Raw genomic sequence first — 72,089 nt, 5'->3', positions numbered from 1 at the left:
TGAACTGAGAGCCAAGCCGAGCAAGCTTTCTACCTGCAGTGTGAGTGAATGAGAAAGTGAGGGTCTGATGAGTGTGTGTGTGTTTTTCTTCCCCAGAAGTAATACACATTGAACATGTGCAGTTAATTATTTATTCCTTGTCTGTGATTTTCTTGGGATAATAGTCCCCCATGCAAAACCATGTGCGTATTGTTCTCACAGAACACTCAGAAGTGTTATAGGTGAAGGAAGATGATGAGAAGTTTAATAATGTTAATAAGGCCATTTATGTTCAGAAGCAAATTAGCTATAAGAAGGCCACTCCTCAGGAAACAGAAATTCGTTGTGCTCATTTGTGCCTTTAGTTTATTTATTCTGTCCAATTTCTCCCATTTGGTGTCACCTTTTCTATACCCTTCTAATGCTACTAAGTCCTCATGGTCTGCTACCCTAACTCCTAGCAAGATCTTGTTTAATGAAGTGATCTTTAGCTTAATCAATGCAAAGAAGAAAAAATAGTAAGAACTTAACTTTGGTTTATGGTACTACAGTATACCTTTGAAAACCTCTCTAAATCTAGTTATAAGTTTATATTTCTGGATAACTTTATTTTTTGTGGAGGAAGCGGTGATCCTTTGCACAATCTAAGAATCTTTTGTCCTCAAAATCATTGCAAATTGCAAGTGTGTCCATATGCAACCTAGGGAAATCACTGAGTGTTAAAATTTCTGTACATGAATCTATACTAATATATTTTAAATGTATTGAAGAACCATTAAAAAAGATGGCACCAGTTAGTATGCTATTACAATAAATCAGAGAAAAAATAAATGAACAAAAGCAGTGGCAATATGAGTGAAAAGGAGTCATAGACTTGGGAAATTTTAGAGTTAAAAATGAAGACTCAACTTCAAATTTCTGATTTGCATGTAAGGACCTGGAAGTCACCATTGCATCCTAACAAGTAAAAAGCTGAACAAACTGAAAACTTCACAATTCTTTTCAGATCCTTAAGAGAAAGTCACAGGGGAAACTGTTTCCCACAAAGTAGAGAGACATAAGGGCAAATACAGAGAATCATAGCTTACCAAAGCAGAAACCTCAGCAGGAACCACAGCCAGGGTAGGAGAACCTAAGCGATAATTGACAAGTTGCTGGAGATTAATGTGAACACATTAAAAACTCCAGGGAGAACCAGTCATAGGAGGGCCCCCCTACTCTGATGAATTTTACCTCCTGGAGCCTGACCAGGTTCTCACAGTGACTATCAGAAAAATTCCCTCATGCTTCCAGTAAGGGGAAGGGGAAAAGAAAAACATGGCAGATCACTTTCTTCTTCTTAACAAGATTTGTCCTCAGCTGAAGCCATTTAACCAGAACTTAACCTGTTGGAAATTTATCAGAACCTAACTAAACTAAGGGATGGAAAATGCACAACCCCAGCCACTTCAGACATCCTGTCCCACCTAAAACAAAGTGAGGGACAACTGAGAAGCACTTGTGAAGTTCAGAGTCCAGAGGCACAGGCTCACCTTGTCATAAGACGACAGAATGCTCCTTGCTCACCACCACACATTACCATGACATGACTACAGACCTATTTACAGCAGTTTCTTTTACCCAGTATAATTTCAAGGGATACTAAAAGGCAAAAAAACACTGTTTGAAGAGACAAAGCAAGCATCAGAACCAGACTCAGATATACGGCAGGGATGTTAGAATTATCACACTGGGAATTTAAAACTATGATTAGGATACTAAGGGATCTAGTAAATAAAGTAGAATGCATGCAAGAACAGATGGGCAATGTAACCAGAGAGCCAGGAATTCTAAGAAAGAAACAAAAATAAGTTCTAGTGATAAAAAAGCACTAATAGAAATGAAAAACTCTTTGATGGACTTATTAGTAGACTGGACACAGCTAAAGAAGAATTTCTGAGCTTAGAGATACCTTATCTATTCTTTTTTAAAATATATTTTTATTGATTTTTAGAGAAAGGGGAAGGGAGAGGGAGATAGAGGTAGAAACATTGATGAAGACAGAGAAACATCACCGATCAGCTGCCTCCTGCACACCCCGTACTGGGGATCAAGCCTGCAATCCAGGCATGTGCCCTGACTGGTGACCCCTTGGTTCCTAGGTAGACACTCAACCACTGAGACACACCGGCTGGGCCTAAGCCTGAAGATATCTTAGTAGAAATCTCAAGAAACTGAAAAAGAGAGAAAGAAAAGAGCAGAATAGAATATGCAAGAAATGTGAGACAACTACAAAAGGTATAACATACTGTTGTTTGTATCTATGTTTTTTTCCTCCTTCTTAATTCTTTCACCATTTTCATCCAACCCCCCCAAACCCTCTCTCCTCTGACAGCTGTCAGTCTGCTCTATGTATCTATAAGTCTGTATCTTTTTCTTTTTTTAAAATTTTATTATTGTTTAAAATATTACAGATGTCCCTTTTTCTCCCTTGACCCATTCCACCCTGTTCCTTCCCCCTCCCCAGTCCCTCTCCCAACCATTGTCCATGTCCTTGGGTTGTGCATATTTGCATATAAATTCTTTGGTTACTCTCTCCCCCTCCACCCACCCGCCCTCCTCCATCCTTCTGACATTCATCAGTCTCATCTATGCTTCCATGTCATTGAATCTATTCTGTTCATCAGTTTATTAAGTTCTTTAGTGTTTCTATTTTTTTTGTTTTGTTAGTTTATTTTGTTCATTACATTCCACATATAACTGAAATCATATGGTATTTGTCTTTTTCTGACTGGCTTATTTAACTTAGTATAATATTCTCCAGGTCCATCTATGCTGTCACAAAAGGTAAGATTTTCTTCTATTTTATAGCCTAGTATTATTCCTAGTAGGCTATTTCCAGACCTTGACAAAGGGGCAACAAATGGTGGCAGAAGAAGACTTGACTTTGGGTGGTGAGTGCAAGATGCGGTATGCAGATGATGTGAAACCTGTATAGTTTTATTAACTTATGTCACCCCAATATATTCAATAAAAAATAATTCATATAAGTAGAAATTCTAAATATAAATTCCCATATTATGAGTATAAGCATATTTTTTACCTGGAAATATATACATGAGAATTAACAGTAATTTTTTTGAAGGGAAAGGAACTGGTGTGGGGGGAAAATAACATTTTACTTTTTTTTATTTCTAGTATAATTTCAATTTGTTTTACATATAAATGTGTTACTTTGTTTTAAAAAAATAAATGAAATATTGTAGTACAAAATTATTTTAAAACACATATATATGTAAAGGAATATATAAGATTAACAAAAAACTTTTAAACATGGTATAACACATATGTATTAGGAATATCTGGAGAAGAAACAAAGGAACAGGAGAAATATTTAAAATAATAATGCCTGAGAATTTCCTAAATAAGTGTCTGATACCAAACCACAGATCAGGAAAGCTCAGAGAACATCAGGCAGGATAAATGCAAACAAGCAAACAAAAAAAAAACACAACAAAAGAAAATGACATTGGGACATATTCTATTCAAATTACAGAAAATCAAAGACAAAAAGTCAGTCCTAAAAAAAAAAAAAAAAAAGCAGAGGTGAAAAAAACACTGTACCTAAGAAGAGTAAGGATAAAAATTTCATCTATCTCCTCCTTGGAAGTCATGCAAGCAAAAAGAGAATGGAGTGAAATATTTTTAGTGTTGAGAGAAAAAAACCCACCAACCTAGAATTTTGTACTCTAAGAGATTATCCTTCAAAATCAATGGAGAAATAATAATGAAGAGGGACACTGCATAATGCTAAAGGGGTCAATTCTCCAAGGAGATGTAACAATCCTTAAGGTGTATGTGCTTAGCAAAAATACAAGGCAAAAATTGATAGAATTGTAAGGACAAATAGATGAATTCACTATCATAGTCAGATACTTTAATACCTCTCTATCAGAAATGGACAGATCCAGCAGGCAGAAAACTAATAAGGACATAGTTGAACTAACAACACAATCGATCAACTTCATATAACAGACATCTACAGACTACTTCATCCAACAACAGCAGAATACACAATCTCCTCATGCTTGCATGGAACATTCACCAAAATACACCACATTCTGGGCTGTCAAACATACCTTAACAAATTTAAAATTGTACAAATCACATAATTTCTGTTCTCAGATCTCAATGGCTATAACTAGAAATTAATAATAAAAATAGCTAGAAATTTTCCCCAATACTTGGAGATTAAACAACATACTTTTAAATAATATATGTATCAAAGAAGGTATCTCAAGAAAAATTTAAAAATATTTAAACTAAATAAAAATTGAAACACAAGTAATCAAAATTTCTGGTATGCAGTGAAATAAGCGCTTAAAGGATAATTTATAGCATTGAAAAGTAGGTTTACAGTTGTGAGTACTCGAAACACAGAGTTTATTTTTGTATTATTCTTGTAATATTTATTTGCATTACAACTGTAAACCTACTTTTGCTCATCCTTGTAACATAAAAGAAATATCTAAAATCAATCATCTAAGTTTTCATCTTAGAAAACTAGAAAAAGAAGAGCAAAATAATTACAAAGTAAGCAGTAGAAAATAAATAATAAAAATTAAGCAGAAATCAATAAAATTGAAACCAAGATATCAATAGAGAAAATCAATGAAACCAATAGCTTGTTTTTTTTTAATAGATCAATAAAATCAACAAGCCTGTTGAATAGCTTAATTAAACAAAAAAAGAGTGTGAACACAAATTACTAATGTTAGAAATGAGAGGAAATCATCCCAGAACCCATGACATTAAAATAAATAGTAGTTCTATGCCCACAAACTTGATAACTTAGATGAATTTGATAACCCATACCATAAGACACAAGAGAAGATTTACAGATCACAAATAAGCAAATGAAAAGATGCTCTACATCATATGTTATCAGGGAAATTAAAATTGAAACAAAGATATATCCCTACATACCTATGAGAATAGGCAAAATTCAAAACACTTGCAACACCAAATGCTGGTGAGGATGTGGAACATCAAAAAGTCTCATCTATTGCTGGTGGGAATGCAAAATGGTATAGCCACTTTGAAAGACATTTAGCATTTTCATACAAAACTAAATATATTCTTATGCTATAACTCAGCAATTGCACACTCTGGTCTTGACCAAATGAATTCAAAACTTATATCTACATTAAAACCTGCACATAGATGTTTACAGCAGCTTTATTTGTAATTAGCAAAATTAGGGAGCAACCAAAATATCTTCCAGTGTGTGATTGAAACATATACTATGGTAAACCTAGAAATGGAATATTTGTTATTCAGTGATTAAAAAGAGAAGCCCACAAGTCATAAGAAGACATAGAGGACATTTAAATACATTTTGCTAAGTGAAAGAAGCCAATCTGAAAAAGCTACCTGTGTTTTTCCAAATCCATAGAATATACAATACCAGGAGGGAATCATAATGTAAACCGAATTTTGGGTGATGATGGCATGTCGATATAGGTTCATCAATTGTCACAAACATACTGTTCTGGTGGGGAGGCTATGCATGTGTAGGGAAGACAGTATGTGAGAAATCTCTGCAGCTTCTTCTCAATTTTGCAGTAAACCTAAAACTGATCTAAAAACCAAAGTCTACTTTAAAAATGAATAGACTGTTTCCACAGATGTGGAAATGAGGTGAGAGTGAGTGACAGGAATTCCTCGGGTGATCGAGTCAAAATGGTGCTGCTCAGCACAAAAACTGCAGTGAGAGTTACAGGTTTGCTGGAGGTTGTGGTGGGGGTGCTGGTGTTGCTGGTAGTGGTAGCCTGTTTTGGCTTGGGGCATGTTACTTGGTGTGGTTCCCTGAGAAGCCAACTCTGCAACAGACTATTGGAAAAGAAGCTTATCAAGGAGTGTTCCTAGAATCAATATCTGTGGGAAAAGTGGAGGTAGCAGAATTAGGCAGAGGGAGAAGCTGGACTCCATTGCAGTAATATGATCTCAGCCAACCCCACAGGGAACTCCTAAAATGGGATGGCCCTTCAGATTTGTCCTGACTTGAGGCACCAGTCATTAAATGCAGACTAGCCCCCCTTTTGAGATGTGTGACTTTGGGTGAAGTAGACGTGTGTGGCTGAGAAAAATTTCTGAAGAGAACTGACAGCTGATAGCAATCAGGCAGGACATTCTAGTAAGTAGGGAGTAAGTCCTTCAGTCCTGAAGAAGGGTGTGGGTGGCTAGGCACAGCATCAACAATAGGATATCTTTGGAAATCCTAGTAAACGAGTCCATTAGTCCACCCACAGGATAAAGAATTGTGCTAGAGATATAATTATGACTGCTTACCTAAGTGAGTGCTATCAGAACATTTCTTTTTGGAACAGGATCAGGAAGAATATCTTTTTTTTTTTAACTTCCATAAACAAGGCACTGTTCTAAATTCTTTCATGTGTTCATTAATTTGTGACAATAGGTAGATTTTAATATCTTCATTTTTAGAGAACAACACTTAAGCTAAATGAGATCGGCTTGACTTTCCTTTCTTCTATATTTTTTTGCTAAAAAGCTTTGATAGATTGGTCTTTAAAGGGTAGAATATGTTTGAATTATGAGGCTCTATCTAGTGGGAGGGTTTGGGGAAAGTGTGCCATTTGAAAAATGGGAAGTTCTGGGAGGCCTCTGAGCTTTAAGGAAGAATACATCAAGTTAAGAGAAGAGGTAAACTCTCAAAAGGGGGTAGGATGTTGAAAATAATGATTTCACTCACTTTTTAGTGCAACTCCCTTTAAAGGGATTGGTCTCAGGCCAAATAAAATTAAGCCAGTAATTATTCCATAATGTCAGCTGTCCATTCTAGACAAACTCCATGGTAAATAACAAAGCCTTTCCTACATTCTGCCAATGGTCTGTTACTGCTCGTAATGAGAAGTGTTTGGGTTTGCATTATTTTTTAAAGCTAAAAGAGAGGCGGGATGACTTGAATCTTACTTATTTTGCATCTGACTCACATTAAGTCTACACGTAACACTATATAAATCCAAAATCCTGACTGCTAAACTGTGCTTACCTAAAAGAAATATTCTAATTAACATAGCACATATTTTCAAGTTTAAAATGAACACAACTCTGGTTTCCTGGACATATATAGGATTCATAAAAACAATTCACATTGAAATAACTTCAGGATACAGAGAGATAAAGCTAAGAGTTTGTTTTGAGGAACATTGAAAAATCCTGGGAGATTTTGCCTTGAAGAGCATAGAACTGATGGAAGTGTGATGAGGGTATTTTGGAGACATATGGGAAAGAGATAAGCATTTCAAGACTCAAAAGTTAATGGAGCTTAGGAAAATATATTTAGCCATATTCTGGAGACTGAATGAGAGAGGTTAGAACATCAGGCAAGGAAAATTATTACCACAACAAAGATTTCATCATGATCTGAATCCAGGAACAGAGTGCTTTATATTCATAAACTTAACAATTTTGTGTTATTCCAGGCCTATATTTCTTCCCCAAAATTCTAAAATTTCTTACATTTTCAAAATAAAATAATGGTCTCTCTCTTGAGTACTAATCATGAGTTTTCAAATGCCTATTATATGTTTCCTCAAGAACATCTTGCTGTTAGGTCAAATTAAAGAAAATTTAGTCTTATTATTTCTATTTCACAATGTTAGTCTTATTATTTCTATTTCAAGTGTATTTTTCTTCTTCTTCCCAAGTCCTGTTCATTTATAAAATCATTGACACAATTCAAAATTAAAAAAAAAAAAAATGATTTACTATTTCATCACATTGTAATCACATAGTAAATTTACTGGTAACACTTTTATTTTACAGATGAGCTAACTGAGGTTCAGAAAGATTGGGTATATGATTAAATTTACAAAAAATGTGCAGGCAGTATTTGAGCCCAAGACTCTCTGTCTCCAAAAATGTGCTTCTTTCATTGCCCCAAATATTCATTGCACATTCCTCTTATCATCAAGAATCTATTATCTGCCCTGGCTGGTGTAGCTCAGTTGTTTGGGAGTCCTTCTGTGCACTGAAGGGTTGCTGGTTCGATTCCAGGTCAGGGTACATGCCCCTGTTGCAGGCTCAATCCTTAGTAGTTTGTGTAAGAGACAACCAGTTGATGTTGCACTCTCACATCAATGTTTCTCTCTCTCTCTCCTTCTCCTTTTCTCTCTCTCTCTCTAAAAATAAGAAGGAATCTACTACATTTTCCTAGGTATTATTTCCTGCATTTATACATTATTTTAAAATTGCTTCCCCACATTTTGTGACCTAATACTCATCCTTATTTTCTGATGTTTCAACTACTGTGCTAGACTCCTGATTTGGTTCTCTATTTTTGTTTCCCTTTCTTCCAAGCAAGCCAGCAAGTCACTGGTGGTTTTTCTATTCTTAAAACACTGCTTCTACTTGTTATTGCCTTACTCAAAAATATTTATTGGCTCCTTCCAACCTTTACAATAAACTCCTTGCCTTGGAATACAATGCCCTTCACAATCTGTTTCAATCTGTTTTTTTAAGTGTGTCTCTCACTGATCCCAAATACACACAGTCCTCAAGTCAAACTGATCTATTCATGGTAAGTCACACCCTGTTTCTTGGACTCACTGGTATCTGTGGAAATTCCTGTCTCTGGTTCTCAGACACACAGTTTCCTTCATCTGGAAAAATCATAACTGCTACTCTATAGTGAATTCCTGTGATCCTCTTAGCACCATGCTAGTTTTACAGACATGATTTCTAATCTTCAAAACAACTTTCTAAGTATCTCATTTTACAAGAGAAAAAATAAGTCTTTAAATATTAAGAAATTTTTACAAGATGATACAACTACCAAGATGCTGCCTAGTGTGTCTGCCTACCAATTCCATGACTTTTTAGTACTCAATACTGTGTTCAGAATGCCTTTTAGCTATTTGAAATTTTATCTATAACTCAAAGTCTAGCTGAAATCATAACTTCTTCATATAAATTTTCTTACATATAAAAGCTATAAGTCTATCCTTTGAATTCTTTAAATCTTGTTTGTGTTCCTGTGCCTGTGTGTATACAATTCATTTAACATTGCTCATAATCTTTTTGAGCCACAATTCTCCTTTCATGTTCACTTGTATTATTGACTTAACTATATTTTGTATTGTCCAGAATGTCATTTCTCTTCAGAATTTTAGTAGAGATGTAAATAGGGTTAAAAAAAAGAGATAATTCAGTGGAGACATGAAATTATTCTTTAGCGAGCTCCATAACAGGAGGGAAAAATTCACAGTTATTAAAACAGATGAATTTCTCTTGCTGCTACCATCAAGCAAGCAGTAACATCTCTCAGACCCATAATTGAATAGAAAATTGAAACTGTGACCAAAGAGTGAAAATACTGGAACATGAGTTAGTGTCAGGAGAGTAATGGCTTTGAGATTGCTTTCAGGCTTTTAGGTGTTTTGTGCAAAAAGGGCAAAATAGCCAAGTGGCATGAGATATAGAAAGAAGGCGAAAGTTGGTACATACAATAAAATTCTGCCATGGCTGGGTGAGGTCTGAACCTTGTAGCAGCATTCACAGCAAAGGTTTGCATGTGATGAAATGAAGGTTTGTGCAATTGAAAGTTATCCAGGAATTCTCAGTGTCCATATGCAGGTCCAACTTGTAATATCTAAAGCTCACTAGCTTCTTGTAGCTATTTAAATTTAAATGCTAAATAATTAAAATTAAATAAAATTTAAATTTTAGTTTCTTTGTTACAGTAACCACACTTCAAGTGTTCAGAAGCCACATGTAGCTAGTGTAGCAACTGTGCAGATACAGAACATCTTCATCATTGCAGAAGTTCTTATTGCACAGTTCTGACTAAAGTACAGGTAACATATAGTATCTTTTTCAGATTTCTCTGTCCCCAAAGCCTATAGCTTATCAAATAGTATGTTCAATAAACAAGATATATAAATAATTTAAATAAATTGCAATAAGTTCGCTTAGTATTAGAGAAGTTGTCCCAGTAAAATTTTATATTTTTTAAGAGAATATAAATACTTTCAAGGTTTGGGTAGAATTGAAAGTAGCAGATATAGTGACATTTGAATTGGCCACTAAAATTTTTTTGAGATGAGAAAGGGCATTGGAGTAACACATGATGACTAACAAACTGTGTGGAAATAATAAATGATTCATGTTGGCAAGGGTTTAGAATAAATATAGGAGGTAAATGTAAGATTCAAAAGAAAGGTGGATTGATATCAACCAGGTAGGCTTAAAAGTTTGTTTTTAATTTAAACAAAGAACTTGTCATAAGGGATGTTGCCATTTGTTTTTTGGCAAGATAAATCTTCCATTCTTATGATGTTAGATTGAATAAGAAAGGAAAAAGGAAGTGAAATTCTTTAGGAGATTGCCTGAGAACTATGTGCTACAGAACCTATATTAATGCAGGAAGAGGAGAATCAGAAAGGAGGAATGAAGAACATTACACTGCCGCACAGGGTCATAAAAAATATGGTGAGTTCAGTTTTAAACATTTTAATTTCAAACACTTAGCCACAACTGGGAGGGTCTCAGTAGAGGAAAACATTTTAGGGCTTCATCTTGTAATAGTTGGACCCTAAATAAGAAATGAGATGATGGGAACATGAAAGAATCTGGTTTAGAAAAGAGTAATGAGGAAGAATTTAGTGAAGAAAGAAGACAGGTGAAAGCCCCTGTGAGAGAGACTTCAGAGGAATGAGTGGTTAGCAATCAACAAATTTAAAAAGAATTCAAGGGCAACTCTTAAGGGGGAAAGGATGTGGGGATTTGGAGAACATGAATGACTGTGGAGACATCTTTGGTAGAGTTGGAGCTGGTGATGAAGTAGGTGACTATTTCATTCTTTCTCTTTTCTTCTTATAGCCCCCTCACATACTTTTACTCTTGCTTCCTATTTCAGTGAGAAAACAGGAGTAATCAGAAGAGACATTTAAACCCTTCTACCATCACACTTGTCAGCCACCGGCTTCTGTATCTATTTACTATTCTTTCGCTCTTGTTACTGTAGATTAACTATCTGGTCTTTTAATAGACAACACCATCTAACTTGCTCTACATCTCATTCCTTCTCACCTACTCACCTTGATATCACTTCAACAATAAAGTCTTTTCTCTATTATGTGGTATCATTTTACCATTTATCCTCTCCACTGCATTTTTCCCATCAGTATATATAAGAGAATTATCTTGATCAACTTTCCCTACCAGTTACCATACCAGTTCTCTGTTTTTCTTTACAGGAAAGAACCTTGAAAGCAATGTCATTCTTGTCTCTATTTTCCCTGCCTCCTCCTACATATATTTTCACTCAAAACTGTATTAAGCTCACTATTATCAAGGTCAATATTTCTAAACTATGTGCCACCTCTAGATTCAGTCAAGAGGAGATCCTTCCCAAGGCCACACAACTCAGAAATCTCTGCTCTTGTGTTCACTGGCTGAGTTGCTCCCCCACAGAAAAAGGAGTTGAGGCCAAGGGTTAAATGCTCACCTGGAACCTATGCTCGTCTTCTGGACTACATTCCAGGAAACCAAAACCCCATAATTTTCTGCTAAAATCACTTTAGACCACTTCAGAATCTGCACTGGCCTCCTCCTTGGGTCTGACTTTTCAGGAGTAGACCACACCACTAGTATACGCATCCTTAGTCCAGAAAGCTTGCCAAAAAGCAGCTGTCTGTAGGAGTGTTAACAGCTTGACCAGAGCTTGCCTGTGCAAGAATTCTGTCATGACAGAGCATAGAGTTGATAGTGGGAAGAAAACAGGGGCAAGATATTTATGCTTTCATATTTCAATATTGAAAAAGAGTCAGATTGTGCTAAATTTTAACATGTCTTATTCACAGCATTGGAAGGTTACATTTTTTAAGTAAGAGGAAAGAATTTTTTTGTAACAGTTTATTAGTTTCATAACATAAGTATCTAGATGTGTAGTATGTGCTACAGGTACTGAAAGTGTTAGATGTAGGCCTGACTGGATTCAATGATTAAATCCCAGTATATTTTTCACTTGGATAAGAAGTAGCATTTGACAGAGGGAATCACTCTGCCTCCTAAGATCCTTTCTTCCCTTGGCCTTCCAAATTAGTATCAACTTCTCAGACTTCTTTTGATGACCTTGGACACAGTACATGAAACTTTTTTTTATCTTTACACGTTCTGTTGATTAAATGATCTATGTTTGCAGCTTTAAATGCCATTATCTTCTACTGACTCCCAAACTATAGTCTAGCCAGAATTCTGATCTCTAGACTCACACATGGATGGCCTGCATGAACACTACTAAATTTGGCTGTCTAATAGTTATTTCAAAGTATGATATTTAAAATTGTTTATGAACTTTCTCATCCAAATCAACTTATTCCACAGTCTTTCCCATTTCAATACAGTGTGGGGCAAAAGTAGGTTTACAGTTATGAGTACATGAAACACAAAGTTTACTCTTGTATTATTATTTATTAATTATTGTATTATTTTCTATACAGACAACTATAGGCCTATTTTGCCTCACCATATATATGTGTGTGTGTGTGTGTGTGTGTGTGTGTGTGTGTGTGTGTGTGTGTGTTTGTATATACCCATTCTTACAATTACTCAGGCTCTCTCTTTCTATCAAACCCTACATCTCTCAAACCCAGCAAGATGTACCTGTAACATGTATCCAAAAATCCTACCATTTGTTACCATGGCAATAATCTATCTTAAAATCATGTTGCCTTTCACATGGATTATTACAAAATTTTTCTGTTAATTTTCTACATGTTAACTAAAATTCTCCTGTTAGCATGTTGTTTATATCAATTCGCTCCACTGCTCAGAACACTGCAATGTTTTCTAGTCTTTTACAGAATAAAAGCCAAAGTCCTGAGCTAACCCAGGAGACCCTCAATGACCTGAACAATCCATTTGTATTCCCACCAACTCTCTGCTTTCTTCTTCTTCTACTACTGCTCCTGCACTCACTCTATTCCAGCCACTCTGGTTCCCTTATAGTTTTTCAGTCACACTAGGCAAATTCCTGTCTCACAGCCTTTGAATGTACCTTTGCCTTTGCTCAGATTTGTCTTTCTGTTGGTGTGCCTGTTTTCCATTCCTCATCTTTTTTATAACTTTGCCCAAATGTTACTGAAGTGAACATTCTTCTGCACCTGTTAGAACTCCTTCCATGACTGAGACACTCATTCTTCAGGCTACTTGAAGAGTTGGAAGCTGAGTCCCTCTTTAGGTAATGGGTCCTTGACCAAAAAGAGCTTCCTTGCCCAAGGTTATAACTTCTACCTGAGGATAACCCACATCCAGTGACTGGACAATTTTGAAGCATAAGGCTCATCTCCCTTCTCAGTTATAACTTTGAAGAATCATTCCAGCTATCAACTCCCCATAGGGTCAGCTGAGGCCTCTCTTGCAACTGCATTGTTGTTTAACCTTCCCTGCTGTCAAGTCCAGCCTCCCTCATTCCATATAGATGTATCTGCCAAAGGTATTCCCCAGGCCTTTTCTTCATGTAAATCTCTGACTCAGATTCTGCTTTCAGAAAACTTAATCTGAGAGACTTGGTACCAAGCATGGTCTTAAGAAGCAGGCTCTAAAATGGGGTATTGGAAATAGATAACCCAATCCTCACCCTCAACCTCCAGCAAGCTGGAAAATTAAAACCAGATTTACTGGTGGTAGGTGTATTACTACTGATAGTCCCTACCTTGCAGTAGCAGCTTTGTTTTTTAAATTTCACTGGTAGTAACCTAATATGAGATACAAGTGAGAGACAATGTAAAAGTGGGGGGAAATCTCAGTGTTCGAAAGAGTTATGGGAAGTAGAAAATACAAGAACTGTAGTATTGAGGGCTGTTACTGAGAGCTATCAATTCACTGAAGAAAGACACTGGATGGCCAAAGGTGATTAATTACCAATTTAATGCAAAGTGCAAAACCCAGAGGTTCTCTTGAGCTACATAAAAAGGGACTCTCATCTCCTGCAGTGGAGATGGGTGTGGAAAGAGTAATAATCAGACACACAGGACTTAATTATAAGGTTAGGAAAGTTCCACAGAAAATTGAATTTTCAACCTTGGCAAAACTGTTACATCAAAGTCAAGGTCCTCACTTAAAAAAATTGGGACCCAGAGTCAGAATAGTGATGCCTGGGTTGATGCATCAAAAAATCTTGAATCCTCAGATTTCACTTGGACCCTTTGGGCTGGCAAAAGTAGTACACTCTTCCCTTTTAAAGGTTAGCACCCATTGCGTGAAGACAATGCAAAGGCCTTTGTTGATGGCATTCAACCTAGTGAAGATCTACACTCACTGCTCCTGGAGCCCTGGTCAGTAACTATAATTGACTTATGACATAACCTGGCCAGGAAATTCTAGAGCTGTTACCAGAAGAAAGAACTTGCAGACCACAAAAGCAACAGAAAAGAACCAACATGTACTTGAAGGAGCTGGAAGAGAGTGTATGTATATATGAATGTATTCTAAGGCTGTTAGGCCAAAGGAAGATGGAACATAAAGTTGAATAAAGGGGAAGAATCACATGAAAGCCCTTTCTTATATTACAGGATGCCAATGCCCTGGGAGATTGTATTAACATATTTTCTGGGCTCTCTCTTGGAAGCCTGGCTATAGAATTATTCCATGGCAAATGGTAGACAAGGGTAACCAAAGGCTGAGAGAAGTTGGTGTCCTAGATTGAGAAACCATTCAGACTTTAGAAAATTACTACATAGCTTTCCATGCATTAAAATAATAAGAAATTTGTGAGTGAGGGGAGATTTCAGTAATATTTAGACAGTTTTTTATAGGCAGGGGTTGATGATAGAAAATGCAGTTATAGACTTAGGCTTCCTCAAAGCAATGGAAATAAGAACCCAAAGTAATAGAGACCAGGTACCAGCATTTAATGATAAGGACCAAAGTAGGTGCAATATTGTAATGATAGTCATGGTAAGAGTGGCAGCCAGGAGAGCCTGATGGGCAGGGACTTATGGAAATAGTTCATAAAACAAAGTGTTCCTAAAGCCAAAATAAGTGAGCAGGCAATAGGAGTATGGCTCAATTTAAACAACCAGAAAAGTCAAGGGTAATCATTAGGAGGTTAACGTCAAAAAATTGCATGATCTCTTGTCCTATTCCCAGAACTAAACTGTGTCTCGAGCCATAACACAGTTACTGAAAGTTCCTAATGAAAGAGACTATTTCAACACTAAGATAAATGTGCACAGTGAAGATTCACTAAAGATATTGTATAAGCCCGGCCGGGCTTGGCTCAACGGTTGAGTGTAGACCTAGGATCCAGGCAATCAGGGTTCGATTCCCGGTCAGGGCACATGCCCGGGTTGCGGGCTAGCCCATCAGTGACTCTCATCATTGATGTTTCTATCTCTGTCTCTCCCTCTCCTTTCCTCGCAAATCAATAAAGATATATTTAAAAAAAAAAAAGAAAAGATATTGTATGAGATCTGAGTGGACCTTGATGCTTGGGAACCAGCAGTAACACCATGGTCCTCATGTTACAGTAGAGACATATGACTACCAGGCAATAAATGGTGTTCTGGGCCGTATCAAGGCTACAGTGGGTCCAGTGATTCACAGACCCAGCCAGTAGTCATTTCTTAGGTCCCTGAGTATATAATTGGAGTGAATATAAGTGGTTAGCAGAATGCCCAGTCACTTTTTTGACTTGTACAGTGAGTTTGCATAGTGAATCATATCAAATGGAAGCTTCTGATATTGCCCCACTGAGTCTCCAGCTGTTATGATCCTTAAAGTTCTTCATTCTCTCTCTCTCTATATATATATATATAGAGAGAGAGAGAGAGGGAGAGAGAGAGAGAGAAACACCTCAGCTTTGGATCTCCCATAGGGCTGGCTGAGTTCTCTGTTGCAACTGCATTGCAATCCAATTTCTCCTTCTACCAATATTGCTTCATTCACACATTTATATGAGTTGTTCCAAAGTACACTTTCCAATAAACTTTCTGCATGCATTTTTTTAATCTTAAACTCAGTTTCAGAGAACTTAATTAAAAACAATGACCTTCTTAGTTTGTTCTGTCCTGGACATATTATATAAAATTGTAATCTCTCATCCTCTCCACCACACCTATACTCCTGATGTTCAGTCTGTGTTTTGTTTTTTTTTCTTTCTTAACATCACCATCTAAATTTTATGAACTTTAAATATTTATCATGTTTATTGTCTGTGTGAACTCCCTACATACTTACACACTATAGTATTCAAGTCCTATGAAAGAAGGTATCTGGCTATTTTATTTACTGCTGAATCTTCCATGCTCGGTATATAACCATTGTTGAATATATCGTTGTTGAATTAATAAATTCTTGCAATTCTAGAGGTAATATTTCACACTTGCAATCATTTTGGAAGCAGAATCATGTATTTCCAAGATGGAGCAAAGAGCTGTCAAGCACCATATATTTATTGATCACTCACTATTCACTAATTCTTTCTTTCTTTTTTTTTTCCATATATCTTTATTGATTTCAGAGAGAGGAAAGGAGAGGGAGAGAGAGAGACAGAAACATCAATGGTGAGAGAGTCATTGATCGGCTGCAGCCCACAACCCGGGCATGTGCCCTGACCGGGAATCGAACCCCTATCGCCTGGATCCCAGGTCGATGCTCAACTGCTGAGCCACGCCCGGCTGGGCACTAATTATTTCAATAAACACTATTTTCTTCTGTGTACTCTCAGGTTAGAGGCAGCACACAGTAGAGAAGAATCAGAGAGCACAATCACTGAAAAGTATCCTGACTATTTAATAAGGAAGGACAAATTCACTGGCAGAACATTCCTCTTAGGAATTTGGAAAGTAAGGAATCACCCAAATGGGTACTATGGAAAAAGTCAGGTACAGAAGAAAAAGATATTCCTAGTGAGAGGAAAAAAAAGCATGAGTGACAGTTAAATTGGGATGCCTAATTAGCAAAGAGACAATAGCACAGCTAAAATAGAGAGTGTGTTCAGAGAAGTAACGGGAAATATATTTACATTGTTGGGTTCTGCTAACAAAATTAATGAGTGTATGGTGACAGGACTAAGATAAGTGGCAGTAAGAAACAAGGAGTTCTTTGGGTTTGTTTTTTTCTTTTCAACAAGAAAAGTTAATAATAAACGGGTTTTAGAGAATTTAACCTGCCACACACAGGTTAGACTGGGATAGGGCAGAGACTAAGTAGGAAGTGGTTGCAATAATCAGGACTGAAATTACTGAGAAATAAGATTAAGAGAACATGTAGTGGAAATGTTGTATTAAAGAGACATATTTGAAAAATCTTGAAAGAGACAGAGTTTGGGACAAGAAGAGGCCCTTAGGGAAATAATTATGACTCTCATCTTCTTTGTCAATTAGGCTTATAACACTTCTTATTTACAAAAATCATTATATATAATCATATCCTAATTCATAAAGAAGAGTATGTGGCATAAGTAAGGGAGAAATCAACCCCAATGAATAAAAATACATATTTGCATTACCTCTTAAGACATAAGAGCTGCTTAATGTTGGCACTGTAAACATACTGTGCTATCTGAATGTGCTAATTTGAAACTTGCCCTATTCCCTCAAGATTAAAAGACTTCTCTTGGAAGTCCCCAAAGACAGGAGCTATCTGGAGGAAATACCATGCATAGATTTCCCAGAAGTGCACATTTGAGTACCATTAGCAAAGGAGAGAGGGTTTGCCTCAAATTTCATGGGAATATGCAAGGATAAAAGTCATTGCTAAGGCAGCCAGGACTCAAACCACCCAGGGACCCAGCGCTTCAAGTAAACAATTCCTACATGATATGAAAACAAAATAAAAACTAATACAGATGGCAGCCTGTATTGATAATTTCCAGAAGGAAATGGAGCCTTTGGAGCCACTTTTTGTGGTCAGTCACATGTCACATACTCAGAGGAAATCCAGTTTGATGATTGCAGAAGCCCAGGTAATGCTGGCAAAAGAGACATCTGCAAAAGCATAGGTTTAAAATCTCAATATTAAAAGCAGGTGGGAAATAATTGCATGTCACCATATGCTAGGTATTGAATTATAAATTTAAAATAGTGATTACTCAAAGTTTTCAAAAGCTAATGATCCCTTCTGAAAACTCCACAGAGACCTCTACCTAAAATAGCCAGAGGAAAATTTACTCATGCCATGCAGGCTTGACCTTTAGAGCTGAGGGCTCATTCTCCGTATTTTACTTTGTCAATGTTTCTTTCTTGCAGAGCTTGGTGTTAAAAGAAGGTATTCCCAGTCAGGTGATGTTGTGATTCAAAACACACACACAGAAACAAGGTTCTTAGAAGTCATTCTCAATAATTATCCTAAAAAATCACCATGTTCCAAAGTAATGTCCGCTGCCTTCTGTGAGTGTGTGTGTGCATGAGTTGCACATGCAAGTTTGTGTGTGTGCATGTGTGTGTACACAAGGCATTCTATCTCTTTTAGCTGGCTAATATATGGAACTCTAACATTATAGTGTCTGGGATAGTTTTTTGTCTTCAAGAACAAACCAAATTTATGGCCACATATCTCCCTGAATAAAAAGCATCTAATTTCCCATTTTTATCTTCTATCAATTTTCTCTCACTGTGGAACAAGATTTAAGGATAGAAAAGGAGTATGCTGATGTTATTTTTAAAGCTGATAAAAACAAAACAAAAAATCAACAGTGTAAATGTTGGAATCACTTTTGTAATTGTATTTATTGACATTATTTCAGACTAACATTGGACTTTTTCATTGAATTTTTTGAATCACTAATATTGCTAAGATATTGAGAGAGACCAACTATAACATTGAACCTTGGAAAGAAACGCTAACCATACTGTCATCTCAGCATAGCATAAGAAAAAAAGACACTAAGTCTCTATCAATTCATTGGCAAGAAATAGGTTTTTAACATTTCTTATGGCTAGCATCGTGCTAAGCAATATGGAGGACATCCAAGCTAATAAGATATTGTCACCACTGTACTGGAATTTAATATTTTATTTTCATAATTTTCTTAAGTCCAAAAAGCTGTAATCCTAAGTGAAGCAACATGGACTAAAACTCCAGCTTATTAGTGAAGCTGTGTTCCAGGGACTCAGGGGAGAGGGCTGAGAAAGGGACCTTCCTCTCCTCTCTGGTTCATGCAACATCCCTCCCCTAAATATTCCCTTGATACCAAATTTTTTTCAAGAATTTGTAGTCACTGATGAAAAAAATCACATCATAATCTCATAAAGTTGATAATTAAAGATTCTGGGTTAACTGAAAAGTAGTTCATAATTTTATATGATGAAGAAAATGTACATTTCTACTCCTGAAAAAATTCATCAGTTTTAGTCAGTAACCCTCTTAGGAAATTTAGCAAAACACATACCCTTTCAAAACCAGGGGATGTCCCCATCAAAAAGCTATGAGATATATTTACTTGAATACAAATCATAGAACGTATCTAGTCAGTTCATAGTTGCTATGGAAGGTCCAAGAATCATATATTCAGGGTACTATGTATATTCCATTTTGATATAAGAACAATAGGCAAAAAGAGATTTATTTTAATGTTTGTGTTCTTTTGTGTTGCTGCAGAGTAAACTCTGTTCATGGGTGAGTATAAATAAACTAGTAAGTGCAAATCTTGTTCCTTTGGGGCAGGCCATTTGCATTGTAAAAGCAATGCTGCATGATTTGCACAAACTCTTGTATACCTACGTTTCCACAGCTTTATATTATCATAACATGGCTTTGGAGGGATAAAATTCAGAAAGTTTTGACTATGCTTATGTATCTGCTACTTGATATTTTTTGTGAAAAAATAAACAAAGCAGGAATATGTATTTAATTTGGCAGCCTATTTCCTTTTTGTATGAACATGCAAAAACCCACCTGTTCAAACTTTGCACATGGCCCCACAAGAACAACACTGACTGACATGTTGATGGACTATATTCTAGCATTTTCTGGTTAGACACATTCACAGATCCCAAAATTACAGGTAGCCAACTCTGTTTCTAAGGAAACTATTGATTGACAACCTAACAAGAACTTTATGCTTCATATACACAAAAAAATTATACAACATAATCTCTGTCCCCAAGCTTGCAGATCTTCAAGAAGTACATGATATCTCTTGTGGTAGTTGAAAGGCATGGAACATATTTGAATATATTTACTGTCCTTACTTTTCAGGAAGAACCAAATTACCTACTGTTTCAAAGAACATTACTTTTTATTCCCTTGATACCAAATCAATAAAAGTCCTTCCAGAACAGCAGCGGTTACTTAATGGCCCCAAAGAGTTAATGCTCTACCAAAATTGAACACAGTTCAGTGTCTACACCAAGTGGGTCCTCAATTAAAGTTGATGGATTGACTTTCTCGGGAGCAGTAAAAGCTCAATTTATGAATGTGCATCCTATGAGACTGAAATCAATAATTTAAGAGCACCATGTGTTGAAGTCTATGTGACAATACAATAATATGTATAAACATAAGAACTACATCTGTTTCCATTTTTAAAAGTTGTTTTCTAGATACTGAGAGTCTCTGCCTAGATACTGACAGATACTGAGAGTCTCAATAATGTTGTGTCATAATCTAATCATAATGAGACTATAAACTTGGATGATTTAATATAAATATTTTGACAGCAATATTAGAGTAATTATGAAGAATTTGAAAACTCAAATATCTGAAGATAAGATGCAAGCTTGTTGTTTAGTTAACAGAACTTAAAATCACAGTAATAAAGATTGCCTATCAGTGTGAAACATTCCATTTGAACTGCTCATTGCATATTATCTTTAGTATATAGGTTTTGACAACTTTCTACATTGTTGTTTAAGGAAGATGAACAGATTTTTAAAGATGTACCAGAAATGGCCATTTAATTTGATCAGGTGACACCCTTTGATCAGGTGACAGCTCAGAAAGCATCTCCTTAGTCAAAGTAGAATCTTAGAGCGTGAGGGAATGGGCTGTTGGGCACTTTAGTAGAGAACTGCTTTTGCATCCTACACTCAAACCAGAGCTGCGCTCAACATCTGAAAAAGTTTGAGCAAATAAACCGACACGATGGGAAGCGGGATTAGTTCAGAGAGTAAGGAATCAGCCAAAAGATCAAAAGAACTGGAGAAAAAGCTTCAGGCAGATGCTGAGCGAGATGCAAGAACTGTAAAGTTGCTGTTATTAGGTAATATTTTATTTCTTTTGCTTTCAAATTCCTGATGTTTCTTCAATTGTGTTGTATTTACTTTCTCAAAATTTCATTTTAAGAGTATTACTTTATGGGATATTTATTATAAAAATGTGAAAAGAAATAGACTTTATGTGCACTTTATATTTACTCATTTTTATTTAGTATTTTGTTACATATTTTTATTAAGTAGAGAGAAAAATATTTATTAGATGACTCCATTTCTTTGTCAATAATACAATTTACTATTATTAAGAGAAAACTCATATACATTTATTATTTTATTGCTTCCTTTAATTACAAGTTATAAAGGTTTATGTTATTTTGTTTGAACACAAATACATTGCTTGATATCCAGGTTAATGTTATTTAATTACTTGTGCTATTAAAACCAATTAGTATGAAGTTATTTAGAGTAATGATAAGGTACTTTAAATTATATTAATAATATTACTCAGGCTTCTGAATGCTACCTGTGGTATTGTCTGTGTACTTGAAAAATATTCCATTTAAACTCTTTTAGGATATTTATATACTCATTCAGATAAGGAATCATGTCTCTTCTCTCGTTTCATTCCCTCAAAACTCAGCACAACTCTTTACCACAGCTATATATTCAATGTATTTTCAATGAATTAAAAGATAGAAAATAACCTCTATGCCACACCTTTTTCTAGACATAAAAAAATTCACATGTAGTGGTCACCGGAAGAAAAATATGTTTTTGAGATAAAAATAAAGACCTATAAAAAGAATACAAAACAAGAGCTTTCACTTAATCATAGTTGTATGTTTCTCCTGTTCCTAGTTATACACAAAAGTACTTCATTTCAGATGTGAAATTTTACACAAAACTTCCTCATATTTTTATTAAATGTATTGGGGTGACATTGGTTAATAGGATCATATAGATTTCAAGTGCACATTTCTATGATACTTGAACTGCATATTACATTATGTGCCCACCACCCAAAGTCAAATTGTTTTCCGTCACCATATATTTGCCCTCCTTTACCCTTTACTACCCTCCCACCCCCTTCCCTCTGGTAACCACCACACTGTTATCTGTGTCTATGCATTTCAGTTTTATATCCCATATATGAGCGAAACTATATGGTTCTTAGCCTTTTCTGACTGACTTATTTTGCTTAGCATAACATTCTCATTTTTTTAAGTGTCCTTTTGCTCCCATTGGCAAGTGTCTCAGAAGCCAGCTGTGGGATTCCCAGCACTTGCTCCTCAAAGGAGCACTTCTCTCCCTTCATGCATAGGTCCTGTGGCTGCTCACTTGTCCACAGCACTTGCAAGTAACCACTAGAGGTTGGTAACTTCAAAGATGTTGGGGTCAGCTCTTATGAAACCAGCAAACATACTTTCCCTAAAACTCCGAAGTATTCTATGAGGCTTTGATCAAGAGTGAAAGTCATGTGGACATAGAAAAAGCAAATAAAAGGTGAGAGGGAAAGCCAAGCATTCCTACAAATGCACTTTGTGCTCCTCTTATACTAAGAACGGTGGTATAAAAGTGATAAAATAGATTAAAAATTCCTGTTTGAATAAATTTCAAAAGAATAGACATATTTTCAATATACGAATTACTTTTTGATTAAAGTTGTGGATTAGATCAGAAGGAGAGTAATTTTTGGTACCACAGATATAAAAGACTCATCAGTGCTACTATTACATCTTTTACTTTCCTGAGACAATCATAATTTTATGAATTCACTTCCAGTGTTACTAAACAATATGCTTGGATTAATTTGGTTCCAACAATATATGCCCTCAACTTCTCAGTCATATCTTATTGACACAAAATGAGTCAAATTCTCTTAAGCTTTTCCTGTTTCAATGATACACCAAACACTTGACTAAGCTTTTCCTTCTGGGCTAGATTTGAATTTTTTTGTTGATTATATTGTCAAAGTTCAAAACAACAAAGTCTTGCAACAACTCTGCTTTAATTCTCATATTTCTAATTCATATTCTCTAATTTAACTAAACTCAAATGTTCAATTTGGCCTCATTATACATCATAAAAGTGTTCAGTGGAACTAAACTAAACCTTCCCATCTTCTTACCCTCTCACCCTCAAATTTTCTCACCAATTAAAACTATTTAATTTCTCCTGTCATTGAAATGATAATTTTCATTCATCAGCGTGGCTTGAACAGTTTTTAAGTACATCAGTGTGTGTCGTGTGGTGCTTACCAGTTAAGTGTTCCTGGTAATTAGATCCTAAGACTAACTCTATTCTTATAAAAAGTGGGAATCTAAAAATATTTTTGACAGAATTTATTATGTTGATCTTTTTATTATCCAGTAAATTTCTAGGTGCTTAAACACATAGCACAACTTTCAAATTGAACACATACTGTAAAGTAGATGTATCATTTGGTATTACTGGACATAAGATTTCACTGAATCTGAAGAGCTTTCAAAGTGCTACCTTATAAATAAAGGACCAACTTGCAGACAGATTTTGTTTTTATTACATCTTTCAGACATTTAGTAAAATTAGAAAAGAGGCTCCAGATCTGTTTTCTTTTAGCAAGAAGAAGTCTTCTAGGAAACAGTGGAGATGATTCATATATTCCTCATTTGACAATGGCTAAGACAATAATGCCATGTGCTTTTAAAATTTAGCCTGTAAAGACACCCCACAAAGAGTATATTTTAATAAGAAAAAAATTCTAATAAGATGTTTGTTTTTGTAGATTTCTATTTTTTAAGTCTTAACTTACAAATGTTTGATTAAACTTTAATTCTATTCAAAGGAGATACCCATCATTTAATAGTGGAATCAGTATGGCTCATGTTTTCACTTTTTCCTATCTCTTTTTTACTTTTTATTTTAAATTTCAGTTAAAATTGATTTATTTTGCAACATTACTTTCTTTTGTACTTTTGCAAATTTCCATCACATGAACTCATTAGATTCAGAGCTCCATGCGAGGAATAGGGAAAAAAAATGAGTTTTCTTTTTCTTCATATTTGAAATATTGTCACATTCACTCTACAATTACAGTTATGATACCATTAATTAATTGTTAACCAGTGATCTTCAGCAATATCATGGACCGTTCATCATTGGTGTTCTTTTCCTTCAGGTCTAAAACCTTTAATTCTTTATTTTTCTATGCGCTATATTGTAAACATCACACAATATATATTTTTTATGTATGTGTCTTTAATGATTTCAGAGAGAGGAAGGGAGAGGGGTAGAGAGGGATAGAAACATCAATGATGAGGGAGTCATCTATGGGCTGCTTCCTGCACGCCCCCCACCCGGGATCGAGCCCACAACCCAGGCATGCACCCTGACAGAGACTTGAGCCTCGGTCCCCTGGATCATAGGTCAATATTCAACTGCTGAGCCACACCTGGCTGGGCACACTATATATTTTTTAAAGGTGTCATCTAAGTTTTACTGTTTAAAAATATTATTCCAAGTATCTGGCTCTTAGACACATAAACTTAGAAGGAATCTAAAGATTTTTAAAAATCTACTTTAAATATGCTTATGTTTACTAAGTTAATGAGCATTTTCAAAATTTCCAGGTTGTTTCATTTATTAAAAAATGTATATTTTGGAAGGTCTGCCCAATTTTAATATGACAGTAAGAATTATGATTCTGACACTATCGAAAAGCTTGTTACAAAATAATTAGTAACATAAAGCTTGCATAGCAGAATTAGCTAAGTAGGTTTATCCACCTGGCAGAGTGAGAGAATACAATTTTAAAATGAGTATAGTAAAATGCCTTTTAAAGCCATTTGAGGTAAAAATTAATTTGTTAATACTTTCATCAAGTGTTATGCTTTTTTCACATCTTCACTGAGTGACCTTGGACTAGTCACATAATCTCAGAAGAATGATGGGTGTCAAAGTATTTTGTAAATTTTAAAAATCCAGACAAATGTGGTTTATTTTTGTTGTGTAATATATTCCCCAAACTGAAATTAATTGAATGTTAATAAAATACACAAATTTTTGTTCCTCTTGTCTTCTTTTTATGTATATCTAAGAGGAAAGAGGATACAAAACACAGGTTAAATAAGTTTTTATTTGTTTAAATACTTATCTTTAATATTTTTTTAAGTGTCATCAAGTATGGAGTGTGAAAGAATGCAGGACACTATAGGTGTTCTTGAGTCACTAGCTAGATTATAAATTCATCAAGTGTAAGAAATTCTATTTTGAATTTCCATTATACCAGTAGAGTCAATGCCACTCCATGGATGTGATCAGATAAACAGATCCTTTAGAATAATTTTATTAACAAATAAATTTATTTCTGATCAGTAGTAATAAGAGAAGGATATTGTGAACAACATATAGGAAATATTTCTGAATAATCTTTCAAGTGTTTTGTTTTATTTATCCAAATTAAAGCCATTCTTTCTTTCTTCTAAAAATAATGCATTTTTTATTTAAAAATATTATAAAACATTTGATTTTATTTTATGCTACTAAAGAATCAATATTTTTATCACAAATATTTTAATCAAATGTTTTAAATTGCCTTTCAGAAAAGTAAAGAAAAAACATGCAGAGAAGTTCTACTTGGAGAGTTTCAAATTGTCTCCAAAGTGCAATATACTCTTTGCATCATAACAATTTGAAAGTTCAAGAGGCAAAGCCAAATATTTGCAACATTGCATTTATTTATAAAGAATGGCAGATGGCAGCATCTAATAACGTACTATAATGTTCCTTTTCCCCAACAGGCAAAAAGTACTTGGACAAATGTTTTGCATATATTTGGCTTTATTTTAGATTAATTTATCTCTAATAATCAAGACATCTTAAAAATAGACTCACAAGTCTCTCACATAAAATATGCAAACCATTTATTAAGGCTCCATATTTAGACAAATGATGATATTTGTTATTGAGATTAAATATCCTATCTTGCTGAGAATGACTTGTTAACTATAGTTTAATGGAACCTCTTTATCTAGTAATATCAAAGAACACTTTTATATTTACTTTTTTACTCAAACCCTGAACTATTGGTTGAAGAACATTACTGTACCTTTTAAAAGAGTTATATAAGTAACAAGATTTTTACCCCTCCAAACTGTTAGGAGAGAAGGAAGGTAGTGAAACCTTTGTTTGTGTAGACTCTATGTTCCACATAAAATAAAATACGCCTCCAGTTAAGATTTTAGACTCAAATTCAGAATGCATCTCCTTATTTAAGTTTCCTTCAAATACTGATGTGTAAATACATCAAATAGAATTTGAACTCAAAGAAGTAGTATTGAAGATGAAGCCGATGGTGGGACTTATCAAGGTACGAAAATATTCATTTTATTTATTAGATCCCAATGTTAATAAAGTAGAAGTCATGGGCTTACTTTCGGCCTCAATATTGTATATTCAAATAGAATAAATTTGCTGTTTAGAATTGTTCCTCTTTTAAGATATCTGGAAATATCACTCTCTGACCATTATTTTATATTCTATTATCTCTCATACTTTTCCACACTTCATGAATTAGTTCTTTGATTTCATTATATTTCCCTTCAATCAGAGTTGGCCATATTACTATGTTCCTCCTAAAATTCTGAAATACTCTGTCCCTTTAATCTTCTACCTTAATTGACATCATAACTTCAACCCTGTATAATTCCTCAAGGCTCTCTGATTACCATTGTTCTAAGACACTATTCCCTGTGACTTTCTCCACAGTGCTACTATTAATACCTTTTCAGCCCTTAGTGCTGAGCTAACATCCCTCCCCTGTACACTCCTAATTCCCTTCATTTCCAGGTGTTGTAGACTAAAATGATAGATCATTTTCCATTTCCTGGCTGACAAATTTCTGTTTTTAACTTCAGCTGGGCCAATAATTATTTTACTTGTTCCCGTTCTCTACTGAAATGCTCCAAAAGGCAGCTGTGTCTGCATTCCCAGCTTCTCTTTCATCCAGAATCTCCAACCCTCCCACCTCAGCCTAGATGACAACCCACGTATAAGGGCCAATCATCCACTTCAGCCAGTTTTAAGAAAGTAGTGGTATTCCATTTTCATTTAAGGCTAATTTTAGCCTTGTCCTATAAATTTTGTCACCTTCCATATCTTATGAATTTTGTTTTATGAATTACTTTTTCTCTTTGCCTTTTTTCAAAATTCTTCTTTACTGGATCTTTCCTCTTCACACATATTTCCATTAGCCTAAATCACTCTGACTCCATGAACCCCTTGAATTAACTTTATATGGGTATCCTTTTAAATGTTTTTATATTGAAATACTTCTCAAAGTAGCTCATGCCCATTGCTTCTATTTTATTATCCTCTGTATTCTCTTTAGTTAATTATGATCTGACTTTTATATTCTCCTCTCTACTAAAAAAATTCTCTCACACAGCCCTAAAAACCTTCAATTCACAAAACTCAGACCTCGATAATTTTGAATTGTTTTATCTTACCCCCTGTTACTCTGCAATACCTCCTCATTTTTTATATCCCTTCACTCCCCACTTCACTGAAACTGCTTCTTTTCCACATTTGTCAGTGGTTTCACTCAATAAGGTATATCTTTGGGCCTCAGTATTTTTCAGTTTGTACTCTTTCTTGGGGACTTAATATCAGGGCTTAACTCTCATTTCTGGAAGAATGACTCTAACATCCTTTATTTTGCCCAGTTTCTAGATCCATATTTGCAAATATCTGTTATTTATCACTGACCTAATTGCACTTTGGGAGACCTCAAAATAATTTTCTAAGTTTTTCTTGCTTCCCTTTCATCCCCAAACTTTATAAGTTCCCCAGTTATGTGTTTCCCATTATATCGACTCAATATTTCAGTCTTCTTTGGCTCCTTTTTTTCTGATCCTTTGCCACAAAATTTAGTTTTAGCTCTGTCTCTAATAGAATGGAACTCATATTTCTCTGTTTTCCCCCCACTGCTGTTATTGTTTATAATCTAAAAAAAAGCCCTATGAAATAGATATTTTTATTTTTATTATTTAGAGAAAAATAAAATGAGAGCTCAGGAAGGTAATTTAGTTTCTAAGATTACAAATTAGTTTACAGGAGGACAAAGCTTTTTATTTCTATTGTGTCAGTCTTAAATTAGTACCTGAATTCTAAGTACTATGAAAACATAGAACATGTCTGCTTTTGCTCTTCCCTGAATTCCTACTTAGCACAGCATGCTTAGCACAAGAAAGGATGAATGCATCGAGTATGAAAGAATGACAGAATCAAAATATAAAATATTTCTACATGTTGTTCATAGCGATGAAAGCATATATGTACATTTGGCATGTGGAAATAGAGCTAGAAAAGAGTCATGCATCATCCCATAAGGACTTTGATGTTTAAGTCAATAAGAAGATGTTGATAGGTTTTAACTATCAATGTGAGAATAATACTTGGAATTTTTTAATCAAAGATTATGCTGGCTGCACTATGAGACAAAGATTTTATGAGGATGACTAAGATAGGTAAGCTAATTAGGAAATTGTTACTATACAACTACTTGATAGCACTGTGAATTAAGGTGGAAATTACAAGTTTGGGTGTAAGATTTGGAGGACATTAGGAAACCAAATCCACAGAACTTGGTGGCTGACTGCATGTGGGTGAGAGAAATGATTAAGGGAAGAATTGAGTATAGTGATTGTTTCATTCAGCACTATGTAAAATACAGAACAAAGCTTAGGTTGGGGGAGAAATGAAAAGAGTAATAATAATTTAGGATATTTAAAACTTTGATGTTTGTAGCACAACCAAGTAAAAATATCTATTAAATAGATGAATATACATGGATCTGGAAATTAGGAGGGATAACTCAAGTGAGAGCAACGGATTTGTCATACTCAGTCCTCTGTGTCCCTCCTCCGGATACCCAGTGTGTGTAGGCTAACCACTTAATTAACCAATACTTTTTTCAGAGGCATTAATTTATACAAAAAGCTGTGTGTGTAACTGCTCCCACAATTAATGAACACTTTTACAAATATCTATCATCCATCTATCTATGTTTCTATGTAAATAGGCCTGTGTGGAAAAAATTGTGTAATTCTATATTTTAGCTTATTCCTTTTTTAGCCTAAAAGGTATATTAATAAGATAAGGAAAATGACATATTTGTTAAAATACTTCAAAATCCAGGAAGGCTCATAATGTTTTGAATACAGGGTGGGGCAAACATAGGTTTACAGTTGCATGCATTCACAACTGTAAACCTACTTTTGCTGACCCATGCATTATCAGATATTTTTAAAACAAGTATAAAATTGGAAGCAATCAAATAAAACTTTATTAGAAAGGAAAGGTAGTATAACATTCTTTATCACAAATGAAACATGCTTACATACAGTCATGATGCTTATTATTACTATATTACAGAAATAGGTACTTAGACATCCTAATAATTATAGAAATATATCTGACACCATAAGGTTTACTAATGTGATGCACTAAAAAAAAAGAAAACCCACATTATTACTTATGTTATATTTATGCTAATATCTTTACATTGACTTTAATCATCAGACAGATACAGAATATTGGACATTATGTTGGAGTTTATTTAAGCCAAAACTGATGACAATTGCCAGGAAGTAAGATTTCAAAAGTTCATGAGAATAACAATTTTTCAGTTTATTTTATGCATTTGAAATTCAGGAGGGAACGTAATGAAGGTTATGTGAAGGTAGAAGAAAGCAAGGTGGGAATTGGATTACAGGATAGTTAACAAGATTATGTGCTCTCTTGGGGGTGGTTACTTAGTTCAAAGATGTACTGACATAAAATAACTTACAAAAACAATGGGCATGGCTTGCTTAAGGCAAAGATAAATCTTTTTAAAAGACATTCTATGACTAGGATGTAACTACCCACCATAACTTGACCATTTAGGAATTTATTATTAGATCACCAGGTGAGGTTACTTTGCCTACAACCCCTTTTTCTTCCATACTAAAATATTATTATTATTATTATTTAATGTTTTTATTGGTTTCAGAGAGAGGAAGGGAGAGGAAGAGAGACAGAGAAACATCAGTGATGAGAGAATCATTGCTCAGCTATCTCCTGCACATTCCCTACTGGGGATTGAGCCTGCACCAGGGCTTGTGCCCTGATCAGGCATCAAACCATGATCTCCTGGTTCATGGGTCAATGCTCAACCACTGACCATGCTGGCAGGGCCCATAAACTATTTTAAAAATAGCAGTGGTGGGGGAAATTATCCCAAGAATGCCTGGTTAAAATATCATTAGAACATTAGTTAATATTATTTACCACATTATCAAATTAAAGGAGAAAAATCAACATGACTATATCAGGAGATGCGTGCATGCCCCCTCCCCCCCCCCCACACACACAATAGATAAACTTCTTTTATCCATTCCTGATAGAAACATTTACCAAAGTAGAAATAGAAGGCAATTTCCTTCATTAGATAAATAGCATGTACAAAACCTGCAGTAACTGTCATATTTAATAGGAAACATTTCACATTGTTGACTACAGGTAGTGAGTGAACAAGGACTTGTGACGATTAATGAGAATTACATATTTTCCTGCCCTTGACCTTCTCCTCTTCAATGCTCTTTTCAAGGATTTGGGTGATGGTGGGAAATGCAGTATTTCACGCTTGAGTGTTTGAAAGAATATAGTGACAGACAGTCAAAATTCCAAGTGATTTCAACCATCAGGAATACTTTGTCCAAATGAGCAAAGTGGGATTTAATAGGTATCTTTAATTGGGGTTCAAAATCAATTATGCACATGTAGTATGTGTAAGAATATGTTTGCTAAGAGATGATGTAAAAAAGAAATTAGACAAATTTAGCTGCTACAAACTCAGTACAAGAGTTTGGTAAACAATGTGATAAAGCTACAAAGAAAAAAATAAGGCAAACTAATCATGGCCCCTATGAAGAAAAGTGTTCTATTTAAATACAAGTGTCATAAGCAAGACAGACCTAGGTTTTATCCCGTTCCTCCGGCATCAGAATATCAGTGCTGTTGATCAATCTCCTGACATCTACAGCAAAATTTCAGAACCAGTGTTTCAAAAGGACTTTTGCTTTTGTACAGAGTGTGTTTCAGAGGGCAAGGGATATAAAAGTCATGTTTTACAAGAAAGAATTAAAGGAATGGAACATTTTATACTTGAAAAATCTCTTAAGAAAGGAAGCTTGCTTCAAATATAGGAAAATGTTGAGAACTTACTATATGTTAAGGTATGTTCTAGGTATTTTATATATTTCTAATTTAATCTTCCCAAACCATAAGAGGCAGATATTAATAATCCAATTTTATAAAAAGGATACTGACTCTCAGATTAAATATGATCAAGACATCCAGTCAATGTCAGAAATGAACACAAGCTCATATTTATTTGATTCAAAAACATGAATATTTTCTACTCATTTTTCTACCTTCAGTCTAGAGTATTTGAAAGGTTGCCATGTGTCAGAGACACATAATTTTGTTATTGCTCCATGAGAAAGAGAAATAGTGAGTGGAAAAAAATTAAGTTGGCTCAAAAAAGACTACCTTAAGAATTTTAAATGCCAACAGTCTACAAACAGATGACAAGCAGACACTGCATATCCATATGTCTGAGAAAGTACACTGCTTTCATATGAATTTAAAATAAGTAAATTTAAAATAATTTATGTTTTTAAATCATTTTGATTTGACATTAGTAGTGCATACTAAAAAGAAAGCAACATTACAGCAGTAATATGGGAGTCTGGTGATGTAGTTTCTTTGTCTTAAAGTAGACCTGGCATTTTGGATAAGTATCATAATCTCTGCCACACTCATTTTTCTCATGCTAGGATGAAGAGATGTGCATAGCTGGCTGATTTCTAAGGTTTCTTTCTACTGTATCATTATGTGATTTTTAAGACCCCCTACAAAATATTTTATACATGATAACAAGAAGTCAATGTGTTTATTCTCATTTTTCCTGTTTTAACAAGTTGTATCAAATGAGCAATCAAGCCTTGAATGTGTTCAGTTGAGGTTCAGTTACAAGTATAAATATCATGAAGCTTTAACATTGTTTTTGGCATTTGGTTTTTTGGGGGGTTTTTTTGTTTGTTTGTTTGTTTTAAATATATCTTTATTGATTTCAGAGAGAGGAAAGGAGAGGGAGAGAGAGAGATAGAAACATCAATGATGAGAGAGTCATTGATCGAGCCCACAACCTGGGCATGTGCCCTGACCAGGAATCGAACCCTGATCGCCTGGATCCCAGGTCGATGCTCAACCGCTGAGCCACTCCCTGCTGAGCTGTTTTTGGCATTTGTAAATAAAAACATGGGGTAAAATTCCTAATTTATTCTTACTGAGAATAAAATAATTTGACTATTAAAGTATAAATTAAGTATAAATTTAAATATTTAATTAATGGAAACATCTACTTTGAAGAAATACGTGTATATTTTGTTAAAAGCCCCTTGGTAACCCTAGACCCAGAAAATAATTTTAGCGAAAACTACAGTTTGGAAGGAAGAAATTATTTCAGGATGCCCCCAGCCTATTCAAACATGCTGTTTTAATATCTATATTTGGCATTGTAGCATGATCTAATCTTACAAAAATGGAACTGTTATTGTGAACTAAGGCCTAGAATCATTGTGAGAATGGGATTCAATAATTTATTTCTGAAATAGCTTTGCAATAGAGCTCCAAATAATAAATGAGAATTTGGAGAAATTGGCTTTTCTTCAGGAATTTTGTTAGTGCTGTAATTGACTATCCTAGACCTTCATATAGAAGACAGAAGTCACCGCAAAAAAAACAAGCGATAATTCAGATACCTTTTGTAAAATCTTTAAAAGGAAATATTAATGTTTCAAATATAGTTTCACAAAAAAACTATAAGCTATTTTAAAAATGCTTAATTACTCTGCTGACCTAAGGCACATCATGAATGACCAACTAAATTATAAAGAATCCTTCTATAATACTGCATAATAATATACCGCCTAGCCTCTGAAATAATTTTGGAAACTTCCCAGGTGTCATCAGTATGATCACTAATAGGCCATATTTATGAAGTATAGAAGATCATTGTGGATGTACCTTAATTCTCTGATACAGTCAAAAGGTTTCTTTCCCCCAAGTTATGATAAATTTTTGACTAGTCAGTCATATAGAATGAATATGATAAAATTTGGTTGCGATTATTTAGAATTTCTTAATGTTCTCATAGTGTTTCTTAATTGATATTGTATTTGTCCAGGACACATATTCTAGTACAATTCTGGAAAATCGTTTTATAAACATTTTTTTCTTATTCTCAAGGTAGATAATTTTTTAAATAAAAATGATCTAATTTACTTTCAATTCACTTAGAAACCATAGGTATTATAGCATTATTTAAGAAAATGTATTTGATAGTCAGAAATGAGACATTCTTTCTCATCTCAGAGTTTCTCCAAAGTTGAAACCTATATAATTTTATTAACCAATGTCACCTCAATAAACTCAATAGATATAAAAAAAAATTTAAATAGGGCAGTCAGGGCCCTCTAATTCAATATATATTTTGATATAATTTGAATAAAAGTCTGAAATATAGGGTTACCAAAAGTCATATTAGTTTTGCTTACATAAAATCATACTAGACTTGCCATGCCAATGTGGTTCAGTTGGCTGGGCATCATCCCAAGCACTGAAAAGTTGCTGGTTTGATTCCTGGTCAGGGCACATACCTAGGTTGCAGTCTCGATCCTCAATGAGGGGCTTGCAGGAGGCAGCTGATCCATGTCTAGCTCTCACATTGATGTTTCTCTCTCCCTTACTCTCTCTCTAAAAATCAATAAAAAATCTTTTAAAAATCATACTAGACTTGGTAAAACAATGCAGTTGACTGCCATGTTGGTAAGAGATATTTCTATACATATTAGTTTTTCTGATTTTTGGATTTTTCCTGGCCTATTTTTAAATTGCCTTAGTTGTGCTATTTTGAAATCTGTCCAAAATTAACAGGCAAGCTGAGACTTTAAATATATCTTTGGACCCAATTTCTGGAACTGTCAGTAATATATCAGTCTTTTGCTTCTCTAAATTATATATAAATTAGTATGAGAAGGCTGAAAATTTGACTCATTGGCATTTTAGATCAGGCCCTTGGTCAATATATTTCACTATCATATTTTCATCAATAAATGTTCATTGTAACCCAGGGACACGTTCTAAAACACATGATTTCATATCAATTATAAAATACTGAGTTTTCCCAATATTTCAGAGATTTATTGGTCATTCTATCTAAAAATTTTGTAAACAAATATAGTTTATCAGACTCTACAAACTCTTGTTGACACCCAGCTTTTCTCCTCTCTGTAAAACCAGAACTTTCACACTTCAAGAAGCTGCTGAATTTGCTCTGCCCCATTCCATCCCTCACATGTCTAAGACTCATAGATAAGTAAACACTAAAAAGTTTGGTTTTATACTCTATTGATACCTTACACATTATAATAATTTTTATCAAATTCTCTCATCATTTTCACTCTCAAGTAATATTCAGTTTTAGTCTCTTTTCGTATATCAGTCATCCTTACACTGTTAACAATTTTAAACATCCTTATATGAATCGTCTTAAGTCCTATTGCATTTATCCTACTTTTTAAAATGCAACTTCTCTGTAGGCTCTTTAGATTTGCTTACTGTCATTAGCAACTTTCCTTTTTTTAAACAAAAGAGAAAATGCCTGTGTAGCAACGTAAAAATGATGATGAAGACAAGAGACCCTTCTATAATCAGGATAGGCTTTGAATAATTCTAGAAATAAAAAGCTATTGCTTAGTTTTGTGTGCATGGTTTTTGTTTTTGCTATTTAATCCAACAGGATATATGCAGAGACATTCTGGGAGAATGAGAGTGATCTAGAGACTATAAAGTTGGGACCGTTTCCTTGGGATACAAACCCAGGAGATATGATCTTTCCAAAACATATTCAAATATAGTAATAGGATTTTTTCCTAATGGCATGTAATTCTTGCTTCAGAATATACACTCTACCTTGAGGCCAACTTATATCTGGACCTATCATCAATACAAATGGGTTTTATTTTCTTCTGCTATCCTGGAAAGTAGACACCTAATACCTTTCAAGACTTAACAGAAACATTACTCTGCTTCTTTACATAGGAGAGCTGTCTGTTAAAGATTTACCTGCAAGATAGTGATATCACAGATTTTAACATGTATATGAATTTGATATATATCAGTTGATAACACTCCCATCTTTCTTTTGCAGGAGCAGGAGAATCTGGAAAAAGTACTATTGTTAAACAAATGAAGTAAGTATATATTATTTTAGATGTTTAATATTTGAAACCTATCCATCTATTTGACCCTTTTAAAAATAAATACCTCTGGGAAATGTGATTAATAATCTAAATCTGTGATTTTCAACAGGTGTGCCATAAGAATTTTTAAAACATGCAATACCTGATTCTGTGGTCAGGGGCATTGATCTCTTTTCCCTTAGATTGTCAAATAAAAAAATTACAATAGCCAACACAATAGCTGTCCAGTGTGAATGTCCTGTCTTGAACCATAAATATAGAGTTGCATTTTATTGGTCATGTCACATAATAAGGTTGTGTCTTATTGGTTAGTTCGTGGTACCAGAAATCCTTATATACAAGTATATATAGCTGATTTTTTAAAGTCAGTTTGGAGCAAAAAGGGTAGGTAATTACTATTATTACATATTTTTTGTAAATCAATCAATATTATACATATATTTTTCTCAGATCAGAAAAGAATATTTTTTTGGTGTGCCACAGAATTTTAGTAATTAGTTTATGTGTGCCATGAGATAAAAAAGGCTGAAAATTTTTGATCTAGAGCACACGTAGTAGCAGAGCTATCACAATTTCTGTGCAAATATTCCTCGTATCCCTCCGCAGAAAACATAGAAAATCAGTAATATTATACTTTCCACTTTTCTTTTAAATTTTGGCCCTCACAAGATGGGTACTAAAAACAGTTATATTATAAATATATTAATCTAAGTATAAATAGAGCTTTAATATTATGATCATAAGCCATAAACATTCTGAAATATGTCAATCAGTGATCCATTTGAACTTAGGAGGAAACAATATTTTTAACCTAACTAGTATTTTGTCTACCTGGTAATAAAATGAATATTTAAAGTTCTGACCATCATGGGTTTAAAATTATTTTGCATTTATTTTCTCTACCTTTTTCTCTTTATAATGAATTAAGTAGACCTGCATTTCTTAATAAGGATATAATGAACACAAAATTGCTATGATTCCAGAATGTAATGCCTAAATAAATAAAATGGCAGTAGATAAGTGGAAATAAATATGTGAAATCTAATGGCTCTGTCATTGCTGGAGAATTTTGAAGGACAATTGTTGCTATAGAAGTAGATGATAATCATTTTTTAGCTTATTTTTAATTAAATGTTCAAGGATCACACTCTTCCACACATATCATATGAGGGAATGATTCCAGTTAATGATGAAATTGTCTATAATCTAAACCATTTTTTTTCTTCTTTCTAGGTAATGTCATGTGAGTTCCATATCAATCAATATTTAAACCCTACTTTTCAATTCTGTTGCCTATATCTGTAACTAGATTTTTGAACTTTTCTCCTATTTTTGAAGAACAGAAATCCTTTACCCGGATTACTGGTCATATTGCTTTTGAGTTCTCAGCTCCATCCTTGTACCCGAGTCATCTTGTGTTTCCTTATAACATTACTACTGTGTTCACCTCTTCTTTTCTTGCAGCTTATAATCATGCTTGAATCCCATTTATCTTTCTTACCCCTCCATTCTCTGTAAGGTTAAATGCAGTAAGAAAAAAAATGACCAATTATTTGGCTATATAAAAATTTAAAAATTTAAATATATTAAACCATAAATAAAATTTTAAAAATAGAAAAATTTAAAATAAATATGATATATAAATAATTGAATATCATAATATGTAAAGATCTATAGATTGTTGTCTGGCTGGCATGGCTCAGTGGTTGAACATCGACCTAGAATCCAGGAGATGGTGGTTTAATTCCCAGTCAGGGTACATGCCCAGGTTGTGGGTTGGATCCCCAGTGGGGGGAGTGCAGGAGGCAGCTGATCAGTGACTCTCATCATTGATGTTTCTCTCTCTCTCTCCCTCTCCCTTCCTCTCTCTGAAATCAATAAAGACATACTAAAAAAACAAACCTATAGATTGTTAAGGAAACCAATAAGCTGCCCAATATATATAAATGTGAAGAGACTATGAACAGACAGTTCACAAAAGACAAAATTCAAATATCTATTAAATATATATAGTTTCTCACTAATATAAAAAAATTAGAACCGTAATGAGCTGTTTCTCATCTTAGTAGATTAGCAAACAATAATTTCAAAGTAATATTACCTAATAAATGTGTTTTGAGAAATGAATATTTCTCATTACTACTTATAAAATTGTTATAGCAAATTTATAGAAATAATTTTGGCAATTATGCACAGTAAGCTGGAAAAATAATTATTAATCTTTTAAATACATTTTTGAGAATTTTTAATAATAAAATAATTTGAATTTGAAATGGTATGAATATAAAATAATATAAATATGAAAATGTATGCACAAAGAGACATATCCATCTTATTTAAAATATTGAAATACAAGATAGAATAAAATACCCTAAGTTAAAATAAAACATAATAATACAGATTATGAAATTAAGGGATCATTCACCTTTAAGTTGCAATATTTTACCTCCATTACAAGTTATATGTATATTACAAAAATTTAATAAAAGAAAATACTGTTACCAGAAAAACCAAGAAACAAAATTGCATAAACAACTTTATCTCAACTATTACAAAATAGATAATGTTTCTAAAATGGAAGAACATATACCAATGTTCAAATTAATTTACTCTCTCTCAATAGTGGGATTTAAAGTTACATTGCACCTTCATTTTCAATATTGCTGGGCTTTTTACATTTTCTAAAATCAGCAAGTATTACTTCTATTACTAAAAAAAAAAAAATAGTCTCCCGATTCTGCCCACTCTCTCCTTCCTTATCTCAGAGTCTTTTGGGAATGGTCAACACCTGCTCACTCTACTCTCAACCATTTCCATTACTCTGCCTCTGGCGTGTCACAATAATTGCCCTTACAAACGTCAATTATAATCTCCTAATTGCCACTTTTTATGAAGTGTTCATAAGTCCTTATTTTAATTCCATTTGAGTTTATTGGGCTTTTGCCTCCTAATACTTTTGCTTGGATTCTCAGATAACTCTCTTTCCCAGATCACCTCCTAACTGCCTGCTTCACTCCCTGATTCTTTGACTATATCTTAAATGCTGGTGTCGCTCATGTACAAGGTCCTATTCTTTGCTTACTCTATAGCTTCATCAAAATAAAACTGCTAGAGTCCAATGATATTTTACTGTCATCTTCAAGCAGTCCATAATATTTATTTCAAACTCAGACACTTTGTCTAAACTAGGGAAACAGATACATCTATCTCTATATTCTATGTATAGGTCCAAATCAGAATAAACATTAAGTTTATTTCCCCATGTGACCTCTGTTTCACTAAATCAATTCTAGCAACACCAACCTCGAAAGCAATAAATTTAAGTGTAGTTACGCTGATGCCCTCAGCCATTCACCAAGTAGGCTGCATCTACACAAGTTATGTCTCTAAACAATTCCCTTATCTTTATTGTCACTGTCTTAGTTCAAAACCTCAGCATTTCTGACCTGAATTAATACAGTATCTTGCAAAGAAATTTCCACCCCGATCTTCTTCTTCCCATGGCACCACTCACACTGCCACAAACCAATCTCTCCAGAAATGATTGTTATCTCTTGAACTGAACACTTTCCCCACCAAGATCGAGCTCCTTGTACTGGTACATAAGACACTTCAGAACTGAGCTCTTACTGTTTATCCTAATGTCCCATAATCTCCTTCCTACTGTCTGCTTCAGAAATACTGAATTTAGCCTGCCTGGTGTGGCTCAGCAGTTGAGCATCGACCTAGGCACCAGGAGGTCATGGTCCGATTCCCTGTCAGGGCACATGCCTGGGTTTCCGGCTCTGTACCCATCAGGGGGCATGCCGCAGGCAGCCGGTCAATGACTCTCTCATCATTGATGTTTCTATCTCTCTCTCCCTCTCCCTTCCTCTCTCTCTGAAACCAATAAAAATATATATTAAAAAAAAGAAATACTGAATTTATATAGTTGTATGGACTAGTACACTATGGAAGGCAGTATAGCTTTGTGGCTAAGATCATGGGCTCTAAAATCAGATTGCATTTGTTGCCCAGCTGTACCATGAACTAAGTTAAGGGTAGTTGCTTAATGTGTCTGACTACATTTCTTACCTGGAAAATGTAGGTGATGATTTTATCTACTTTAAAGGGCTTATTGCAAAAAATAAATTAAAAAAAATGAGAAGACAAATAAAGCACTTAAAACAGTGCCTAGAACATATTGAAAGCTTGAGTACTGTGAGCATTATATTTGGTCATAATGATTCTTCTGCCTAAGTTGTTCTCTTCTTCTTGATTATCCTGAAATAACTACTTATTCTTGAAATTCAGCTGATCATCACTGCTCCCAGGCAATCTACACTGATCCCTTACACCCATTCCCAATAAAATGTATCACTTTTTCATTTCTTGTTCATTGTACCTTGCAGACGTTGTTGCTATGCATTATCACATACAAAAATCAGATATGCTCTACCTTCCTATAAGCCTGTATTCTCTAATAGAACTTTCTGAGGTAATAGGGATGTTATATACCTGTTCTCTTCACCAAGGTAACTCCTAGCCACATGTAACTATTAAGCACTTAATTGGGGCTAGTGTGATTGAGGAATTAAATGTTTAATATCTTTTCATTTGAATTAATGTGTCTAGTGGCTACTGGATTGGAAAGTAGAGCTCTATATGTTTTGGGGGAAGAGGGACTTGTTTAATTTATTCACCCTTTTCAGTGCATAATGTAGTATGTTAGAGAAAAATGCCCAATAAAAGCTTATTAATTTGAACAGGAATCAACCTGCAGGAAGAGAGCTCTATTTCACAGAAATGCATTTATGAAGCTCCTAGAGAAATAAGCTGCTTAAAGTCCCACTACAGCTGGATTTTTTAAAGTTTTTGTCATTTTGCTTTGTGATAGATACTTCCTTTTCCAATGGCAAAAGGAAAGGGATCAGAGCTTGTGCCAGGAAGAAAATATAAATGCCCCGAAGTCAATTTGTATCTGGCATCCTGATTTAATAATTAAAATAACTTTCCAGTTTTGATTTTTGACTAAGAAGTGGAATTTCTTTAATAAACTTATTCCTGACATATCCATAAAAACATTTTACTGCATTTTTCTATAGCCTTTAATTGACTACTTAATTTACTTTAAGTTAATCATTTAATACAGCAAGATAAACATGACCATATTTATAGTACAAATACAGCAATTATTGGCAATAAAATATTAAAAATAAAGAATAGATAAGCATTGCCTCTACTCTTTTGACTGCAGAATCCTTGTATTTGAAGGTTTTAATATCTTGAGAGATATTGTGTTCTTTTTCCCCCTCTGCTAGAATCTTTATGTGAATGGATACAACACAAATCTTTAGTAACATGATATCCAAAATAATGCCTAATGAGCACAAAGCATTTCCAAAACAATAAGAAAAAAAACCTAAAAGAAATGATAACTCATTAAGCAATAAAGATGCAATAAAGTAATTAGCATATACAAATATTTTAACTTTTAACAGGTAAATCTATTCAAATCTATTCTAATTCTATTAGTTAAACTTTTGAATTCTAATTGAATGAGTGGAAGGAAAAGAAGAGTTCAGCAAAATTAAATGTCTGGGCATTTCAGCAGTGATCACTCAGTGGCACACACACATGGAAAGCTACAGCAATTTAACAGCCAGGAATTACCTACATTAAAAAAAGATGCCTTTGTTACTGCTATAAATAGAAAGTGGGCACTCGTGTTTTCTAGGGTGTCTTAAGTGAGAGGAAAAGACATGAATTTCATACTAAATTACTTCTCTTCCTCTAGATATCACATTGTAAAACCTACACAATGTTTTAGAACTACTTATACAAGTTTGCCCTGGGAATCTGGAAATCTCTCTCTTGAAAAGAAAAAAAGCTTTCTAAGTAAAACGCTCATGATTTACCTATTTTTAATAGTGCTTTATCTAGAGCAAATCCTAAGTTCTCTTTATATTTAGCGTGAAGAGCTCAGAAAATAAATATTGTATTAAACCCAAATGATAATAAAAATCCAAAACCCATAAAATTGTTCAGATTTAGCATATACGTATGGACAAAGTTCTTCCTTTAAAAAATATATATACAGTAATTTTTTATTCAAGCAAATTATTATTAATGTGTTCTAATATTACAAAATAAATTAATTGTTGAACTCACAAAAGCTTTTCATGTTTAAATTACAGGATTATCCATAAGAATGGTTACAGTGAGCAAGAATGCATGGAGTTCAAAGCAGTAATTTACAGTAATACACTGCAGTCTATCCTAACTATTGTGAAAGCCATGACTACCCTTGGGATTGATTATGAAAATCCTGGAAGTGCAGTAAGTATGCTAATAATCACAGTGTTAGGTCCTACAATGGAGTTTGGGCAGTAAAACAGTAAAACTTAGTACATTTGTAGTACTAATCTATACCAAATATTTAATAATATGAAATATGAATTTTGGAAACATTAATTCTGTTTAGTGTAAGATTTCTTATTTTACTTTAAATGAAACTTTTCTTTTTGACTGTGTGCTATAACCTTATTCAACATTAGCTGTTCCTAAAACAGCTAATGTACTAGCCCAGCCTGTGTGGCTCAGCGGTTGAGAATTGACCTAGGATCCAGGAGATCCAGGTTCAATTCCCAGTCAGGGTACATGCCTGGGTAGCAGGCTCAATCCCTAGTGGGGGGGGGGTGTTGCAGGAGGCAGCAGATCAATGACTCTCTCATCACTGATGTTTCTATCTCTCTCTTTTTCCTTCTTCCTTCCTCTGTCTGAAATCAATAAAAATATTTTTTAAATAATAAAAAATAATAAAAATAAAAATAATATACTGTATTTAAAAAAATATTGCTTGTTTGTTAAATACAAAAGAGTTTATTCCATAAAATCAAACTGCAATATCTCTACATTTATTTTCTTAGTTAATTGTGAGACATTTCATGGAGACTTTATTTTTAATAAAAACACTGCAATTATTATTGTTCAGTGATGATTACAAAGACTATGTGGCATGGGAATGATTATTTTATAATGTTATTTTTTAAAGAATTCAAAATTATGTGATTAAATAAAATATTTCTATAATAAATATACTCAAGTAGTCATAGTTTTGTTAATAAGATAGCACCTAAGTAGTCTCATTTTTCTTCTATTTTATATTTGTAATAGAATTATCTTATGTTAAAATACATTTAAAACACATTTGCTTTATAACTGTTTACGTGCAAGCATATAAAACCACTTTAGTTGACAAATAAACATATAGTATTATCCAAAGAGCAATAGCTAGACACACCCACAAAAGGAGTAATTGTGTACAATTCATAGGAAGAACTCACCCATTTCCTGTTCCCCTCCAGGAGCAGCTGGTTGCATCCGGATCGGATGTCAATTGAACGGTTCCCAAAGTAATTCTTAGATACCTTGTTTTATAAAAATAAAAATAGAGAAGAATAGTATAGTAAGCACAGAAAAAAAAGTGACATTTCTACTTTTCTCTCCCCCATTTTACCAGTAGTTTAGATTATGTAAATGACCATTGGAAGCCATTAGGATGAAAATTAAAATATCTCATGCTGCTAATTTTTTTCTTATTTTTTTTAAGCATAGTTGATAAACAACATTATATGAGGTTCGGGTGTACAACATAGTTATTCAACATGTATATACCTTATGAACTGATCATCGCAACTTATCTAGTAACCACCTGTCACTGTACAAAGTTAATTTGATACTATGGGTCATATTCTCTATGTTGTACATTATATCCCCAAGATTTATTTATTTTATAACTGGAAGTTTGTACCTCTTACTGCCCTTCACCTTTTTTACTCCTCCCCACATGTAAGTGAAATCATAACCTATTTGTCTTTCTTGACTTGTTTTACTTAGCATAATACCCTCTAAGTTCATCCATATTGTTGCAAAGGGTAAGATTCCATTCTTTACTATACCTGAGTAATATTCCATTGTGTGTGTGTGTGTGTGTGTGTGTGTGTGTGTTTATATTCATATGTGTGTATAAAAAAACAACTGTTTCATTCATTCTTCTATCTACGGACACTTACATTGCTTCCATGTCGTGGCTTATTGTGGATAATGCTGCAATTAACATAAGGGAGCACATATCTTTTCAAATTAGTGTTTTTCTTTTCTTCTGGATAGCTACCCAGAAGTGCAATTGCTGGATCATATAGTAATTCTGTTTTTTAGTGCTTTTGAGGAGCCTCATGCTGCTAATTTGAAAAGAAATGGTAAATTCCATTTAGTTCTGCCACTTCCTGACAAAGAGCATGGAAATTTCCTTAGGGCAAATAGTTTGGAAGGCAGTCAGGAGTTCTGGTAGGAGCACCTTCATTTTTAGCTTTTATGCCACAGCTTGGCTCCAGTAAGTCACCTTCTTCTCGAGGTTATAATTTTTATCTCTCATGTAAAAGGGAAACTTGCAGGAGCTGAGCTGCAACATCCTTTCATTTTTTGTCACTCTGTGACTCAGTAATCATGGTTTTATTCAAGGGTAGTTTCATTTTCCCATGAATCCAGGATTTTGAACTTCCCCTTAAAAGACAGCCAGGCATAACCCCTTTTCTAAAAGATGTGAAAACATAAGAGTCACAAAGGTTTAGCCATTTGGCTTCCCTTAAACGGCTAGAGTTTAGAGCAAAACCCACTTCTGGCTTCTATTAGAGTAGTCCCTCCAATGCAAGGTATTTTGTAAAAATACTTGTAATTATTTCTTTCTTCTAAGCAGTAATAATTCCTGAAACAGGTGTTCTTTCTGATTCCATTTGAGAATAATTTAATGTTTTAATTTAAATGTGTAATATTCCATATATTTGCATCACTGAAGTTCAAAACCACAGCCTTGCCTATTGGTGCTTATTTAAATAGATGGTGTGTTTCTTATAGCCAGCCCAGTGTTTGCAAATACATGATCCTAGTAATCACTAAAGACCTAAAATCTGTTGGTTAAGAGCCTTAATGATCTGGCATTCAGGTGAAATGAAGATAAGAGACTCTGTACATTGCTGCCATTATACTCACTAAAAAATAACAAGAAATGTAATTTATTGAAACAGTCCATTGAATGGAAAAAACATTAATTTAAGCAGCACAAGCAATTGGTACAACTTCCTAGGAGTACCACTGTTTTCAAATATCAAACATCACCATTGTCAGGCACTACATAGCTCATATTTTTATTTAAACTAACATAAATAATAGCAGTTTCAATCACAATCTCTAGTATTTGATTTTAAGATTAATATATTTTCTATATCTGACTTAAACTATGTATTCAACAGATCAATTGTTAAACATTTTACCAATGTGTAGCATTCAGAGACCTGATTTCCTAAGGGTTTCTACTTAACTTTTGACTTGTTTATTTATGCCAGGTTATATATTCTTACATAACCATTGTACATTAGCACACAAATTGCCATTGAAAGAGGGAAAGAGTCTAAACAGAAAATTTACATGAGCTTTTCGGTCACCAGTCTATAAATTTAGACAAGTTACTTAATGTCTCTAATTTCAGTTTCTTTATCCACAAAATGTTAGCGCTTTTCTCACTGAATTACAATGACTATTGCAGAATGAAGAAGAAATATAAGAAACCCATTTAAACACAAAGTATTGCAGAATGTAAGCTCCCAGAAAATAGTAAGTTTTATTCCTTTTCAGTAATCACTTTGAATGTAGGCAAATTAAAATTTGTTATTGAAGCCTGCACATATAACATTATTTGAAAAAAATATTTTTCATTAAACTATTGCTTACATGACAGACATCTGTCTGGACACTAGGGATATACTGAGAAATGAGCAGTAAACAAGATGGAAATAGTTTTTGCCCTCAAAAGAAGAAAGATGATATTGAACAATTACCAAGTGCCAGCTATCTCAGAAGTGTGGCACAGTTGGATGTGGAGCTAGTTCTTCCTCAATCTTTGAAAGAATCACTGAGAAAGGGAATACTATCACTAGTAGGGGTTGGGGAGAACTAATTAGTTTTGTTTCGGAAATGTGGAGTTTGTGTAAGTTCTGTGAGATCTCTAAGCAGTTAAAAATGTGCATTTGAAGTTCAAAAGAGATATTTGGGTAGAAATCTAAATCTTGGTGTTATTGGCATACCATTACACTGTGGCCTATGATTTACACTGAGGAAGTGGGTGGGATGGCAGAGGGCAAGTGCTTAGAATGAGAAGGGCACTAAGGAGAATAAAAACATAGGCAAAAGTACTGAAAAACTCCAACATTTTCTGGTGCTTTGAGAAGAACAGGAAGCCTTGGAAGAGAGGGTGGGATAATAAGAGGAAAACCAGGAGTGCGTGGAATCGCAGAATTCAAAACAGGTTGCCCAAGGACAGGTTATATACATTGAAAGTTCAAGAATGACATGCTGTAAACGTAAAAGAGTCTATTGGTTTTGATAATGTGCAGATCGCTGGGAATATAATGAGAGGTTTCTGGAGAGTTTTGGATACAGAATGCCTTGAAGTGTTTTGAGAAATGAGAAGAGGATATGGAAACAGTTTAAAGACAACTTCTGGAGCTACAGTTGACAAGTGGGAGAGGGATGAGACCTGTAATTGAAAAAGAGCTTGGTTTTACTTGCTTTGGTTTAATATTTAACAGACTAAGTTCAGGAATATAGAGTTTGTAAAGAGAGTAAAGCTGGGAAACAAGAGGGGGCATAATAAAGGCATTTAGTAAGTTTCTATTTACCCTTTCTGAATATTATTATATTCTACTTTAGAACCTCTAAAACATCCACTAGACCAACATAAAAGAATGCTAAAAGTTATAACACTTTGACCACACAATCTGGTTGTTTTTTTGTGTGACCATATTTGGCATGGCATCCTACAAAGTGAACCCTACAATCTGAGCCAAAAAACATTGATTCCTGAAGATGTTCTATTCCACAAGTTCTGTGATCAAATAAGTCTGGGATACATACACACTATTACAACTTCTTGGAAATTTGCAAACAATATTAGTGTTCAAAGGCTCTAAAAATCTAAAGCAACAAACCTGACATTTTTAAACTTGCATTTCCCCAAATTACTAAGTAATGATATCCATCCTTCCTTTAATAGATATTTTTTGCAATCTTTGGAAATGAGTATAGGGTTCAGAATGAGTTTCATGAAGTTCTAGGACCACCTGAGGTCCCTAGTATTGATGAGGAAGTTCTGGGTAAACCGTAGAGAAAATATATATTTTGCTTTCTAAACAACAATCCCAGAACCATGCAACCTTAAATGCGCATTCTAGAACTGCCATAATTTCCATTCTTTTCCAAATAAATTATAAGGAAATATAATTTCTTCAGGATGCCACTCATCCCCCCTTAGAGCTATAGGAAAAAAATGTGGGAAATCACTGGAGCTCCCTTAAAGTTCCTCTACAACATATAGGTCTGAGATAATTAGTGTATTTTTTTAATCGATTCATTCATTCAACAATATTTCAGGGACAAGTACTATGTATTAGGTTCTGTTCTTAGTCTTAAAGATGTAGAAATGAACAAAATAATAAAATCTCTGTCTTTAAGTGCTTAAAGTCTAATATAAAAGATGCAAAATAAAGACATATGCACTACATAAGTATTAATAAGTACTGTGAAAAAAATCAAAGATGGTAAAGGGCTAGAGAGAAAGGAAAGAATGGGAGAAAGAGTGGTCATGGATGGCATCCTTGATGGAGTAGTATTTGGGAAGAGACCTGACTGAAGCAGGAAGTGAGCAACAGGGAAGACATGAAGGGGCTCTGAAATGAGATCTTGATGAGTTCAAAGAAGAGTAAGGGGTCCTGTGGTTCTTGAGGAGATGGGGAAAGAAGAGAAGGAAAGGGAAGGAGAGGGAGGCAGAGAAAGAGAGACAGAGAGAAGGGTGAAAAGAAAGACATGGGTCAAAAATGTAGAGCTTTGTGAGAAAAATAAGAGATTTGGATTTTGTTTTGAGTTTTATGAGAAGGTACTGGAGTTTTTAAAATATGGGAGTAAGATAAGCAGTAGGAGTTCAGTTTTCAATCAATTTGTCTGTTATATAGAAGACAAGTTACCATACCTGTTAATTTTGTTACATATTTTATTTTATTATTTTTTTTAAATATATCTTTATTGATTTCAGAGAGAGGAAAGGAGAGTGAGAGAGAGAGACACATCAATGATGAGAGAGTCATTGATCAGCTGCAGCCCACAACCCGGGCATGTGCCCTGATCGGGAATCGAACCCCGATAGCCTGGATCCTAGGTTGATGCTCAACCGCTGAGCCACGCCCGGCCAGGCTTGTTACATATTTTAAAAATCCAAATTTGTTTGGTGGACACAATACCTTAAAAACATGAATGCTGATTCTTTAGATTATCACATCAGCCCTTTAATAACTGAAGAAGAGCTTCAAGAATAGAAATACAGTATGTTCGATAAGATATTACTTATCGTTTAAAAAAACACACCTGTATATTTCCAGAGATTCCCAATTCACGCCTCACATTTGAGTCACTTGAGAGATTCTTTAAAATAACTTTGCAGAAACTGACACCCAGAGACTCTGAATTATTTTGTTTGTGTTGAGGTCCTGGTATCAGTATTTTTAAGAAGTGCCCCACAGGCTTATAATGTGCAGCCTGATTTGAAAATCACCACCAGCAACTTCAGTTATGAATGCAATAAAATAAAAAATAAAAATCTCAAAAGACAAAAGACAAACTGATAGGATCACTTGCTCTCAGGGGAGGTACTGGGAATGACGTGGTGGTCAAAAAAGACTTTGTGATATTTAAATGTTCAAGGTGATACTATGTTCGTGATATCCATACAAAGTATATTTAAATTAAAAATGGAAAATTTTAAAGAGAAAGGAAGAGTTTATTAGCTTGGTTTGTAAAGGTATGCTAACAAGGCATGTAGTTTTTTCTCTGTAGAGACAAAACTGTTTGAGCAACTGTTTTATTGCATCATTTCTCCTAAATGGCAGTTTAATGGTGGAAAGAGGCAAATAAGATGATGCCAGCAAAAGTGACTGGGTCAAATTTCACTGGTTTTGCAGTTCTCTGTCACATCCAACTAATCAGAAAGAAGAATTTAAAACTTACCCTGTGCTGATGCAAGAGAATGAGGCCAAGCCTTTAATTTGGGCCACTTAAATTTTTGGCTTAATGGTCATTTGATAGGTTGGTTTGGCAATAAAATCTCACTGTGAAGAAAGACAGAAATAAGGTTTGTAATCTTAAGAGAGCCCCTCTTTAACACTGAGAAACATACATTTAGTTTTTAATGCAAAGAGCATATTTTTAATAAAACAGTGAAATAAACTTGGCATTGATTTGAAATAGTAATAAATTAAATTGTTTCAGAAAACCAGCAGGTTTTTATTGGACATAATCCTGACATTGCACAAAATATATTTGGGTTTGACTCTTCTTCTGATGCTTACTGTCTTTATTGGTTTGTCAAATTAATCACCTACTTTTAGATTCTTCATTTGTAAAACGGGAAAAAATATAACGTCTATGAGACTGCTATGAGGATTGTGTGAGAAATTTTGTGTGCTAACTGTCTTGGAAGTATAATCATATGTGCAGCAAAGAGCACAAGCTTTGGAGTCTGACAACCAGAATGTGAGCCCAGACTTCATTTGCCTGGTTTATAATGGTCAATAATTATTCTGAAATTCAAATTCTTATTCTTAAAAATGTTTTGGTCACAAAACAGATTTGATAATTAGTTTAGATAAACTGTGGACTATATTATTTACTCATTGTACTTTTATTTATTTCTGTTCTTGTCAGCTCCAAATATTCCATCAGGACTAACACAATGCTTGCTTTCTTTTTTATTTTCCTTTCCTTTTCCCTTCTCTTCTCTTTTTTTTTTTTTCATCTTCTGGTCTCTGACCTATTAATTTGCTCCAAAGGTATGCAATTAACAACAGTTCATGGATATTCAAAACTTTGAGTGGATCAAAATGTTTACCACTATTTATATGATTGCAAAGAGGTACATGATGACAAATAATATTGTATATCAATCTTTAAGTACAATTTTAGAATATTGAGTTTTATTTTCCGTTTTTTGCTCTAATTCTTACTTGGCATTTTTGTTTCCTAGAAACAAAAAATATGGCCATGATCAAGGGAAGACTATGTACCAATTTAGATCAGATCCATTACCCTTTCATGATCATTTTTACCATCTGAGAGTTGAATGGACTTACACCAAAGTAAAAGAAGTTATTTCTTTTCACATCATATTCAAAAGTTAGTGACATATACCAAAACATTCTGTTTTTTATTACAATATTTAAATATATTCATTTTTGCAATGGAGAACTCTTTTGGGTATCAGTCAGTGATTATAAGGAACTTTATTTTTATTAACCTTAAGATATATTGAATAGATGTTCAGTGGAATTATTACCTAAAGAAATAATATAAAATCATCCAATTGCAATGCTCTATTCAAAAAAAAAAAGACTATGTGATTTCAAATAATCACACAGTTTTATTCTTTTTATAAAAACATTGCCATAGGAAGACCAAGGACAACTTTATGCAATGGCAAATACCCTAGAAGATGGGGCAATGACGCCTGAACTGGCTGAGGTAATAAAACGACTGTGGAGAGACCCGGGAATTCAGGCCTGCTTTGAAAGGTCATCTGAATACCAGCTCAGCGACTCAGCAGCTTAGTAAGTGAATACATTTTGAGAGCAATTGTAGTTGAAATATTTAAAATTAAGAATTATAACTGTATACTCTGCAAAAAAGATCAAAATGATTTAAGTGGGATGTAAGAAAATATAACCAGGGAAACATTTCAAATAACTAATTTTGAAACTACTTTCCTGAGGAGATCCATATGTTTTAAATATGTTCTCTAAATTTAAAAGAATTAATCATTTTGCACCGTGCTCAACATAAACGCAGAATGGTGACATGCACACTAGGATTGGGGCTATTCATTTCATCTCTATGCATGTTACTGAAGTCATGTTCTAAAGTAATCTTATTATTGACACGTGCTTGGGGTTCCTTTGATTCAAGGAGCATGATACAGAGTTCTAAAAAAAAGTAATGTATTGATAGCCACAACATTTGTACACTGTGGAATTATTTTTGAGTCTCAAGAAAGATTATATAATTTTCACAGCTATCATCCAGTTAGCAATTATCAGTCACAAGGGAATTAGGAAGTTGTGACACTATTTATAATTTCATTATCAAAATGATTTTAAGTTTCCATTTCAGTAAGTGGTTCTTATCTTTTCCCATGGTCATATGCCTACAAGTATATGTATACATGTATGTAAATATAGTTTCATTACATATTCTATATTTCTGTCCATGCATATGAATGTGTGAAGAGATATAAACACAGTCCTTTCCATGAGCCCCAAACAGAACATGCCATCAGTACTTCAAACAAACAAACAAAACCAAAACACAATAATGTGAAAGTGAAACAAATGAAAGATTCTTTGAGGACAGAACAATAAAACTTGCATAATACTTCAGATTTTTAATCATGATGGGTAGAAGGGTTATGGAGAGAAAACAAACCATATAAATTCTAGGAAAAAGTAACAGTCTTCTGTGATTATTCATTCATGTTCATTTTAAATTCCAAGCCCAATGGGTACATTGCCCTTGACCAGCTTTTGCCTCACTGATAGAGAATGGGTATCATCCTGTGATTATATAAACTTAAATAAGTGGGACACTTTTTATAAGTGTCCCAGTACCCAGTCACACTTTAATACTAATAGCATTGTCTGTAGTATAGAAAACATTGCTTTTGTATATAAATCATTGATAAAAGCAGTCACAATTAATAAGAAATTGAAATATGGAATATTTTCATTAAAAATTGGTTAGCAAAGTTCTGAAAAGGGAGAAAGAAAAACTTAGATAAATTAGATAGATAGACAGATGCTATTTTAGATATACATTATTGTTTAACATGATTTTCCTTTAAAATGCTGTAAGAAATGTATTTACAATTATATTATCATGTTTACCAAATTCTTTGCTCTTATATAGCAAAATAATATTTACATATTGTAGTCAAAATGGGCAGATAAAATGACATTTTGTTGTATTCCCTAGACTTTTTAATCTTTAGTTTTAGTTTTTTTCTTTGTTTTGATACATAAAATGCATTTACACTGGGAATATCACAGTATAGATTCATATTAAGAGCAGTTTATCTGTTCTTCAAGTTAAACACATGTACACAATATCTATTTGCACCCATCTTGTGAATGTTACCCATATTGTAATGGTTTTTAACTACCCAGATTGGTTTTCATGGCAGTAGAATAACAACAGAAAAGTTGATTCCACCCACCACTACCCACCCCCATGTCTAAAAATGACATTTTATTTTACATAAAACCAAGAAAATTAAAAATTAATGTTTTGTTCTTATGGGTCCTTAAAAGAAAGATTAAGTAAAAGCTTGCTAAGGAAAATAGATGAATGGTTATTGTTTGTTCCAAAAATTAAGAGTTGATTTTTCCAAAATACTGAATGACATTCACATTTTAAAACTAGTAAATGTAATATCGGATCAGTACCAGATTCATGTCTATTTCATATGCATTATACAAAGCAACGGTCTCTTTCTTTTCTTTTCCTTCCTTCCTTTCTCTTCCTCTTCTTTCTTCTCTTTTCTTTCCCCCTCTCTTTTCTTTCTTCCTTCCTTTCTTCCTCTCCTTCTTTCCTTTCCTCTTTCCCTCCTTCCCTCCCTCCTCCCTCCCTCCCTCCCTCTTCCTCTCTCCCTCCCTCCCTCTTTCTGTCATTCTTTGGTGAAAGTGAGATATTTGTTATTCTCTCAAATGTAGATACCCTTGAAGATGAAGCTAACAGAGTTCAAAGCAGTGTAAGGAAAAAGAATGTTGTCTGTTGGCAACATAGCACCTCCCCCACTATCACTACTAGCAAAATGAAGGGAAAGCATCATGACAGTGGCAACCAGGAGAAAGATTTTAATTTGATACTTGATGGTTTACTCATTGGGGCTATCTAGTGTGCTATTCAAATTCCATGTCCTTTAAGATTTAACATAGAATTGACCAGGAAAAATAGTATTTTTACATGATTAAAAAGAGAATCAGATATTTTAGGTGATTTGAGTTATATATATTTAGGGCCTCTGGTTTGGTTTAAGTTTTAGCCCACAGGCTTTAGCACCCAAATCCTATATTTGTTTATAAAAACAAACATTTTAAATGCAAATCTGTCACTCTGTTAAGGCTTCTGCTTTGCTTGAAATGATTTATATATACAAATAAAAGTACATTAAAATGTGTCTTTACCAAAGCATTCATTTACCTATTATTAAAACAAATTTTATATCTATCATGGCAGGTATGTTTTTGTTTTGTTTCATTTTGGTTTTGCTCCTGCATGAACCAATCGACCAATCATTTGCCTACCACCTAGGTCAACTTTCTTTGTACGGAATTCACAAAGGAACTTGATTCACAAAATATAAAATAGATAAGTTAGAAAAATCTTCCAATACTTTCTTCTGAAATATTTATATCTTTATTTCTCTCTCTTTTTTAAGATAAACTTTATTAGAAGGAAATAGGGTAATATATTTTTACATTATTACATATATGTGTTTCTGATATGTGATGGTCTATTTGTCCTTGGCCAAAAGTATTACCTGTTCTAAGTTTATTTCAGCTTAAAAGGAGAAAGAGCCTTCAAGAATAAATTATCTACATCACTATTGAATTTATTTTTTAATGAATGATAAAATAGCTTTTTTTTTTAAGGCACTGTGCTAGATGCTAAGGCATAAACAGTTCTTCAATTTAGTCCTAGAAAAATTCAACTTTTAAATAACTAACATTCAAATGGATTCTACTTCTCAAATTCTATGTGAATGGATATAAGCCCATCATGATCTTTCTATTTAAGCTATATGTGTAAACTTGGTTCAATATAATGACCAATTTTGTCACAAAAACCTTATCAATCTATTACTATCTCTATTTAACATTTTCCCTGAAATAGCCATAATGCTAAACTACTAAAGCCTTTGTATTAAAAGTCTAAAACAGTGATTTTTGACTGTTTTTAAAGCAATAAAACACTGTATTTAGTCTAAAGACATTATCTGGTTTCAAGGATGAAGCTAAGAGCAGTTTCCTTCCTCTTACCTAACAGACTTCTTACAGAGCACACAGCTTAATCAGACTTATTCCTGCCTCTCATCACTCCTAGATCCTGTGGGCAGAAAGAGAGCAGAATTCATCCTGGTAACAGCAGTGTTTTTAAATATGGCCTCTGGGGAAGAGTGGGACACACTGATGCGCCGATGGAAGAGTAGACGAAGTGGGAGTGGGTACAAGGTATAGGTTCAGTTTTCTGTCCCCAGGAATGCCTGCCTGCTCAGGGGTGTGTCAGCAATTTCATAAATTAGTTCCAGTGTGAACCAACAAGAAGGTCAACAGTTTCTTATTTTATTGAACTAACCTGGATATAATCACAGCACTTAATGAAATTTGTTCAGAGTCCTAAACTAGACAATCCATGGAGAATAACATAACAACTCTCAAATTATGATATTAAAACCAATCACTTTTAAAATTTAAAGTGCTTAAATACAAATTACAATATTTTGAGACTAGTCTAGTGATCACTAGACTAGCGCTCATCTTTACAGGGTAGCATTTTTGGATGATGTAAGTCTAATAAAGAGAACTTTTCTCTCAAATGTCTATCTTTCACGAGCGAATATATCACATAAAACTCATAAAATGCAAGCTAAAGCAGAATTTATCTATCTACTTTTAAAAGAGGCCCCCGCTTCCACAGGTCAGTTGTGCATCACACTCAGTGCTCTGCAGCACTCCAGCCACCAAACTCTTGTAATTCTGAAAAGCAGAATTTGAAAATCACCAGTCTGGAATTTTATAATTTTAATGGACTCTAAACCAAAAAAAAAAAGTCATTTGTACTGAATCCTGGTATCTTCAAATGCAAAGTTAAAAACATATGTGGTATTTTATTTTCTTATTAGCTACCTTAATGATTTGGACAGAATAACAGCTCCTGCATATGTCCCAAATGAGCAAGATGTTCTACATACTCGAGTGAAAACAACTGGAATCATTGAAACTCAATTCTCCTTCAAAGACCTGCATTTCAGGTATAAGCAAATATCTTTTCTAATAATCAGTGGAAAAATGTGTCATGCTCAATATTTCTGCATAGAGAAAAGCTCTATCACATGTTCAAGTGCAGTGAGTCCTTGGGAATGCTCGCTAGGCTTAGTTTACTTTCAGTACCACTGACCTTTATTGCCCTTCTGTAGCCTTGCACATGGACCCTCGTCCTAGCCCCATCCTTCCCTCCAAGAGCAGCTGGGAGCTAGATTTTATTTTCCTCATACTTGAAACTGATATTTCACTTAAAAAAAAAGAAATATATTTAAATAACATTTAAGTAACAGGTGTTAGAAGTCCTATTTCCTTTGCCTTCCAAATCTCCCTTTTGCTTGAAATATTCTTATGAATTTGTTTCCTTAATTTTAAAATGCAAACAATTGAGAAGAGACTTATTTGACTATGATGCTATTTACTGGAATATCGAGGCCTACTTTATAAGTATGGTTTGGTTATGAAAATGAGTCCATTATTTTCATTGTCATTGCATTATCAAGACCTTCCTAAAAATTCTATTGCAAAATTACCCATTTATTATTGCAAGAAATAAAAACCCATATTATAGCCTGGCTGGGCGTGACTCAGTGGCTGAGCATCGATCTAGGATCCAGGTGATCGGGGTTCGATTCCCGGTCAGGGCACATGCCCAGATTGTGGGCTCGACCCCCAGTTGAGGGCATGCAGGAGGCAGCCAATCAATGATGACTCTCTCATCATTGATGTTTCTATCTCTCTCTCCCTCTCCTTTCCTCTCTCTGAAATCAATAAAGATATATTTTTTTAAAAATCCATATTGTAGTCCAGCCGGTGTTGCTTAGTGGTTGAACGTTGACCCATGAACCTGTAGGTCATGGTTGGATTCCCTGTCAGGGCACATGCCGAGGCTCCATCCCCAGTAGGGGGCATGCAAGAGACAGCTGATCAATGATTCTCATCATTGATGTTTCTCTCTCTCACTCTCCCTTCCTCTCTCTGAAATCAATAAAAATATATTTAAATTTAAAAAAATTAAATCCATACTGTAGTGTTAGAAAGTGACCCTTGACACTTAAGCACCTCTTCCTATCAATTGTGGAAAAAAGATGGACTATTAAATATTAAAACCAGGTCCTATATGTATCCTTGAGTAATGAAAAAAGTCAGCAAAGTATAATTAATAAAGTCATTCATGCATGTAATAAAAATATTTTTTAAAAGTAGAAAAACTAGAAAAAAAGATGACATGAATTATTTGTATCAATTTGTGAGGAAAAATTCATTTTAGTGGGAAAACGTTTTAAGGTTTTAAGTATTAAAATTGGTAATACATAATATCTAATTACAATAGTTATTACATAGATGGCCAGGATATTTTATAAGTTAATATGGAAGAAAGCTCTTCAAAATATATCCCTAAATTTCAAGCCCACAAATAGTTAATTTTCTGAAAGATGAGTGAAAGATCAAACTAGGGTAAAAGGGTTGCAAAGACTGGGATCTACATCCCCTGTTGTCAACATTAGCAAGTTTGTCTTCAGTCTTGTCATCACTCTGGTGCATTTCCTTTTTGGCAACTACTTTCTCCAGTCTCCTGATCTTTGATCCAGTTTCTGGAGTTTTCCTTTGGGAGCTCAAGCCCAATTGCTTCTCTCCTCTGCCTCCCCTAAGCCCATCAAAGCATTTTTGGCACACTTGCCTTTTCTTTCTTACTCTCCTTTCTCTCTCCAAATTTCTCACTGAAGCACAGACCAGGAGCTAGGTGTAGGCCTGGAGTCTAGTCCTTCTAAATTTCCAACCCCAGGTTCTCCACTAATTAGCAGAACTTGCTGAGGAACAAAGGTACCTTTTCTTTACTTGTCTAATGAGTTTGTTGTAAAGTCCTAGCAGAAAGTTGTAAGTTGATGTTAGCATAATTTACATTAGCTAGTAGAATCTCCCAGACCCCAGACTGTCTGGATCACAAGCCAGTTTTGAACATTAATGTCACATATTGAACAACTAGAAGCTCACAACCCTAGTCATTCTCAGAAACCCTGGTCAGTTAGTATCTTCTCAGAAATAGGCACCATTGTAAATTATAATTTTATAAATAGCTGTTCCTCAAACATTCAAGCCATAGAGCCTTTGTACTTGCAGTTCTCTTTGTCTAAAATGCTCTGACCTTGGATCTCTGCAAGGACTGGCTCCTTCTTAAGTCTTCTAATTAAATGCCATCTCCTCAGGGAGCCTTGACCATCCTATCTATTAATCATCCTTGCATATCCCTGTCACTACCACACCCACCAGTGTGTTGGTAAAGATATAAGAGCAAGCTCTCAGGGACAGGGGGAGGAGAAAGGATAATTTGTGGCCCTTGATTATTTCCTTGGTGTAAGTACCCTGACAATGACCAAATTCAACCTACCAACATGATGTCACTAGTGTAAAGTTAGGAAGAAATGCAAAGAAACAGTTTTTACTAGCTGTGCCAATGTGAGCCTGTGTCATTACACCATTGATATAATATACTATTTTTTCTCTTTTTAAAAACTTACAAATATATGAAATTGTTTATTAGTTTGCTCTTTTTGTTTCTGTTTCTGCCTCATATGCTCTGAGCTCTAGGAGGCCAAAGGCCGTGTCTGTTTACAGCTCTATCGTCTGTGGTTATTGGCATGGCTAGCACAGAGTAAGCATACAGTCAATTCCTGCTTGATGAATAAAATGCACTATTTCAAACACTCTATGTATACTATCTTTATACTCTCACTGTAACATAATGAAAGGGGCTTGCTATCCTTATGTAGAATAAAGAATTAAGAAATGGGAGCTAAAATTAGGTGAAAGATTTCCCCAAGATCATACATAGAAGTTCTACATATATGATTAGGATGCACAGATTTCTAATTTCAAAGACCACACTTCTTACACTGCGTATCACTGACAGGCTAGGGGTAAATTGGGGTGGAAACCGTTCTTTTTTTATAATATATATGCTTCTTCTAACGTTGTTGGTCATTCATAATTCTCTTCAGAGAGAAGAGGGAAAGGGGAATAAAATTAAATGACAGCCTGTTGGGGAAATATCTTTGAGTTGGCAGGTGTCTACGGGACTTCACAAGTCTGTGCTTCTAAAACCAAGGGGTACATGATGATTACCTATGAACACACAAAACCTCAGAAATCATGTTCATTTCCTGGAACATCTATTTTACTCAGTTCTAAATATAAATATTCATAAATATGTAAAACAAATATTCAGAGTAGAATACATTTGCATTAATCTTTAAAAAAACACACAGTATTTTAAAGATATATTTTCCTCACAATAGGCCTTTTTAGGTTAGACCTCTAGGCCTTTATTGGTGCATGATTTATTTTTTTGTCCTTTTATAGTCCTGTGGTCAATTTTGTGCACATCTTATTAAGTCATATAGGTATATGTTCTCTCATGCTACTTTCATATACTGCTGGCCCTTATGGGGAATGAGAAAGGTTTTGCTAATTCTTTATTACAGTATCAATGCCAAAATGTAAACTGTTTATGAATTAGATTGTGAAGCCCAGTTAGCACTTATTTTGGCATAGCAACTTCTGCACTACACAACTACTAACTCCTTGCCATCCACTGAAACTAGTTTGGAGTTCTTTTCTTTGCTTAATAGGTTTTGCTTTCTCTATGACTCAATAGGGTAAGTTAGTAAAGGCATCTTCTATGAGGGAGAGAATGCAGGAAATTTCTCTACAAAATATTTTAAATGAAATTTTTTAAATATTTAATTTTTACTGTAAAATACTAAAGAACACAATCATATGTTCTTTAATGGAATTCTTTAAAAATCATATAAATATATATGTAAGTTGAGTCACAGCAAATGAGATCTATTAATCTTTTAATAAATTATCACAGTTAAATCACCTTTTTTTTTTTTTAGAAGTGCTGAATACGATTATCTAAAAGCATACAGGCTTTTGTAGTGTAAAATTTTGTAGTATTTCAAAATAGGAAATATAAAGATAATGTACATTCCAAGTTAATTTCAGAATGTGCCCAGGTATTAAAATACAGTGCATTAGCATTGATTTGTATTCACATAGTGTAAATCATCATATCACTATTTAAAACTAAATACTTAATTTACATATTAAATTAGAGAACTCTAGAATTTTAAACAGGAACTTCAAAATGAAAAATTATCTCTGCCAATGTACTATATCATCTTCATGTATCACCTAATTTAGTGGAAATTACCTTAGAGTTCTTATCAAACCAGAAAGACAACTGTCGAACTGCTAAAATTAATTATCTTTACAGATGATAAAGTACTATGTAAACAGAAAATTCAATGCAAATGTGAGACCTTTTATTGTTGTAAAATAATTCTGCAGGACAAAAAATTTACAGATTTACCAGAATTTATTAAACAGGCATAGAGAAATTATTTTCCATGATTAAAAAACAGAATTGGAGAGTATTATGCTAAGCAAAATAAGCCAGTCAGAGAAAAACAAGTACCACATGATCTCACTCATATGTGGAATATAATGAACAAAATAAACTGATGAACAAAACAGATCCAGAGACATAGAAACATGGAACAGACTGAGGGATCTCAGAGGGAAGGCAGGGGGTGGGTGGGTGGGGAGAGATTAATCAAAGAACTTATATGCATAACCCATGGACACAGACAATAGTGTGGGGAAGGCCTGGGGGTGGGGCAGATGGGGGATGGAGGGGATCAATGGGGGAAAAGGGGGACATCTGTAATACTTTCAACAATAAAGATAAATTTTTAAAAAAGAACATAAAACTATATGGGAGCCAACAAAAGAGGTAAACAAATAGTACAACATGGAGCTTTAGATTTTGTAAATTTAACATAATTATTTTCAACATTTGAATGGATTTGATATAAAATAAATTATAATTTTCCTGAATTTGAAGTTGAATCATGTGCACTGTGCTCATTTCAGTAGGGGTAGGGTCATCTTGGCTCAGGAGTGAGTCTGGTGTCTACCTCAGCAGCTATATCTCAACTTAGCTTTGTAATTCTCTATTCCATCTCATAGAGCAATAACTAACTTATGCTATCTACTTGATTCCGGTATATTTATGGTTAATACTATCAAAACATAAAGCTATATAACATAATATATAATTTATTCTAGTGATAGGATTTATTTTAATGAATTTATAAATTATATTATTCAATAATTAGAGAATTATATAGTAGGCATTTTAAGTTCTAATCATACACACAAACTTAGCAAAAAGTATATAATGGTATTAACAATTATGGGAGTTTAGAGGCCCTGGCTCTGTCATGGTTGTAAGTCCTTTTGATTCTGTCTTATTACCACTATCAATTAATGGTTTTATAATGGCCTCTGTGCATATACTTTATATCTGCAAGTATTTACCTTGAGATTTAGAACCGGGCACAAGAGAAAAATTTATTAGGCCGCTTTGCTATGGCTCTGTAGTGATAACACAGATTCACCTGTTGGCCTGTCATATAGCCATCTTAAGAGGTTATATCAATTGTGACATAATCAAATATCTTTAATAAATCTCATTCAACAAAATAGTTTAAAATAAGTTTTATTCACATTAGGTATTTTTCTGTGGTCAAATATATAGATGTCAATAATAATTTTTCCAAGAGAATCACATGCTTATAGGATGAGCAACATCATCTAACAAATAAATTAGCTGTAGTAGCATTATTTATTTTTAGCTGTCTTATGTTATATAATGCTTTTGCAAGCACTATAAAAAGCAGATTAATAATAATCTATTCTGATATGAAGTATGAATAATCTTGTGTGGTAAATACTTAGCCAACTGTTTACCATAAACCCATAAAACTCAAAAATTTCCCAACTGTTTATAATAGGCTATAAACTCAACTGTTTAGTCAACTGTTTAATATAAAGCTATAAAACTCTGATGATTTGCCCTATATTAATGCTATTTGCCCTACAATAATGCTATTATTGATGTTCAGCTATCACTTAGAAGTCTGGCCGGTCAATTTTTAGCTGCATCATACATTTCAGGCATTTAAAAAGTTTTTTAAAACAATAAGAATTCTAACTTAAGTACTGTACTTAATAAGGAAATATGTATTACCAAAAACAAGAACAAAATCCTTTACCCAAAATGAGAACTGTAAGTTCCAATCAATATTATTATGGCTCTCTGGTTATATTAACTGTTTAGGGAATCAAGGGCATTCAAGCTGTATCACATGTCCATTCACCTCATTAATTGTCCATTTAGATTTCCCCATACCAAGTGCTCATTAGCAAGCACATGTGTTCTTTTCTTGCTTTTATTTTTGTTTTTCACAGAATGGTCATGATGGAATATGTACACACACACATACACACTCACACACACACATATGTAACATTACTTCTTCAGTGAAATGTGTAATGAGTAAATGTATCAATAGGATGTTATGTTTTACACCTCTAAAATAAGCCTCAAATTAAAATTTAGAGGAAACACTAAAGTGAAAATTAATGTATGAAAAATAATTTGCTACAACAGCAGAAAGGCATAATGTAACTTTTCCTAGAGCTAACATAATATCCAGAAGAATCAATACAAAAGCCAAACTCCAGCTATTGGTCTGATTTGCTAATGAGCATTTCAGTTCTATAATGTTTTCATTACTAGGGACTCTGTAATTTTTTTTTAATTTAAAAACTATCAACATGAGAGAAACAAGATTATCCTCTCTGAGGTAAAATATTTGGTTACCATGCAGGGAATCTGAGCAGTTATCCAAAGTCACATTAAGAATATTCTCAGATTTGCAAGATTTGAATATATCTGATTGAAAATATAAATGTGATTAAATGAAGAAAGTATCAACCAGAATGGATGAAGATAGGTTAGTTGTCCATAAAAGATGAGACAAAAAGGCTCAAAACCAATGCTGACAGGACTACCCCAAAGCGTGTTTAATGGGGAAAACTTAATAAGATGTTTTGGAACTTGGCTCCTGCTGCACCATTGTTCTTACTGTGAAGTGTGAGCATGGGGCACTCAGGACAAGTATCCCACTCTTCCAGTGACTCTTGTCCTGGTTCTAGGATTAGCTAGTTCTCCTTATAGGATACCCACCATGGAAGCAAACCCTGCGGAGAGGGTTAGAGCAAAAAAGGAAACACTAATTATGGATGTTCTTGCATGTCAAAATATAGCGGGTGGGAATAAAAGGGGTGATTTTAGTTTGGAAAAGCCCATCATAAGTTTAAACCTAGCGATGCACACTCCATCTTCAACTCACCAAGTTAATCCACAAGTTAATGCATTTCTGTCCAATCACAGTATCACATTTCCTTGCCAACAAATGATCCATCATATATTTATATGTGATTAAATGGAGAATATGTGAATCACCTAGAGTCCAAGCTGTCTACTCTATTGCCATTGGTAAAATGGAACAAAACACGTAAAAGGGGGAGAATTTGCCCAGTGACATGTTTGACACCACACAGAGCTATTGTCTGACCTGAGGAAAAAGGCAGACCCCACAGCAAAGATAACTGCAGTTCACTTGAAGGTTTGAGACTCAGCTATAGACAGTATGTCCTGCTTGGAGACCTCTAGGCAAAGTAAATAAATTTAAACTTAATGAGAATCACAACAAAGCTTAACAACTTTCCTAGCATAACTACCATTTCCACATGACATATCATGATGCCTGGTACATGGCAGATTCAACAAATATTAGTTGAATTAATAAGCCATGAGCTAGTTGCTGAAAGGGCTCATATGAAAAATAAGAATAATAACTGTGCCTACCTTATAAGCTTGTGGTAAAGTTTAAATGAGTTAATTGTTATAGAATGCTTATGTCTGGCCAATAGTAAACTCATATTAGTTCTGTTATATTAAGATTAAAACATTACAGTTGGTGATGTGGGGATTTATGGAGAAAAGAAAAGTCATGATCTGAACCATTTTAATTTCTCCCATAATTTATAGTTTATTTCAAGACAGGTAATTTCAATAAAACAGTAGATAAATTTTCAAATTCCAATACTTGAAAAAAAGACTAGTTATTTTTACGGGTTAACAAAACATTTGACTAAAAAGTTAAAGGTCTGAATACCTTTTTATTATCCTTGATTCCGTAAGAATGTTGACTGATTTTTAAAAATTAAATTTGTTGGTTAATTTTCTACACAATACAACCTTAAAGTCAAAATTCCTCTCTCTTCCTACATTTATATTGCAAGTCCGAAACTACAGAGGGTTTGGTAATCAGCAGCACATAGTATAGTCTTTATTGACAAAATTTAAATTTCCAAACCACACAACTATTGAACTCTTAAATATTATCTTGAATATCACGAGCATCTTCTCTTTGAATCTACTATTGAATAGAGTGATTTTACATTGGTGCATATCTATCTATAGACCTATCTGTCTATATATGTACATACTATATATACACAGTGTCCCAAAAAATGTATGCACACTTTGAATAATTATTAATTCAAATGGGTTAAATCTGAAAAGAAAGAAACATCAATTGAGCTATTAGAAAAACTTGTGTATACATTTTTGGGACACTCAGTTTTGAGGAATTTTAGTTTTATGTATCTGTTCTCTACTTTCTTCATATGTGAAATGTGTAGTAGAGAAGTACAATGTATAGTGCTTTTAATTATCTTCAATATGCCAGCTAATTGATACTTACTATTCCAAGTATAGTTATTACCTTTGAAATCTCTGTACAGCTTGGATGCTTCTTGGTAATATTTTATTAAACTATTACAAAATCCCCATAATTTATTTCTTTGCCTCTAGTTTCTTCCTCAGAAAGGCCATCTTCCAGCCTCAGATCAAAGTGACCTAACACAGTAACAACAACAACAAGGTTAATTCCCTATGTGAACATCTCTCAGGGCTCCCCATTGGCTGCAATATAAAATCGAATCTTCTCATGTAATATAAAAGACCCAGAAGCACATTTCTGGCCTAATACCTTAGGTTTATTTCTGCCTACTTAAAACTTTTGCTCTTGCTGTTTCCTCTGTGGCCTCTGCCTAGCACATTCTTCCTCAGATATCCACTTAGCTCAATCCCTCAAACCTAATTTTCTTAGTTTTTTTACATAAGTATCATCTTCTGCATTTCTAATCACTCTATTTCAATCCACCTCATACACTCTCTATTGTATATGGATATACTAAGTCTATTTACAAATACACACACACACATACCCCACCACCACCACCACCAAATTAGAAGCTTCTTGAGACTGAATCTCTGATGCCTAGTATGATCAACAAACACTTGTTGAATAAATGAATAATTTATTCAAGTCATATATCTCAACAGTTTTATCTTAATCTTCATGTTCCCAAAATATAAATTACTTGTTTATACCCCAAACATACCATCTTCTCTCATTCCTTGACTTACACATACACTTTACATAAAAATACCCCCTTCATGCCATTAACATGGAATATACTCACTTATTTAGCAAATTTTTTTGCATGTCTACTGTGTACCAGGCATAATGCCTGGCACTCTAGCCTTCACTACTATAGATAAGGTCCCTCCCCTCATGAGGCCACTATTCCATTAAAGAGATAATAGATATTAATCATATAAAGCAAATAAATAACCAAACAGTTAATGACTGATTGTGACAATTTCTATAAAGGAAATTAAGAGAGTGATGTGATAGAAAGTAAGTGAGAGATGGAGAGAGCCTTCCTTGTGGAGGAGATTTTAACACTGAGACCTGTTGAGAAAAAAGTGTTATTTAAGAAAAAAGGGGAATCAAGTCACATGGAAAGGAGACAGACTCCAAAAGTCCTAAAATAGCAAAATTTGGGTTTATATTAAAGGAAGTGAAAGAGTAGCCTTGTGATTGGACTGTATTAAAAACAGGAAAGTGATATGAACTAAGCTTGGACAGATAAGCAAGAGCCAAAACAGCTAGAGCCGTAGTGGTTATTAAGCCAGTGTGTTTTTTATTCTAAGGGGGGAAAAAGCAGTTGGAAAGTAGAACTCTTGCAGTGGCCTCACCAGAAATGTTGGTGGCTTATACAAGAGGACAGGAGTTGGTAAGAAATGGTAGCATTAGAAAGTGCATTTGGGATGTGTTCTATATGGACACTCGTGTTCTATATGGATGCTAAGGGAAAGAGAGGTATTAAAATTCAGTTTCTGTAATGCATTGCTCTGTCTGCAATGGTGCCTTTTACCAAAATACAGAAACAGAGGACCAAATTTTCAAACAGCTTCTCTGAGTAAGTGCCATGGTCCCTCAGGCTGACTTAACTCTTCCTCTAGGCTCACGTTCTACCTTGTATATTGGAATATTTATTAAATAATAATACAATAATGCATTTGTTTTTCTCTCTACAACACAGAGCACTCTTTAAAGACAGTGATGATATCTTTTTCTTCGTGTCAGTAGGTCTAGCACAATGTCTATGGCACAGATTTATTTCTGGGCTCTTTATTCTGTTCCATTGTGTCTGTGTCTGTTTTTATGCCAATACCTTATGTTTTAATTAATATACATTTGTAATATAGTTTGAAATCAGGGAGCCTAATGCCCCCAGCTTTGTTCTTCTTCCCCGAGATTGCTTTGGCTATTCAGTTCTTTTGCGATTCCACACAAATTTTAGAACTGTTTGTTCTATTTCCTTGAAAACTACCATGGAATTTGATAGGAATTGCATTGAATCTGTAGCACGGCTATTTTAACAATAGTAATTCTTCCAATCCATGGTCAAGTCCAATAATCATTTGAATGAATGAAAGAATGAATGTAGAAAGAGCTAAGAAAACAGCAGAGAATCATAGTTCAGAATTATGACAACTTCCAATCTTCTTTTGGATTATGTTAATTTAAAACTATATATAAACTGTGATCAGACTCTCCTAAGGCAAATCAATTTCTTACTAAAATTCTAAACTACTTTAAATTTGCCACGTGCTCAAAATCAGTGTGTGAATTCTTTTACTATAGTTTGTGTGAATTAAAAAAAGAAAATGATGAAATTTCTTTTTTAGTCCTTGAGCTGCAAATTAGCCAAATAAGACTTATTTTATAATGAATAAAAAATTAAAAGAATACCTTTTAAAGATATAAAAGTATCCACTTAAATCTCTAAATATTAATCTTAATGATAATTTTGGAGGATATTTATAAATTTTGTTATTCTATTATTTTTATTTTTTTAAAGAATGTTCGATGTAGGTGGACAGAGATCTGAGAGAAAGAAATGGATTCACTGCTTTGAAGGAGTGACATGCATTATATTCTGTGCAGCACTCAGTGCCTATGACATGGTTCTGGTAGAAGATGAAGAAGTGGTAAGTCTAAAAGGAAAATAAAGATAGGGTGAAAAACAAGCCTTTTAGTTTCCACTATTACTACCGCATTTTCCAACTCAATTGAGGCCTTCCAAAGATGTTGTTTCTAGATCCTTATTTATAATGCCCAACATAAATATTTTGCAAATAATAATTCTATACATTCTCACCTTTTAAACCAAACAGAACAGAATGCATGAAAGCCTTCACCTGTTCAACAGCATCTGTAATCACAAGTACTTTGCAACCACTTCCATTGTCCTGTTTCTCAATAAAAAAGATCTCTTTCAAGAAAAAGTAACCAAAGTGCATCTTAGCATCTGCTTTCCAGAGTACACTGGTAAGATTCTTTTCATTTAATTACAGAATAGTAAATTCTTGTATAGAAATATCTTTTCTTATCTGAATCTTGGCATGTAATATTTATGAGGTTGAGGCTTGCAATGATTTCTGAGTCATGTGTATGATACACACTGAAAAGAATCTTATATAGAGGAAACCTCTCTACTCTGCCTTAAAGCAAAGCTCTAATGAATAAATGGGAAGTGGTTAGATAGAGTGGGGTTGCTACTCCACATAATGTATCAAATAATGTTGCAAACTATTACCTTAAACATTGTAATAGGAATGTAAATTTTATTTCAAGTTGGAATTTTTAATATATTCCATAATGAAATCTTGTAATGCTATATTAGATCTCAGTGGCTCTTCAAAGTCTGAATTAAGTTTCCTGAAGGACAGCATGAATGAATTTGAGAATAGTGGCACCTTCTCTTTCTCCAGTTTTCCTAGCTCCTAGAGTTTTTGTGCTGATCTTGTTAATCAATAATTTTAAATGTCAGGTTCTATAGAGGGTTATTTTCTCTTTGGAGACTTTTTTTGTAGTTATATACTCTGTTATCAGTGAAATTGGGTAAGATGGAAATACTTATGATTTAAACACAAATACAAGTGATTTTACCACTATACATGGGTAACCCAGATATTACTAGGAATATGGCATTATGTCAAAATAGCTATATGAGCTAGCCTATAATTAGTGCTTGTATCTTTCTTCTGTATTTATAAGTATTATGTGTTCACACATTTATCATGTGATTAAATATCATGATTCTATATTGAATATTGCAAATTAAATTAAACTTACAATAATGCTTTCTTTTAACTGCTAGAGTTTACTTCTTAGAGTAATTTTTAATTTAGCTCCCATGGTTTCCCGTTATTAACATCTTGCATTTCTGAAGTACATTTGTTACCATTAATGAACAGATATTTACACATTATTAAGTAAAGTCAGTAGTTTGCATTAGCTTTAAGCCTTTGTTGTACAGGTCTATGGGTTTTGCCAAATACATGTCATGTATCTACCACTACAGTGTTATACAAAATACTTTCACAGCCCTACAATTCCCTGTGCTCCACCCATTCATGTTTCTCCCTACCTCTCCAGATCCTGGCAGCCACTGATCTTTTCACTATTTCTATAGTTTTGCCCTTTCCAGAATGTGATATAGCTGGAATTATACAGTACATGGCATACTGTATTGATATAGATGTTAAATTTTAGCCACTTGAAGCCCTCAGTGGGTAAGTATAGTTCCCAGCACAAAGTAGATGTTGCATAAAACTCAGATAATTGACGATTGCCAATACTGATTTTTTAATATAGAACCCATCAAATAGAACCACAGAAAGTAAAATCTTAAAACTTACTGATATTATTTATAATTTTATTTTTAATGCTATTAATGTTTACTTTAATTTCTTTTTAACAAGGGCCAAATACATTTGAAGATGCAGGGAACTACATCAAGAACCAGTTTCTAGACCTAAATTTGAGAAAAGAAGATAAGGAAATTTATTCCCACATGACCTGTGCTACAGATACCCAAAATGTCAAGTTCGTGTTTGATGCAGTTACAGATATAATAATCAAAGAGAATCTGAAAGATTGTGGACTTTTCTAATCAATTTTTTTTCTTCCATTGTTGCTCATGTATGTTTTTCAAGATATAAAAGAAAAGGTGCTGTGTGATGTGTTGTTTTAATAGATATTAACTTATCTAGAAATATAAGTAGCATTAAAAGCAAAAAGATTTTATGCAAAGTTTTAATTTATTGTCACCTGTATCTGGATCAATTTTGACTTATCTGGGACATTGAGGATGAGGTGTCTTTGATGTTATCAGATATGGAAACATACATATCAGTAGTTCTCTATCAGTACATATCACTGACACTGAATTAGCTTAGAAATTAATTTCTGCATTGCAGCCTATTTTTAATCATAGAACAATGAACAATGCAAAGGAATCTATATTTCCATCTGCCAGAACTTGAGAGGCATTCATTTTTGTTGATAATGTGATTATGCCTGTACTATAGAGGCTATTCAAAGATGATACATGTATTTTATTGGTCCATTATTCCTATTCAGCCAGCTGCAAATAAAATGTTCACTTGATGCAAAATTATCTTTTCAAAAGAAATGCATGCAATTTTGTTTCTTTTTTTTCTTAGAAAATATTATCAATGCTTAATTTACCCCTAGCATTGAGGATTTCATAATCTATCTTTTTGCACCAAGTTGGTTGAAAGCAGGGGACCATGTATGGTGAAGTACACAGTGTAAGGCTGTTCAGGCTGAGTAAGAGTTCTCAATGGAGCACTCATTTCCCATATTTTAATCCAGAACAGCAAGGAACATTATTACAATGTATGGTTTGGGGTCAATTCTAGACTGCAAGAGAGAAAAATAATTCAATGTCTTAGCACTAGTATGTTTTGATTTTGTAAACAACAAATAGAAAGAAAGAGCAAGTGATTAGGAGATTTTTTAGAAGAGAAACATTGAACTTCTCTATTGGTTCTGCATGGTCCATTCTAAATGTTACATAGTATGCTAACAGCCAAAGCCTCTTTTTTAAAAGCCACTTTGGTGCCTTACAATACAAATCATATTATTTATGAACAGAAAAGATGACTTTTCTTTTTCAAAGTGTGTACCATTTACAATATATACTTTTCAAGCATGTCTCAATATTGCTTACTCTCGACACTTGTAGAGGAAGGTGATATAGGTCAGAATAGTAGGTCAATGCATGAGATTTAGGACTCTGAAAAGAGAGCTAGTTAGGCTTTTACATCTAGATGAGATGAAGGAAACATACATCAAGCAATTTGCCAATCTGTAGCTCACATTGATTTAGCTGTTACTTCAATGTTTTGTAACACATTTCCTTTCCAAAAACATAAGGATGATCACTATTCAGTAAATAACCTTTACTAGAGTGTCTCTGGCTTTATCTTCAAAATCACAAAAGCAGTTATAAATAAACTTGTCAAATAAAAAATGTTATAATAAGAAAAAAATGTTTTTAAATTCCTTTGCTGAATATAAATTATTAAGGAGCCTAAGATACCAAGAACAACAACAAAAAGCATGAAAATATATTTAGTTCAGGCACTCAATAAAATTTTCAGGCTGAAAAATATCTATATGACAACAACCCAACTTTTTGCTAGGAGATATTCAATGTTATGAGATTTTAAATTAAGATTACAAATGCTATTATTTCATCCATTGTGCTTTGTCTTTTTTTCCTTCTACTCTATTTTAAGCTGTTTGTTTCCCTCAGTGTGAGCAGAATTTTTCAGAAAGAAGATTTTTTTTTTGAAATATTACTATTATTTATTTAGATTTTGACTCTGATTTACCATTAGGATTCCTCTTTTAGGTTACATGGGTAGAAAGGGTGGGGTACAAAATGGTTCAATTTGTCTTTTAAAAATACAAAACTTGTTTTGATCTGTGCAAAAAACTGGCAGGCATCAATATTTACTTATGAAATATTGTTTTCTGAGAAATTTTTAAAATATGTTAAATGACCAAATTATAATTAGAGGTAAGTTTGGATTTTTAACACAAACAAGCAAAAACAACTTAAATGTATTCAAATTCTGATTGAAATTAAAATTGTCCAAATCAAAAATAGTTACTATGTTAAATGATAAATTTTAATTAAGCAGAGAAATGTTTAATAGAGAAAAGTAAGATAGCTATTTGCATTATTTCTTTACTGATTGCAACCTAAAATTTGAGTCTATTTCTGATTTTACTTTTAAATTTTTTAATAAAAAAAGTTTGGTGTAGATGCACAGTATTTTGGGCTAATTTTTAAAAAGTAATAAAATGTAAAATATGGGAAGCTATGCTTTAGCTGGAAGAAACTCAGGCTAAGACCAGCAATGTTCAAGTTGCTTAGAACTGAAATACCTGTTTCAATTGAAAATTCAATGTTTAACTGTACAGTTAGGGAATTTGCTTTTATAGTGTCTCAGTGAAGCAGTCTTAGTCTTTGTCATTTAAAGTTCAAACATGATTATACTGATATTTTCCTTTTTCTATTATTTGAGGTTACTCTCCCTGATTCAGACTGTTCCTGAATCCTGCTTACCTTAGATGTTCAACGCTCCCAGCTCATGCATTTCTAAGATTTGTCCAATTGTAGACACACTGCACTACCTCAGGGATCTGGTGCAGGCCTATATCTAATGGGGTCATTGACAACTACTCCTTGCAGACATTTTCCAGAAGCATGAACAAGTCAATAGATAAGTCTTTGCATCGTGGGACTAGTGACTAGAGACATAAATGAAAAGGAATATTAACTAGGTAACATCTTAGTGTCAAAATAAAATTGTTGACAATTTTACAAAATGCTTTATGGGAGTGAGCTTTCAAACTCTGTGAAATCTATGATATACATTATAGATATCCAATATCTTGTTGATCTACAAAATTCATTTAAAAATATCAGTTTTCATATATATCACACAAGTGGGTAAACTACTTTTTCAGGTCAAGAACCTGCCCTCCTACATTTTTTTTTACTTGATCCATTACCCTATTTAATCACAAAATGTATTTTTAAATACTTGCAGAGAATCAGTCAGGCTTGGCTTTTAATCTAACAACATGTATATGAGTAAAAGTAAGATTTATGTGTTTTTACTGTGTTACACCACCTCAGAATCAGAGGTGGATGGGTTGAATAACATGTATGGCTACAAAAAATAAAATATTTGTAAGAACAAAAAGAGAGATTATGAATCTTCTAACTTTGAATGACTTTATAGCTAGGAGTGTCAACCCTCTGCCTGCGATGGAGCAAGTACTCACTAGATAATAGAGCCAGTTAAGGCACTTTCCATTTAGGTGTTTTCTGACATTCTTACAAACTAGTCTATAGCCACATGGGGGCACACTTACATCATGTGTTTTTCTGCTCAAATGTTGCAAAGGTAATAAACTTGGATTACCAATAACTTTAGTGAAACATATAATTAAAATCCTATTAAGAACCATAGTTGATTTTGTGCTTCTGGCTCATTAGTAAATGATAATCTTCTGATAATCATAATATGCACTATTTTAGTCAAATTTGTGAATAACAAAGCTATTGAAACATCTCCAAGTTTATTTTGTGTTATGAAGATATGGTCTCTTCTCAAATTCTAATATTTTTTTGCCATTTTGAAACTGTTGTTAAAATCTAATATACCATTAATTTTGTAAAGTGTGGGGGTTTCTTTTCCACTAATCTATATTGTGCCTGAAATCTTGATTAGCTCACAGTGACAGGTAAAAAAATAATAATAATTTGATGCCTAACTACTACGTTTTGTGGATAGTAATTAATTGGCTGCTTATCATTGTGTATCTTTTCAGTAAATCAAAGTAAAATTTTAATCTGCTGCTACATTAACCATTTCATTGTTGTTTATTAAAACTTTTTCCACAATTACCACTCCACCAAATCAAGAGGACAATGAGTGTCTGTGACATTTTGCTATTACCAGCACAGCAGCTGCCAACACATTTTCATTTGTAGTAGCACAATTTTTATTTTAAACCATATTTGTCACACTAATTAAGAAATAAGTACAGTCACATGAAAGAAAAAGGAAGTAAAAAGATCCTAATTTACTTCACAAGGACAGTAATGGCCCTCTTATTATTATACCTTTCAGATAAAGAATAATATATGAGCCCGGCTGGCATGGCTCAGCAGGTGAGCATCAACCTAGGATCCAGGAGATC

General features: G+C 33.9%; 1 protein-coding gene across 1 annotated transcript; it reads left to right on the top strand.

Moving 5' to 3' along the window:
* Nucleotides 1-21,069: 21,069 nt before the first annotated feature.
* GNAT3 (G protein subunit alpha transducin 3) lies at nucleotides 21,070-70,133 on the top strand (the record flags this gene model as incomplete). Its single annotated transcript, XM_081147318.1, has 8 exons — nucleotides 21,070-21,187; nucleotides 35,437-35,479; nucleotides 41,665-41,806; nucleotides 50,018-50,175; nucleotides 54,522-54,650; nucleotides 65,857-65,986; nucleotides 66,173-66,326; nucleotides 67,763-70,133. The coding sequence occupies 8 exons, from the start codon at nucleotides 21,070-21,072 to the stop codon at nucleotides 67,951-67,953; spliced, it is 1,065 nt and encodes a 354-aa protein (XP_081003444.1). The 3' UTR covers nucleotides 67,954-70,133.
* Between the last annotated feature and the right edge of the window lie 1,956 nt (nucleotides 70,134-72,089).

This window comes from Miniopterus schreibersii, assembly GCF_964146895.1.
Source record: "Miniopterus schreibersii genome assembly, chromosome: 9".
NCBI classification, from domain to species: domain Eukaryota; kingdom Metazoa; phylum Chordata; class Mammalia; order Chiroptera; family Miniopteridae; genus Miniopterus; species Miniopterus schreibersii.
This window is presented reverse-complemented; position numbering and strand designations above follow the sequence as displayed.